The 63,126-nt window shown below is 52.4% G+C and overlaps 1 protein-coding gene across 8 annotated transcripts; it reads left to right on the top strand.

Annotated features, from left to right (window-relative positions):
• Positions 1-6,050: 6,050 nt before the first annotated feature.
• Positions 6,051-54,115, top strand: TLE3 (TLE family member 3, transcriptional corepressor). 8 transcript variants are annotated; one of them, XM_019735971.2, is made up of 20 exons: positions 6,051-7,115; positions 7,653-7,753; positions 8,258-8,321; positions 9,302-9,346; positions 27,460-27,522; positions 28,992-29,096; positions 37,416-37,620; positions 39,398-39,414; positions 42,991-43,110; positions 43,882-43,932; positions 44,516-44,668; positions 45,104-45,236; positions 45,781-45,965; positions 46,774-46,850; positions 47,654-47,903; positions 48,265-48,512; positions 48,989-49,136; positions 49,956-50,106; positions 50,928-51,004; positions 52,059-54,115. In XM_019735971.2, the coding sequence occupies exons 1-20, from the start codon at positions 7,092-7,094 to the stop codon at positions 52,164-52,166; spliced, it is 2,325 nt and encodes a 774-aa protein (XP_019591530.2). In that variant the 5' UTR covers positions 6,051-7,091; the 3' UTR covers positions 52,167-54,115. The 8 variants fall into 8 exon arrangements, with proteins under 8 accessions (XP_019591530.2, XP_019591528.2, XP_019591529.2 ...); XM_019735969.2 differs by having other exon boundaries at positions 45,781-45,980; XM_019735970.2 differs by having other exon boundaries at positions 45,104-45,245.
• Positions 54,116-63,126: the final 9,011 nt, after the last annotated feature.

Below are 63,126 nucleotides of genomic sequence, written 5' to 3'. Positions count from 1 at the left end.
CCTGGCTTGGCACCTGGGTCCTATCTGGAACTCTTCCCCTTCTTTCTACTTGGCCACACCAAGGGCCACCCTCTACAGGCAGCTTCCCTGATTGTCAACCCCCACTTTTCCACCCAATACCGCTTCCCTGCATAGACTCTGTTGAGCTCTTAGGGCCTATACACAGCCTAGAATCAGGAGCTGTCTGGCCTTGTATGTGTCCCAAAGGCAAGGGCTTCCCTTAGATGTTGGTACCATCAAAGGGGTCTTTCGTAGAGTAGTTTTCTATAAATTCTCGTCAGGTAAGCAATTAGGTACCACTATGCCCATTTTACAAATGTGGAAACCAAGCCCCTGAGAGTTTCTTGCAGGTCCTTAAGCCTCCTGATACCCAGGCTGGGGGTGCTACACAGTACTGAGACATGGATTCCTCTCTCCTGAACTTAGGAGCCCTCAGACACAGATTTCACTGGACTCTGAAATAGAAGTGAGGATGAGGGCAGCAAGCTCTTAGCTCCTTTCCTCTGGGAGCAAAAATACCTGTCAGGTGGCAAAAATGCAGAAAGGACCTAAGGAAGCAAGTGGAGGGAAAGGGAACGGTGTCTGTTAGAAGTATTTGCTCACTCTGGTCCCTCTGCCCACTGGAACTTCTGTCCAGTCTTCTGGGCTGAGTTCGAGATCTGCCCTTCCAGGAAATCCTCTGAGAATTCCCGCTCCCCGACCTCACCACTCTTGTTCTCCCTCAGAACCAGACTACTTGATTGTTGTGGCTTGTCTTCTCAGAAAGGCCATGGGCTCCACTGCTGCCACAGGCTGATTTCTCTGCCTGTCTTCCACCCCCATTCCCACAGGGCTAGTCCTTAAATTGTCCCCCATTCTTTCCTATCCACCTCCACACACCTCAGGGGTCCTTGGGCAGTAGGGATGTCCAAGGTCATCTGAGGACCATGATAAAAAAAAAGGGGGGGGGAATTACAGAGATAGAAAGGAAGGCCTGACAACTTCGGGAAGGTGGGGAAGGAGCTCAGGGGAGGGGAGCTAGGTGTTCCTAGCTTGGTTTAGTTATGAATATATAGAATAAGGTGGGGGCTACTGTCTGGTTTATTCCCCCCAAGGGCTGGGACATTAGTCCTTCCTGTCTGCAAGCACCCAGGAAATGTGCGAGGAGTTGAATCACTCACTGGGTGGTTGCACAGCATCGTCATGGCCACATAGCTAACTGTTATTAATCACTTAATGTCCCAGGTTCTGTACTAAGTACATCGCAGGCATTATCTCCATCAATCCTCGGAACAAACCTCTGAGGTGGACTCGATTGTTATCTCTACTCTACAGATGAGGAAATGGAGGCTTAGCAAGATTAAATAAGTCCCCCAAGGTCACATAAGTTAGGACAGCCAGATAATTGGAAGAGAGGTTGGGGGACTCCCTTGACCTTTCAGAGCTCCATCCCCTTCCCTGAAATGAGGTGGCTCCAGGAGAAGCTCTGTGGGGGCTCCCTCTGGGACTTTCTGGGGCCCTCCAGTGTCCAGTGGTCTGTCCTGAGGCCCTGAGCTGTATTTCCAGGAAAGCCATGGTTGTAGAGACAGTGGGGTGTGGTGGTGAAGACTCTAGAGCTGAATTGCCTAGATTCAAGTCCATCAGCCACTGAAGTGACTCCGGACAAGTCATTGCCCACTGTGTCAGTTGCCCCCTCTGTAAAATAGGGGTGATACTGATAGCACTCACTTCATTCACTGTGAGAAGATGAAGTGTGTTAACATGTGTCCAGTATTTAGAACAGCGTCTGACACAGAGTAAGCACTATGTGAGAGTTGGTTAAGTAATTAAAAATCCCCTTTCCCTCTATGGTGAGGTGCTTGCTTGTAGAGGAAGGCCTGGATAACTGGTGGGAATGGGGGTGGGTGGGTGAAGGTGCTGGGCACAACTGGTTCAGCAATGGAACCAAAGGCCAACAATCAGAGGAATCTTAGAGTCAACCAAAGGAGGGGGGAGAGGGCAAGGGAGATTTCTCTTCTCTTTGGGCAGTCTCTACCAGAAGCCTCCTAAAAACAAAGCCAGTGGAGGCTATAGGGGAAGGGACGAAACCCCACCCAAGGCACTGGGATCTCTTCCTCAAATAGGAGGCCACAGCTTAGTGGCTGACCTCAGCCAGACCCTTTAATTCCTGAGAAAGGGAAGACACATTTATTAACACTCTAACTAAAGTGTTTGACAATGATTTTTAAAGAACCAGAGGAGCTGCTTTTGGAGCTACCCACCAACCACCCTGCGGCCCAAATGAGGGGCTGGGAGCCTTCGCTCTGTAAATCCAGGCCGGGCTTTCTGTCTCACTCGGGTGAATTTTTTTTTTTTTTTATTGTGCCAGGAATTCCTCTCCCACGTGGGGTGGACTCCGAGGTACTCAATTAAGCAGCCAATGAAAAGTCAGCTCTCCGGTAGCAAATGACCCTGACACTTCTTGTAACATAAACAGTTGAAACGTTTCCAATTAGAACTGGAGACAGAGACGTTTGAACTCTTTCTCTCCACTCCCCTCCTTCTTTAAAAATAATTGTCAAGCGCTTTGGACAGGGTGTTGTATACATGTTTTTTATTTTCTTTTCTCCTTCTCGAGCATAAAAGATTTTTTTCTCCTTGTTTTTCCTGATTTGTGGGGTGGCATGGGGGAGGGGATTGAACAGTGGTGAGCATAAAGGGGTGCTGGCTTAGTTACTTACCTCTCCGCTCTTCCTGCTTGGGGCTCTGGCAGCTCGGGAGAGCTGGGAGTGACGCTGGGTGCGGAGCGACTGGGAACCAGCGGCCGGTGAGCTGGGCCAGTGACCCTACCAAAAGAGCTGGTAGTGAGTGAATGAGTGAATAAATGAATAAATGTGAATGAATGAATGCCTGTCCTTCAGCAAATGTTCACAGCGCAAGCAAAAAGGACTCTGAGATTGGCTGTCAAGTCGGTTGCCCTGGATTTGAATCCGGACACCTGTCCCGCTTGGGGCAAATTGCTGTTTCTCAGCCTCTCGTTTTTGGTCTATAAAATGGGGCTACCAGCCAGGCCACCTCCCTCGGGAGGGAGGTGAAGGTAAAGAGAGTTCCTGCCTGGGTAGCAGTATCCTGCCTTGTATGTAATAAGCGCTCTAGAACAGTTCTCACTCTTGACTGAGGGGCCACAAACACCACACGCCGCCGCGGGCTCCTCCCAGCTACCCGGCCCGGCGCTGGCGCTGGGGCTCACAGGTGAACTTGACAGGAATCTGCCCTTGTTGGAGCGTCCTGGCTCGTGGGGTCCCCGCGGACGTCGGGGTAGGAGCGACGCCCGAACCCGAGACAGCGCTGTTGTGCTCGTGGGTCCAGTCCGCGTAGACATGGCCTCGGGGCCGGAGGTCCTCCGCCGACTGCGGTCGGCAGCCGTCGGAGCCAGTCCCGAGTGAGACAGAGAGAAAGAGGCCCGACGAGGCGCCGAGTCCCGGCATCTTGAAGACATTGTGTTTAATAAATCCGGGCGAGACGCACACCCGCTCTCCCCCTCTCCTCTCGGCTCCCAAATCGAGACCTGCTGTGGGATCCCCAGTTTATAGGGTCTTAAAACCCCCTACACTTTGATTAGCGGCTTCAAAGAGTTCTCTTTAAAGTTCGCCCCCTCCCCGCCCCCACTCCTCTATTACAGGCCACCCCTCCCCCAGACTAGACTTCTAGACTTCTGGACAGCAACAAAACAATGCAAGTTTAAGGTGGGGGGGGACGACATTCAGGTTTCCTCCTTTCACGTGGGCCTTAGAAATTACCTGTTTCAGGCGTGCGCAGGAGTCGGGGAACCGTGGAGTTTGGGTGTTTTTCTTTTCTTTCTTTTTTTTTTGGGGGGGTTGTGTGTGTGTTTTTTACCTTTATTATTTAAATTGATACGTTTCATTACTAGGGAGAAAAATAAAATATTCCTTTGATACACAAAATCAAATTGATATTTAGCCTCTGCTTACTTTTTTATGCATGGCTCCTTTATACCACATGGTAGTGACAGATTGTTTGAGCTGGAAGGAAAAGCCATTCAAAGCTAATTAAGCAGCCATTCCAAGTACTATTTGCAAGCGGGAGGCTCAGAAGCCTCGGCATTTGTCAGCGCTCCCCCACCCCGCGTGGTTTTGACTGACAGCTCTGGACGCGGACTGACAGCTACCGGCAGCTCCACCAATCAGTAACGGAGAGTCCCCTTAGTGGTCTCTGATTGGTCTTTCGGGCCTTGCTTGGGGCCGGGGTTGGCGGCCCCACGTGGGAGCAAGAGCGAGAAAGGGGCGGGGCGAGTAGGAAGCGGGTGCGCCCACCCGTGACGTAAGGGGGAGGGCAGAGAAGGGGGAGGGGAAAAGGAAGCTCCGAAGAGGAGCCATTTTGTGTCTAATGAATGCTGTGGCCAGATGCTCGCATCTGTCGAGCCGGATTTCTCCCCACCCCCCCTTCGGTGCGCGCCGCACACGATTTATGTTTTTATTTAGGAAAATAAATAAATGAAGAGAGGAGCGCGGTTCGGGGCGGGAGGCCGGAGCGGGCGCGGGGAGGTTCAGCTCCTAGGCGGGCGCTCACGTGTAACTCCCTGCGCACCGGCCTCCGAGCGCCCGCTGGCTCGCAGCTCCTCATTAAGATGCACAAGCGAACTCCGGCTCCTAATGAGGGGAAAATATAGATCCGGGGGCGCGCGGCCGGCTCGCGCGCGCCCGTCGGCCCCGGGTGCGTGCGGGTTCGCGGAGACGTTGGAGCTGGACCCCGGGGCCACCTGGGCCCGCCCACCCGGAGGCACCCGCGGGGTCTGGGGCGCGGCAGCTCAGGCCTCCTAGCCGCTCGGGGGCCGCTTCCCCTTGGCCTGTCCTCCCTGACGTAACCCCGAGCGCAGGAGAGCGAAGCTGTCGGTTTGCGGGCAAACTGGCCTCCGGAGTCGAGTGGTCTGTGCGACCGCGCGGGGAGTCCCGGAGGAGCGCCGGGGGCGGGTGAGCGTCTGCGCCTCCCGGGGCGTCGAGGCTGGTTGCTGTGACACTCCACAGGCTCGCATGCTCTCCCCTCCTCAGGCGTCCGCCGACGCTATGACAGTGGCAATAGCAGGCAGAGTAAACCTGGTCGGAACTCGAAGGACCCAGCCTGCGGCAGGGCAGGGCCACCACCCCATTCCCTACTCCGCTCCCTAGACTCGGCGCGCAGTGAGGAGCTGCGACAGGGCCTCTCTGTCCCCGCCGGGAAGGAGACCCGAGTGAGGACCGCGCGAATTGAGCCGGCGGTCGGTGGGCAGCCAGGCCTTTCCATCTGCGCTGCCCCCCAAGAGTTCCCCAGACTTCTCTTCCCAGGCAGCCGCTGCACATCAAAGTCGTGTTTATTTGGCTTTCCGAAAAGAAGGACGAATGAACAAAGAAGAAACGCTGGGGGCCATGGGGTGTTGGGGGTGCGCTGGAGGAGTAAAGAAAGGGACACCCTCAGTTCCGACCAAATTTTTAAAGGTGGGAGGCAGCTTTGAGAGCCACCATTTTCTCCGTCCTAAATCTTTAATGTGAAAACATTAAAGTGACAAAGTGATTCTGTTTGTTTTATAGTATCTAATTGGGCTGCTTTGCAGACCTAATGAGATTAGAGGGAGGAATGGTTCGCCGCCACTGCAGAATAAACTGATACATTACTACCAGCCACAGGTTTTAAGGACTGTACAGCTTGTCTTTTTTCTTTTTGTTATTTCTCTCGTCTTCTCTCTTTACCCCCTCGCCAAATAATTATTTGCTAGCATATCGTGGGGGAAAAAAGAGAGGTGGAAAAAAACTCTAACAGGCCGGGACTATAATATATATCTATTTATTATATGTCTTTCGGTTAATTCCTGATCAGAGGAGCGCTGTTTTTCACTCCCATGCGAAAGTCACCAGCGGGTAGGGCCTGATTGCTACTTTTCATGCATAGTTTTAGACACAAGAGGGCATTGTGACGTCGCGTCCGGCGGCGCCCAGTCACAGGCCGAGTCCGGCGGCCCCACGTGGGAGCTCTACGCTCCCATTGGCCAGAGACGGGTGAAGCTGCCACATTATTTTGTTACTTTTCAGTCCCTATTTGGAACTGCTCTCGCGGCAGTTCAGACCTCGTGCTCGTCCCTCTCGCCTGTCTGTGTGTGGTATCCGCAGGTCCGGGGCACTTTTTTGATTTTGTGTGTGTGTGTGTGTCTGTGTGTGTGTGTGTTGGGTGTGTGTTTGGGGGGTTTGTAGTGTCGCAGAGCGGAGAGCCGGGCCGAGGGGAAAGAAGGAAGCCGCAGAGCGCCCGGGTCTCGGGCTGCGTCTCCCCTCCGGCGCTCTTCTGCCTGCGCGCTCCGGCGCCGCGCTGGAGCTGGGAGCAGCTAGGACCCCTTTGCGGAGGCTTCCTGTGCCAGCTGGAGTTAGGATACCAGGTCGGCTGATTTGCACCCACTGAACCGGAGTTTCCTCCCCAGCCCTGGGAAGGGTTGGCGGCGGCGGCGGAGGCGGCGGCAGCAGCAGTAGCAGACGGAACAGCAGGCTCTCTTCTCCGAGGGGGGGCGTCGAAGCGCCCAAGCCGGGCTTCGGCCCTTACCCTCCGGCGCTCCTGCGGCCCGAAGCCGCCACCTCGGAGCCCGCCTCCTTCCTCTTCTCACCGACAGCCGCCTTTGGGCTCGGACCCGCGCGCCACGGATGCTGGGGCTGCCCCGGCGCGCCCCCCTCCCACTTGAGTGATCGGAGGGGGCCCCGCGCTCTCCCCAGGAGGAGCCCAGGCCTCGGGACCCCGAGCCAGACCCGCGGAGGAGACGACGATGTCTGCGCAGCCCCCGGCTCTGACGCGCTCTACGCAGCCGGGGGAAGGCGGCCGGTCGCTGCCCGCGGAGCCCTAGGCGCACAAAGCCCGCGCCCGCCGCTCGGCCTCTGCGCCAGCCGACGACTTTGCCGCCCGCTCCGCGGCTCTTTGTCTCCGCTTGGGGCGGTCGCCCGACTCTGGGATTTCGCTGCGAGAGCGGGCTGGGGGGGCCGCGGGCGAGCTCTCGGTTTGCCGGCCGCCCCCCGCTCGGACTTGGCTCCCCCCTCCCCCGCACCTCCCCGGCCGCGGCTCTCGGCGCTTCCACGCTCTTGGAATCACGACCCCTCCCTGCCATGTATCCGCAAGGCAGACATCCGGTGAGTAATTGCAACTCGGTTTATTTAAGCATCTATCATGGCAGGGTAAACGAGGCAGTTTATCTGGCACCTCCATTTTGCTTGTTGCTACCTTTATGGAGTGTGTGTGTGTGTGTGTGTGTGTGTGTGTGTGTGCGCGCGCGCGCGCGCGCGCTCACACAAAGGGTATGGGGATGGGAGAGCGCCGTTGAGATAGGAGGTTCATTCCGCCCTATTGGTATGAGGGGCTGCTTGTGTCCTCCGCCCCCTCGCCTAAGTCTCCCAACTCAGACGCGTGTCTCCCCCGCCCCCATCTTACTTGGAAATGGGGGCCCCTTCGTGAAAAGGATGGGAGCCCCGGGGCCAATAAGGGAAGGATTGGGGCACCACCGCTCCCCTCCTGGGAGCTGAGAAACTTGCCAGGATGGTTCTCGGCTGTGAGGGTGGCCTCTCTGATGGGGCGGGAGGAGGCTGGGGACAGCCGCTGAGCAGCGCGGGCCGCTAGGAGTCCTGTCTGACGCCCCCGCCCCCTCCTTGTCTTTCCTTCGCGGGCTCCAGGCCCCCCATCAACCCGGGCAGCCCGGATTTAAATTCACGGTGGCTGAGTCTTGTGACAGGATCAAAGACGAATTCCAGTTCTTGCAAGCTCAATATCACAGGTAAGGCTGCTTGGGGCTGCCCCGGGGCTAGCGGGGAGGAGGCTTTCTCGCCACGGCTCCTGCCACCCCCCGCGGGGACCGAGGGGGCTCCCGACCCCGGGGCGGCGGGGCAGCCGGGCCTCCGCCTTTTGTTTCCCCTTTTCGAGCGCGGCGCCTTAACCCTTGGCTGCCCGCAACCTCCCGGCTCCCGGCTCCGCCCGCGGGGCCCCTGTGGTTTGAGGGTCCGGGTCACGGGCTACCTCACTCCGGGATCTGTGGTTCGCGAGCCAGTGTCAGGGTCACTCCCGCCCAAACCCCGGTCTCCTGCGGCCGCAATCAGTCTCCTCGCTCGGTCGCGGGAAGTTTCTAGTTGTTTCACTCCCCCTCCGCCCCGAGGCTGAGGGGTAATGGGGTTCCCAAAATGTTGTCAGGAAAGTGGCAAAGTGGCTCTCAGAGGCCCTCGAGTTGGGGCCCCGGGAGGCTGTGCAGGCCCCAGGCCTGAGCCGACTTCTCCTGCCCTCGCAGCCTCAAAGTGGAGTACGACAAGCTGGCGAACGAGAAGACGGAGATGCAGCGCCATTATGTGATGGTGAGAGGCGGCGACCCGGCGGGGCGCGGCGTGGGGCCGGGCAGACTGGAGCCGGTCCTCCCCCCACTCCCCCAGGGCCCGCGGCAGGGCAGCCCTGGGAGCGGGTGGAATCTGAGTGTGCCCTCAGCCTTCCCAGCCTCCTTCAGCTGGCCACTTGGAGGAGGGTGGGTGAGAGGAGGGGCAGAAAGAGAAACCTAAACCTCAGGCCAGCACTTATGCGCTACCTTTGTGTACCTTTAGTTTGTTATTTGAAGGTTTCCCAGAGATCTGGTTGCCCTATCTTGGCGAGTAAAACAGGGCTGGATTAGCCCACATCAGGGTTGGATAAAAATCTCCCTTGGAGCCCTCCTGGGAGTGTTTGGAAACTTTGCAGCCCTGGTATCTAGCCAGAATGGGCCATAAGCCCTCCCCCCTACTCTTTTCCTTCCCCAGACATTTCTGAGAGTGGAGGATTAAAGCCTCTACTGCCCACTCAGGGATTCCCAACTGAGAATCTTGTCAGCCCTGGGATAGTAGGTGGCCCGTCTCCCCTTCCCCCAGTGTCTGTTCTAGGGAGTTTACCTCTTGCATCTGTGAGAGGGCATGGAAGGCACTTAAGCGGCTCCCTGCCCTGCTTTCCACATAAGAGGCCTTCGACACATTGCTAAATAACTCTCAGAGGACAAGAGGGTCCCAGTGTACACAGGATTCCCTGTTGAACCCGAACCTGTATAAACAGGATATATGGCACATGCAGTGCTTGTGGGAGGGAGGGCCCACTCTTCTGACTACTGTATGTAGTATAATGTTTTGTGGAGAACAGCACTCACTCGTTGTCAGCTCTTTAAACCCTCTATCGCTGGCTTTGGGGTTTGATTTAAACTTCTTTATTAGCAAATGTATCCTAAAAGTATGATTTGACCAAAATCTTCCCAAAAGCTGACATAGGAAAATGGAGAGATTTCTGTGTTTCTGTTAATGGCAGTTCTTTTCACTTTTAGTACTATGAGATGTCCTATGGCTTGAACATTGAAATGCACAAGCAGGTAAGTGCTTTTCTCTTTAAAAATACCTCTGGTTTTTAAAAACTGATATAATAACGTGGTTTCTTATGGCTCCTCCTGTTTGAAAATGAACCTAGTTCTTCTGTTGCTCCTACTTCTCCTTGAAGAGTGAATGGATCCAGTCCATGAAATGCAGGGTCTGAGGCTTTGCTAATTTCTCGGATGTTGAGCTTTCAGCATTCAAGCTTCTGAAATTTGTCCTGGTCTGAGATCTTGGTGGAGGATAGAGGAGCAAAGGGGAAAATTGTACCTTCAGGGTCTGCTTTAGAGGTTCTTGAAACCCAGAGGTGACTGGCTGCTTTTATTTGTTTTAATGTAGAATTCTCAAGGGGAAATGCAGGGTGTGTGTGTGTGTACATGCAAAAATGTGATGTTCTGCCTTGATAAGATTAAACTTCAAGAGTCTTAAAAGCCAGGCTGAGCTGTCAAAACTTAAGGGAACAAGTCACTAGCCGCTTAAAAATATAAAGCTAGAATGAAACAGAACCCTAGTGCCTTGCATTTATGAGGGAGCTTTCTCATCTCTTTCTTAATTTGAAAGTATCCACGTTCCCATTTTACAGAGAAGGAAGGTGAACGGCAGAGATGAAGTAACTTGCCCTGGGGCACCCTGGCCCTGACTTTTGAGATGGCTGGGAGTTGAGCTTACCTTTGAAATCCTGAAGTCAAACCAGTCTAGCTAGTGTGGTGTTGCCTGATGGATATGTAAACTACCTCATATTGTCACTCTTTTAATAACAGTATACCTCAAACTGAGCAAATACAAACACCCTTTATCTGGGTGCATATCAGTAAGTAGTCCCCGGTGCTAGGCTGGGCTGTGGGAGAGGCCTGTTTGTGTATTTGTGTTCTGAGGAGAGGCTGCCTATAATTTAGCTTGGCCAGGATTAGAGTTGGCACGTATAAAGGGAGTATAAATGGTGTAGGCCTGTTGTTCTTTTTAACAATTGGTGTTCTTGAAATCTCAGAAGGCTGTTGACTCATGCTAGCCTTTGGTGACCGTGACTTGAATGGATTTTCTGCTGTAAATTAACAGTCGTTTACAAGGTTTCAATTTTGCTCTTTCAGGGGGCAGGACCCACGGCAGGTGAAAAGGGCAGGTGACCTCTGGAATGCTCTCAGATTCCTGGAATCTGCCCGCTCCAGTGGCTTATATAGAGCCTATGAATCTGTAGTTTCCTTTCCCCTCCTGGAGGGAGCCCCCATGTTGGGTGAAGGGCGGCCAGAAAGGGGTCTGAGTGTACTGAACAAGGTGGGAAGCCAACTTGTTGCTTCCTGAGGGATTAGTTCTTTAGGGATGTACTTGAAGGATACCAAGATTTTACTTCTTGACCCACAGAAATCATAAACACATACCGCTTTGCATGTCAAGATGTTTTTCTTTGGGAGAATGGTTCTGCCCAACTTTAGGTGGGACTAACTGGGTTTGACTGGTGCAGTAAGAATGCACGAAGTGGAACTGGGGTCCCAGGTGTTCAAGGACCTTGGGGTGTTATGCAAGGTGCCACCGCCTCCCTTTCTCCACCCCCCCCTTTTTTTCTCAACGCTTAGTATCTTGGGTGTGTTTAAAGAGGGTAATTGCACCCAGGTTTAAAATTTATAGCAGCAGTTATTCCAAGAGCTTCGTAATTAAGGTGTAATATGTCGTTGCATGTTGAGGTCTGAATGGGTGGTGTTTCTCCCCGGGTCTGTGAGTGGATGGGTCTTTGGCACAAGAATCCACCTTGGCTGGAGGAGCAAAGCTATTCCCAGAATCCTGAGGACACTGAACTCATGAAGAGTTAACCATCTTAGCGCCTTTGGTGGTGGCGTTTGCATAAAGAGCAGCTGTGTGCATCTGGGGCTTCTGGCCATTCCCCAGTCAGGGTTCTTAGGGGGAGGATGCCTGAGGTTTGGCTACATCTTCTCATGTAATCCTCTCAGCTGCCAGAGGCTGATAGATGGATTCTCTGTCCCTTTTTTTATGGGCGAGGAAACGGAGGCTTCAGGGGCACCAAGAGAGCAGAGCTGGGACTCAAATCCAGGCCTTTGGATTCCCAGCCTGGGCGCTTCACCCTCCTTGCCTGCCCTGTGCCTTTCAGCCGCAGTTCCCATTTGCTTCCCAGCATGCTGTGCCTGGGAAGAGTTTATGGCAGTCTCTGAGTTGGGTGAAATCACCCTGTGGCTGTGTAGGAACAAAGGCGTGCAACCTTGACCTAATGGGGCTGGCCACTCCCTCAGCTTGCGAGCTTTTTGCAGAAGAAAACCCAGCCACTAATTGTAGTGTGGGTCTTGGGTGCATTTGGCGGGTGGTGGTTAGGCCTGAGCAAACAAGTTTATCAGCTGACCTGTTTAGCGGTTGACTGGTGTTTTATCTGCACACACAATCGAGTGACTGGAGTGTTTGAATTATTCATGCAGTGTCCTGCCCTCTAGACTTGACTGTTCGTGTGATTACATCTGCCTGGAACAAACAGGCTGGATTCTTCATTTTTAAGCTCGGGTGGGGGTGGGGACTGTCTGTACTTTTTTGTATAATAGATGATCTCCAGAGCTAGCACCTTGGGAAGCGTGGCCCGTCCTCAGTCTCAGTCTGCTCTCACACACACCACACCTTACCACCACCACCAGGGGAAATGCCTATTAGTTGGGAACCACAGGTTCTGCCAAATGGGCTTGAGTATTGACAGAGGGCAGCTGATGAGGTGCGTCCAGCCCATTTTTATTTTACTGAGAGGTTAAACTCACTGTGGCTGGCTTCTCTCTTGGCTGTTTCTCTGTCTCCTCATTCTTTTTTCAAGCTGTCAAACCCCAGAGAAGTAATAAATGGTCTCGACCTCCTCCCCTGCCTCCCTCCCTAATTATGGTAAAGCAAAGATTACAGAATACAGGCTTGGCCCGAGACTTCAGGAGGTCACTCACCTCCTCTAAGCCCTTGCTTCCAGGCAGAATGTCAAGGGTGATTCAGCGAGGCCAGGGAGGCGGTGATGGCCGACCAGCTCATCAGTTCCCATCTTGTTTCTGCAGAGGATTTGCAGTGTCAGCCACAAATCACAAAGCCGATTAGAAACAAGCACGCCGGAGCCACTGTTGTGCTTTGGGTTGGAGGCCCTGACGCCGGGAGACACTGGGTCAGGCCACTTTTCACACCTTCCGCCCATGAGTGGTGAAGGTTTGAAAGAGGACGTGAGGCATTTTGAGTTGGTGGCAGCCTCATGCCAACACTGAACGGTCACACTTTCTTGGAAACCAAACAACCTTTCCTCTCAGTTTCCTTTGCCATCCTGGAACTGGGAGAGCCCTGTGCCTTCTCATCCAAACCTTTCAAGTTACAGATAAGGAAACTGAGGCCCAGAAGGCAGGGAGCTGATGCATCCAGACACGTCCAGTTGCTTGTTAGTGATAGGGCTGCTGCTGCAGCCTTTTCTCCCAGCCCAGGTCTCCAGCAAGACTCAAGAAATGAAGAGTGCTCCTGTACTAATAGCACTCTGTGTCTTTAATTACCATGGATTCTGCCTGTGCCGTTATCTCCAGAGGCTAGGGCTACAAACCTGTCTATACCAAAGTCCAAAGTACCCCCACTTCGGCTTGTAAAACCCTATCAGCTAAACCTTCTTTGCCCAGGGTCCTCTTCCGAATTGCCAGTCATTTGTACAATTAATGATTTGAGGTGCGTAATACACGGAATGCGTAACAAGCAATCCCAGAGGTAAGGTTCACGGGTGAGGTAAAGGAGTAAAACCTGTGAACTTTTTACTCGGATACCGCCAGCCATGAGGGTGGCCGTGAACACAGGGCTGCGGGAGAGATGGGACTTCGCCATGTGTCACCTCCTCTCTCTGGGTCCTCTCACCTGAGTAATAAGGGTTTTGGGCTGCAAGATCTCTAGGTAGGACTGCTTGAAGTTCTGTAACCTTCTTGAAGGTGTGGGTGGCCCCAGCGAGCCAGCAGGTGGCGAGGTTACAGAGACCCTGCCCAGGCGTTGAGTCTGTTGTGGTAGGGAGAAGGTGGCACTGCTCTCAGCGTGGAAGGGGACACGGAGCCTCATACATAGGGCTGTGCCTATTTGTGTGGCATCTGCGTTGAGCTTAGAAGAAATCCGATAAGCATTTTTTGGCCGGAGTGCTGGCATCTAAGAAGCTGTCTGCACCCTGGTTTCCGTCTGACTTTTCCTGCCTTGCTGCTCTTCCCTGGAACAGTCTCTGGTAGTCACACAGGTTCTGTCACTGCACTGTGTCCCTGCCTCACTCGGCCTTGGCCTCTGCTGGTCTCAGAGCTCCCTTCACCCTGTCCTGTCCATGTGTGAGGAGGCCTCTCACCCTTCCCGACCGCCTCCCCACCAGCCTCCTCTGGCCCCGTTCCTTGTTGCCCAGGGCGTTGTACAAGCTGGGGGTGTGGTGCTTCTCTGGGTCTTTTTCTTACGTATTTATTTGATCATTCAAATGACCTGGGAGATGGGCAAATGCTTCCTTGTCCTCACGTTACCCATCAAGGGAGCTGCCTGGGTGGGAACCTGGCTTCTAATTGAAGCCTCTTTCCAGGGACTCGGGACCCGGAGGCTCCCGAGGGCGCAGAGCTCTTCTCCCTCTCTCTGGATTCCTCCCTCTTCACCTTGTATCGAAGGATTTCGTCTGTGTCACAGGCCCTTTGTTTCCTTGTTGTTGTAGGAGTGAGTCAGTCAAGGAATGAATTTCCTTTTTTCTTCCTGCGCAGGACAGTGTTTTTCTGTCCCATTTGCTGTACAAAATCCTGGGACACCAGGAGCAAAACGGTGATGAAGGCCGACCCTCAGCGTGTTTTCCTTTCCGATCTCACACTTCAGTATCTAGTCTGTGTAGTTGTGGAGGAAGGCCCTCTGTGTAGGTCTCTTCTGTGTACTTAACACATAGTAGGTGCTCAGTGAACATGCCGGTTGTGCTTTCCTCAGAGGGTGGGATTCTGATTCCCTGAGCCCTGCGAGCAGGAAGGAGGGTGTTACTTGTGGGCTGGCCGCTGGCTCTGCTCTGCCGGCTTCCTCCTACAGCTCAGCATCCAGTTTCTTCATCAGTCAAATGAGGGGGTTGGCTTCATTCCCAAAACGGTGATTAGGGGCCCAGGATGTGCTGGGTGTGGGCTGGGGCTGGTGCATGAGACACCCTTTCCTCCACTGGGGAGTTGGGCATCTAAATAAGTCATTGCAATGCAGTGAGGTAAGTGCTACTATGGCCGAGTGACACAGGAGGAGGGGCACTTAGGACAGAACAGAATGGCTTATTCTTCCTGGGAAAGGGGAGTCGCGTAGGAGAAGCCTGCACCCAAGGGCTGTTACTTGAGCCGTATCTTGGAGGGCAGGGGTTTGTGAGGCAGAAGCCGACACTGGAGGCTCCTCCAGGGGTGGCAACAGCTCATGGAAAGGCAGTGAGTGTGTTCCGGAAGCCACAAGTCCACAAGTCTTTGGAATGGTGCTGAGGGGGGCTCCACTTGGGGAGTGAGGCGAGGTGGTGACATTTTGCAGCAAAGTGATCTCCAAGGCCTCTCTGCTCTCACACTCCTGACTGGCTCCTGTGTCCCCAGATGGCTCTCCAGGGCTGGCCCGAGTCCATCTGCCCGAGTGGGGGTGGGGGAACGTTCCTGTGTCTGCTGCCTCCCCTGCCTGTGTCCCCACAGTAATAAGCTGGTTTGAACTTGATTTCCTAATGTGGCATTGTCTCCTTTCTCATATTGGTAATTCTGTAATGACTGGTTGTGACCCGCCCCTCCCCCATATTTAATTCTCATCAGCCCAGCTCTCCACTTTGCTATTAATGATAGCAGCCAGCAAAATAGCTTTCAACATGCCATTGACAGTCTGGTTTAAGAGTGCACTTGAAGTAGTGCTAGACAGCTGAAAGCACCCATAATTGTGTACCAGAGTGAGAACTGCATGCTCAAGGGCCTTGTTTTTATATGCTTAAAGGGACAATATCTTGTTTTCAACAAATGCTCTCTGAGACTCATATAGCCAAGATGCTTTCTTCCCCTTTCACTTTGCTTTTCTCCCTTGGCTGTTTCTTTTCTTTCTCTTGCCTTTCAAAGTAAAAACGTTCCCACTCAGGTTGGGGCTAAGGACAAACTTTGGGAAGGGGGAGTTTCCTACCTTCACATAAGTAAGGATGATTCCCTGGGTTGGTCCCTTTGAGGTGTCATCCATTGCAGACAGCAAACCCCAGGGACCAGCACTAAGCTCGCCTGTGTCCCCCCCCCCCCCCCCAAGTAGGACCTGGCATTTCTCAGGAGGTAATGAAGGGGGAGGGAGTCAAAATTCTCACCAACATTGATTTGAGTTCTTTTGTTTGCTTAGGAAGTTGCATAGTCAGCATGAGGGTGGGGCAGACAGGCTTTCTAGCCTTCACTGAATGTTTAGGCAGAGGCCACCTTTGGGGGGTGCCGTGGAGGAGGGGTCCTCCTGTTGGAGAGTCAGATCAGGGACTCTAAGCTCCTTTCAAATCAGATTCCAGGAGGCTGTTCTTGTGCGGAGGCCCCTCTGGAAACGTGAGGGTGGGTGAGGAGGGATTTATAGTCTCAAGTGGAGTTTCATCCAGGCTTAGGGGGTTACCCACGGGTCCTCTTTAAATCAACCCTGAAGATTTGGCCTGACAACAAGTACCTCCCTCCCCTTCACCCCAGCCAACTTCATTACTTTGAAGATGCAGCAACCTTTTGGGAAGAGGCTCCCTTCACCCACTGTCACCAAAGCTTTTCTTTACCAAGTGCCCTTTGAATGGTGAAGGAAGAGCCAAGTTCTCTGCTTTGGGAAAGACCAGGGCGGGGCTGAGAGGTCAGGCAAAGCCCTGCTGGGTCTGGAGTCTGGGCCTGACTATTGCCCTGTTCTCTCAGAGGCTGGCTGCTCTGGCCAGGGCTAGGAGTGTGGATGGGCTTGGCTTGTGTGTCAGAGGGGGCCCCTTATTGACCTACCGTGGGAGTGACACGGAGGGTAGCAGGGGTCCTGGGGCAGCTGCCACCACTCCCACCAAACAATCCCAGGAGAAGGCCTTTACTGAGAATAAAGAGTTTGCAATTTTTGATCTTTTAAATATTAGAGATAATAATAATATAGCCCTAAGGATTTCTGTAGCACTTGATTATTTACAAAGCAGATTAGACATTCTCATTTTAGGAACCTAGAATGATAGGCATTTGGGTCCAGGACAAGCACACAGCAGGATGAAAGCATTGGAGCCAGGCATGAAAGGCCTGGGGTGTGAAGATTACCTGCGTACTTCCTGAGCACTGGAGGGCTGTGTTATTAAATTGGTGCTGTGGGGGCAGGGCGAGGAGCCCAGTGTGGTGTGGACTGACAAGTAGGTGAGTTCCCTGAGGGACAGGACCTGTGTGTGTGTGTGTGTGTGTGTGTGTGTGTGTGTGTGTGTGTGTATGTGTGTGTATTCTCTGAAGCCCTTGAGCCCTGTATGGTGTTTGTCACGCTTGGATGCACAGCGTGGGTTTTGTGGGGGACTCAAGAAGGGTTACGTTCCAGTTTGGGGTTCTCCCTGAACCTTATAGCATTATGGACTTTCTGGGAAGGAATGAAGGCTTTCCTGGGTTTCTGAGAGGGAGTAAGACCTGTCTGCTGTAAAAGTTGGGATTGTAGAAAGAAATGTGTCATAAACCTTTAAAGTATCTTTAATGTAGCTTAAGCACTTTTTTTTCCATCTCACGTTGTGGACAGTTTAAGTATGTTGGGAAGAAAGGAGGGGTGGGGAAAGAGACAGCTAGGAGGAGAGATGATAAAGGGGAGATGTAGGGGAATAAGCAATGGGGAAAGATGGGTAAAACATGCTGAATTTGGATGGCTCTCTATTTAGGCATGGAGTTCATAGGGTTATGGCCTTACCTCATTGCCCTTTTAAATCCTTGATAACCATTGTTCACAGCTCTTCAACTGTTTCTTTTTCTTTTTTTTTTTTTTTAATTTTGAATGAAAACTCTTACTAGTCCAACGGTAGAAGTTCCTTTTTAGTTTGCACTGGAAGGCTACATCTTCCCTGAAATGCAGCAAGAGTTCTTCCTACCAGCCCAGCAGCACTGGGAATCCCAAGGGCAACGCGGGGCTAGGGGAGGGGGGACCCTTCCTTCTTGGTTGGCTGTGAGGCTTTGGTTTTAGACTCCTATGCCACCCAGCCTGTATGCAGTTGAAGGGTGGGAGGGAGAGGCCCTCCACATGCTCCCCAAATGTTTCCCTAGGGAGAGCCCTCAACAGGTCTGTCCTGACCCTGAGTCTAAAACAGATCATCTTGTCAGGGGCATGCTTTGGGAGCCAGGTGTGATTTCTGCTGGGGAAGAGCAAGGCGTGGGGCGGGGAGGGTGTCAGTCCTTGATCTAGGGTGGGGGTGGGGCACAGGAACTGTCAGACTTCCTGTCTGAGAAAGCACACTCAGTGGGCCTGCAGGTGATACCCTAGAGGGAGGGGCTAAATGGCCTGGGGGTGCAGAGTGAGGATGCGATTGGGCAGATGGACAGATGGACGTGGTGAGCCAGTGGGTGCATTAGCTCCTTAAGCCCTTCCTCTGAGAAGAGAAGGGGGCCCCTTCCTCTGTGCTCCATCCCCGGTGGAGGGGGCTGCAGTCCAGTTCTCGTCTTGCTTCGCCTGAGACGGGTGACATGTGGGGCTGTGAGTCCCTCCATGTTTGCAGCATCCCGGGCCTCTGTGCCTCGTAGTTGTGAAGTCCTAGGGAAGGACTGGAGGAATTGAGGTTGATGGTACCTCCCTGTGTCCCACCCTCATTCCTGAGGACCTGCCACTCCATCCCAGAAAAATGGGGAACTCCACGAAGCTAGTTTGAAATGGGGAGAAGCATTGGGGTCCCCAAAGAGCTGCCGTGCCCCTGCCAGGGTCTTTCCACTGTTGGCTTGATGTTCCATGTCACCTGGGAATTTGTATGTGGTGCCAAGGAGCCCTGCCTGCCAGAATTTCTTAAGGCGCCGCTGTCTAGGTACTCCCCTCAGCCTTTTTGGGTTTGTCTCTATTCTTTCACCTGGTTCTTACCGCACTGCACGAGGGACCTCTACCTGGCTTTCCTTCACTATCCACCTGACCAGACAGGCCCCTTCCTTAAACTCTCGTGATGCTGCGGGAACATTGGGCATTTCCCAGGCCTCCTGGTGGCGGGTGGGACGGCTCCGTAACACGCACCCATTTTTACTGTCAGCTTTATGCCAGTAGATTCAGAGTTTCTCTGTCAGAAGTCACCTGGTTCCTTACAGAGGATCCTGGGAAGTTAGTTGCAGCGCATCAGGAGCTGGGAGGTGGTGGGTCCTGGTGGCTGAGAGACAGGCTTTGCTGTCAGACAGACTTGAGTTTGAGTTTTAGGTCAAGACTCTGTGATTTGGGCAGACTATCCGACCTCTGTGAACTTGAATTTGTAATGGGGATGACAGTAACCCCTTATTAGAGCGGTGCTGTCCCGCGGAACTTCCTTCCATAATGGAAATGGATAGCTTATTGTCCGGTATAGTAGCTACCAGCCACATGTGTCTTGAGCCCTCGAAATGTGGCTACTGTGACAAAGGAACTGAGTTTAAATTGAATTTTAATTAATGTCAGGTAGCCACATGTGGCCTATGGCTTTGACTGTTGACTGTGCGGTTACAGGGAGTGTTACGAGGATGATGTGAGACCACGCGGATCATCCGCTTAGCACGGAACCCACCTTACGTGTAGGAAGACCTCCACACAGGATTCTCACCATGGGACAGAGTCCCAGAAGTTACCAAGGCCTCGTAGAGTGAGGGCAAGAGCCTTGGCACCGGGGATGTTGTAAGACTTCCCAGAGCCCTTTGTCAGTTGTTCCTTCTTGGCTCCGTATGCCAGACTGCATTGTCAGCATGAGCACCGCCTAACATGGCAACACTGGTGTTTAAAGACATCACGTGACTTGCTTGTGGTCTCACGGTGGAGCAGGGGCAGGGTCAGAACTGGAAACCAGGTCTGTTTCATTGTGGACCAGAGATCTTTACCCATAGGCCAAATTGAGTGTGGTCTTGGGGTCGCCCCACAGGCCTGCTTCCAGACCCACCTGGACTCCAGGGCCTTTCCTCCAGTGCTGGGAATCCCCAGACAGAGCCCTGAAGGAATCAGTAAAACATGCATGTCAGCATGTGTAGATCAGGCCGCTTCAGCCTGGGCACTGTTGACCTTTGGGGCTGGATCATTCTCTGGGACGAGGCTGCCCTTGTGTGTCCCTTGATGTCTGGCAGCATCCCTGGCCTCTACCTCTTAGTTGTCACTAGCATTGCTCCAGTTATGACACCCAGGCAACGTCACCAGACATTGCCAGATATCCCCGGGGAAGCAAAACCGCCCCTGGCCCAGGACCCTCGATGTTGGGTGTGGAATTCTGTGCCTAGAGCTGGGAGACTGTCTTGCTCTGTGACCTAGGCAGCTCCTTGCCCTCTCTGGGTCTCATTTTCCTCATCTGCAAAATGAGAAGTTGAATGGGATGGTGGTTTGGGAGGAGGTGGGTTTAAGAGGGAGCCGATCATATAAACAAGTTTCTAAATAGCTGATTCTGATTTCTGTGGCCGATGAAATGCCACCACTCCTGCCATCCTTGTCTGGGGAGAGAGGAGCGGAGCCTCTGACCCTTTTAATCTAAGGAAGAGTCATGCTCTTTGGTTGTGAACTCAGTGGTGGGTGGATAAAATGGGGCTTTCTTTCTGCCCACAGTCTGTCCCCTCCTGCTACACCTCATTTTCCCTTCCCTGCCACCCAGGTTTCCCAGAGAGCCTCTGTCCTTAAAGAGTCATGGCCAGTGTTTCCTTTGTAGCACTGCCCTCATGGGGAGACCCCGAAATTTAAGGAGCTGCCTCTGCAAGGGTAATGTGACTTTTATAGCCTGTTGAGGGGCAAAGGGAGATTTGCATAATGTTCCAAGGGGGATTAGGTGGGGGGGTTGCCATGGCAACCCCACCGAGATGAATTGAGAATTTTTCCTCTTGGCAGGGGAGTTGGCCAATGGAGTCTGGGAAGGTGGGGGAGGGGCAGGGGGTTATCTGAGGGGAGGGAGGGGAGGGAGGGATGGGGGGGTGGTAGTGCCTGGGATGAATGGGCAGTGTTGGGGGAAGGTGTAATCTGAAAAGGCTTTCCCTGTTCTGTCTACACAAGCAAGCTCTTTGAGGGCCATCCCCTGGAGTGGGGGTGGGAGGCAAGCAGAGTTTAATGTGTTTGGGAACCAAGAAATTAAAGTGAACAAATATTTAAAGATTATTGGATCTTGTTAACAGGAAGCCTGGTAGATGGAAACTGAGAGACTGAAAAATGAACGCCTTCGAGTCTTAAAGCCAGGGAGGCACTTGGCTGTCATCTAGGCCCAGGTCCCTCCCACGGGGTGGTGCCTAGCCCCCTGACCCTCGTGGGGGGCCATTGAATGCTCCCAAGGACAGGGCGCTCACTTGCACCTAGCACTTAGTTCATTTTTGAGGTTGTTATGCTGGACTCAAATCTCCCTCGTTCCTACAATGGAAACTGAGGCCCAGGTGCACGGCAGGATGTACCTGGGGTGCAATGCAGGTCGCTGGATTTTGCGTTGCCTGCTCTCAGAGTCAGTGGCTCAGAATCGTACTCTGTTCCCCATCTCGGCCATTCCTCACGTCCTTGCTCCGTCTCACCATTCCCAATCCCCTTACCCCCTAGACTCTTGGCAGAAAATACCTGAGATTTCTGGTGGGGAGAGAAAGGGAAGGCTGAATTCCTTTCGGGGAAGCACAAAGGATTGCATCACAAACTCAACACCCCAGACTCTCTTGCCTTTCTTCTGTCCTGGCTGGGCAGGGGCTGGTGTGCTGCCCTCACTGCCATCCTACCCTGTGTGAAGGGAAGGGCCTGGGGGCTGGTGCTTGCAGGATCGGTCACAGGCCAGCCTGAGCCAGTGTCTGGTTCCCTCCCCTGGGAGAGTGAGCCTCAGGGTCATGCCAGGGCTGGGCCTTTTCTTGTACCAAGCCCTCCCAGCATAAAGAATTCAGCAGGTTTCTTCGGAAGCGTAAATATTTAATGGTGTTGTAGTTATATATAATTTGATCAATATGTCCGTGGTAAAAGGGCCTTTAAGGAGACTCACCTATCATTGAGTGATCTGTGATATAAACCTCCTTCGCCCCTCCAGGAGCAGGGGTCATTATCTCCCTGGCTGCTAAGTGGATCATTTATTTGCCCCTTCTTAAACACACTGCGTTGCTGCTTTTCCCATAGAGCCTGTGGCTCAGAGGAAGTGGGGCCTGGGATCCCCACGCTGGCTTTTGCTGGAGGTCTCACCCCTCCCTGTCCCTGGATTTCTCTCCCACTGGCAATAAAACACCCACTTGCTTTCTTTCAGTTTGGCCTGAGGAGAAACTGCCTGGCAAGGAATGTCATCTTGTAGTCCAATAATTGAGGGCCTATCAATTTAGAATTGCCTTGGAAATGCAATGGGATATTTTAAGTTAAAATTGCCCAGACACATTGTTCTGGAATCTTTCAGTGTTTGATTGCTGGCTGATTGTGGCGCCCAGCTGCTGGAGGCCTCCTCCTTTTCTACACCCCCCCCCCCCCCCCCCCCCCGCCCTTCCTGCGCCCCTGTGATTTTACTTCAAGATGAAGCAGACTCACTTTGAACACCCTTGTACTGGAGTCGGAGAACCCTGTGAAACCTGATTCCATGCAATTCAGGAGCCCCGAGTGGACGAGTCCCCACCCCAAACACATGCTTTGAGAGGAGTGACCCGAGGCCCAGCCACTGGGCGTGTCTTTTCCAGGGGTCACATGGCACACCAGGCACAGCTGAGTTGAAAACCACCATTTACACAAGGCTTGGGAGTGTGACTCATGTTTCACATAGGCAGGTATCTTTTCCTCATCTCATTTTTCTCGAGCTCATCCACAAACGGGTCTCTGGATTCACACCACACCACCCTGATTGTCCCAGGGAGAAATCTGTGTTGCAGAAGTGAAACCAGGAGCCTAGTGGTGGCCCCTTGGCTGACTCACAGACGTGGAAATTGCTGTTACTTCCCACTCAGTGATACGCCTTGAAGAGCCCTGGCCTGGCTGTCTTCTGCTCACAACCGTTCTTTCCTTGTGAATCAAAGAAACCCGGACAGTAGGTGCTTGATGCGTACAGATAGGACATCACTGCTCTGTGACAGTTGTGTGCACTTTTGCTGATGGACATATTTGAATGTGTCCTTGCTGTGAAGACTGGTCCTTGGGACTGAGCCCCAGCCAGCCCCAGCCGAGCCCACCACCCAGCATCCATCCACCTCTCAAGGTGGCTTGTTTTTTCTCTGCTTGTCCTTCAGACTCATGCTGTGCTCTATTTTACCGAGCTTTGTGGAGGAAATGATATATCACAGAGCAATTCAGGAATGTTTAGCATTTTAAACCCTTAAGTGAAGGCTCCTGGGTCTTATAAGTTATCCAGTTTGCCCCTATGTTCGCGGACAACAAAATTGAAGCCCAGCGGAGGAAAGTGATTTGCCCAAAGCCACGGAGCTAGATGGAGGCAGAGCTGTGAGTAGAAGCCAGGTCATTTTTGTGTGGCTTTGGGTCATCACATACTCTTTCAAGTGGCAGGTTTCTCCCTCTCCTTGTTTTTATTTGACTGAGGTTAAAACGAAGTGTGCGTTCTCAAGAGCCCGCGGGTGCAGCCACCTGGGCAGTTTAAAAGGGAATAATGGAGAGACCTTCTGTTGGAAGTAGCTGTCAGCGGTGCTTTGGGCAGTCAGCTAAATTAGAAAAAAAAGAAAAGTCCAATGCCTGGCTGGGTGCTGAGACCAGGGGCAAGAGGTTGCTGGGGGGAGGGGCCCATGCTCAGGTTCCCTCCCCCTTAATTCGGTGTCCTGGGTCAAGGGCGGCGAGGGGCCAGGAAGCTGCAGCAGCATGAATGCTAGCCTGTTGTTAGAGAAATATGGGTTAAGAATGCTCAAGTACCCTCAGTTTACAGCGAGCTTTTTAGAGGTTCCTGCTTTAATGAGGAGATGATGGTGCACGTGGGAGCTCCCGAGGCACAGGGAGCAGATTGCTCTTTGGGAAATTACACTTGCCCCCCACTATCTTGTTTCCGTCATTTATTTGCCTAACGATCTCGACAGAGACATAGGGCAGATGTTACTCCCAGCGCCCAGTTGGGAGCGCAGATTCTGAATTTCACAGGATCTCTGCGCAGTTCTCTGAAGTGCTTCTCTGTCTGTGTCTAGTAGATTAGTTCCTTCTGAGCAACAATGTTTTTCCACCAGCAAAGCCGCCTTCTTTGAACCGCACTTGAAAAGAAACTTTCAAAGGCAGCATCAGGCTCCCCAAACACCTTTTCCAAAGGAAGCGGTCTTCCCTCGCCAGGCACCCCTCCTCTCTGGTTCGGGTCTGAGGCGCTGGCTCAAAGGCTGTGGTTTTGCAGGACTCCGATGGAGGGGAAGATGGAGGTTGGCCTCAGAACCACCGCTGCTTTATCGATAAGAGTGACCTGCGTTGCCAAAAGGAGTTTTCCAACGTATGATCTAGTTCCAGTTGGTGGTGTGTGACCTGTCCCGATTGTTGAAGCCACACATCTTGATTCTTTCTTTCTTCCTTCCTTGAAACTGATGTTTGGCACTTGTTTGAGTTGGATAAAATGCTGTTTTAACAGCTGTTCTAATCAGAAATGCTGTCGATTATTAACCCTTCTGGTAGTTTTTCTTTCACAAATACTTCTGTAAGCTCTCTCAAAATGGGGAAATTTGGCTTCTTGGTAGGAAGTCATTTAGTGAAGTTGCTCAATTGCTGAGCGTCAGTTTCCCCATCTGAAAAATGGAGATTTCAAGAAGTGCCTTTCCTATAGGGTAATTGTGAACTCACACATGTAAAGTGCTTAGAAGAGCTGGGTCAGCGATGTTAGCCATTAGTGTTATTGTTGTGGGTAAGCGTGGTTCTGTCCAGCCAGTGTTCTGCTTCCAGGAGCCTTCCCTTCCTGCAATCCCCACCCTCAAAAAGACAAACATGAAAAAAGTCATTTAGAGAACAGTTTACCTGTTCATTCTTTGACTCACCAGAGTGTACTGAGCCGGTCGGTGCTCAGGGTTGGGTGTCCCCTGTAGCTAGGGATAAGTAAGGCTTAGTCCTTGCTTCCACACTTTGGGGGGCCCAGGAGGGGAATGCTGCTCTATACCAGGTGACGGCAGTGACAGCAGGAGCTACAGATGGGCTTGCCTGCTTTTCCCACCCACCCACCCCGACCCATGGATAGGGAAGCGGAGGTTTATTATAAAAGCTCCCCAAGTGTGAGACCACCCCCTCTGCGCTGCCCGCCCCCCAGCCCCGTCCAGGCCTGTCTCATTGTGTCCCAAAGTCCTAACTGCCACACGCGAGGCCTCTTTGAATTGAGTTCAAGCCCCAGGAGAGAGCCTGGATGGATGCTGATACCCAGGCTTCCAGAACATTCTGTATCTGTGTGGAGCTGTTTGGATGACCCCTGGTTGATGTTTGTGGTCTTGGAGGCGGGTGAAGAAAGCAAGAACTGCTTTCGGAGGGGTGGAAGGGTGAGATTAAAGGGAACTTGCTCCGAGTGAGTCTCCTGTGGTACCTGGCGGCCTGGATGCCAAGCCTAGAACCTGGCAGATGCCTTTTCCTCATAACGAGAGGAGGTGGATCCGACCGGGCCCTGCAGGAGGAGCCTACCTAGGGGAAGCCTGTGGCCCTGTGTGTGCGAAAGGGCGTGGGGAAGGGGAAGGTCAGCTACTTTTCCTGTAACTGCCAAGACCCTGACACTTGACCTATCAGCTAGAGGAAGTAGGCGACAGCTGGGAACGCTTTCATAACCACCCAACCCAGAGATTGTGCGAGTTGTCATTGCTGAGGAGGCCAGAGTGACCGGGAAGGCTTAGGGACTGCTGCCTGCCTTCCTGGCTGCGGGGAGGGGGCCACCTCAGAGACCCCCTGAGCTGGCTTGTGGTTGGTCTGGCATGATCGCATCACCTCACCCCGTGGGCACAGGGCGTGGCTGCTGCCCACCCCACCTCCCAGTTGTATGCCAACATGCCATTCCCCACTTACCCTCCCAGAGATGTGGCCCACCCTGGGGCAGGCCCGGGTCTTCTGCCAGGGGACACTCTGCACTATGAAGTCTTGAAAAATAAATGCAGGGAGGCTGGCGAGATTGCTTCTGGCAAAACATTTATTGAGCACCGTCTGTGTGCCAGGCCCTGCTACGCTAGTTATTTGAGGTAAGAGGCCTTGGACCAGTGAGCTTCCAAGCAGTGAGCCTGGTTTATTTAGTTTATCGCTGTTTGTGTTTAATGTGTCCTTGTATTCTTATTTGGCATGTAAACTAAGCGTGAGATCCTTGAGTGTCCATGCTGCTCTGTGCAGGTGTGGACTGACACGCAGACTAGCTGATTGTTTCTGGAATTGCCATGTACAGTCCTGACTTTTATACTTTATTCTCCTTCCCCACTCAACTTGGGGGAGGAAAAAATGAACAGAAATGATAAAGAACCCTGTGTTGGAATCTACCCTTCCCACTTACCTAGGTGAATAATTTCTACAATAATTACTTAGTAATCTTCCCAGGTTCCTTACAGTATGAATGGCAGGCATCTAGTGGGGCGGAGGCCGCCACTAAAAACCCTGCGACGCACAGAACAGCCCACAGCAAAGAAGTATGTGGCCCCAAATGTCAGTAGCACTGAGGCTGAGGAGCCCTGATGTAAATGTCCTTGCTAGAGTGTACCCCGAATGTGCAGGTGTGGCTGTGGGTCCCATGGGTCTCCGTGGGGGGTGATACTCCCCCACCTCCCTGAAAGTTTGGAAGTAGGGACCGTTACTGACACTTAGTTGCTCTGGGGTATGAGGGGCAGTCCTTCACAACAAAGAATTGTTCCACCTAAATGCCTGACACCCTGGCCTCTTCCTGAGGATCGAGTGTTCCAGGAGAGGGGCCGCCCCATCCCCGCCCAGGAGGCCCTGATGTGGACAGGCTGCCTGTGCCGGAACATGCCACGGTGGCCGCCTAAGCTCCGTCAGGTTCCCCGTTGGTGGCCTGCCCACAAACCTGAGGCGACCCCGTTAATGGCTAGGTTGGAGGGAGGTGGGGGTGCAGCCCTCCCAAGACCCTGAGGCCCAGGGTCTGTTTGTAAGCAGTCAGACAGCATTGTTTTTATGTTAAGTGCACAAGGGTTTGTCATCCAGAATCATTTGACATGCAGGTGATCACAGATCTTTAAAGGCTGTTGTCATGGTTTTGTCTCTGGAAGATTGCGATGTGCTGATGAAAGCTTTGCAGCAGCCCTGGGACCTGGTCCTGGCCGCCTCAGGATTTAGAATGAGATAAGAAAAGCAATTCTGAGACTTGTCTATTAGTGGATCTAGGCCTTCCCGTCCAGGCTCAGTTAACCATTTAGCACCATTCTCTTTTAACCGCCTGTGACCTGGGGTGCACGTAGGACACGGGTGGCAAAAACAGGCGATGTTTTTCTAAATGTGGTCTTTTCTGGACTGTTAGGGGGTGGGGCAGAGAGAGGATGGATCTGCCTTTCTGTGATCGACTTAAATGAAAGCTTAGAGCCCTGAAGAGCTACCTCCTGAGCAGCTTCGTAGGGAAGGCAATGCTTTACCCTAAAAAAATGAAGTGTTAATGGCGGAGTTTCAGGCTGGGCAGCAAATAATATGAGGGAGGCAGCAGTGAAAAGTGGGGGTGCAGGAGACCCTGTAAGCAACATACCACCTTGTGTGACACTGGCCTCTCCCGGGGACTTCCAGTCACCTCCCGATTTGTCTGTCTGAGAGCGTGTGCTGCTGTTGCCATTGGGGCCACTGGGCTTAGGAATCTCCTTCCCTCTTGTCACAGGTTTTACTGGGGTGTGCAGTGTGGAGGTCGTTCTTGTTTTGTTTTGCTTTGTTTTTAATTAGGGTTTCCATCCAGAGCAGGCAGACTATGTTCTGACCCAAACAGATAGACCACCTCTGATAGGAAATTGGAGTCCCCCAAATGTAGGCAACCTGGTTGCGGGGAGTTGGAAGAAATTTCTTCATGCTACAGATTTAGCAAGGAGGCTGGGAAAGACGGAGCCGGGCCTGAGGGTCTGTGGTTTGGGGGAGTCGGCACTTCACTTGTCTGCCATTTCGGTGATTTGATTTATTTTCTTTTCTTTTGCAGACAGAGATTGCGAAGAGACTGAACACAATTTTAGCACAGATCATGCCTTTCCTGTCCCAGGAGGTAAGACCTTAAAGTGGACAACCTGGGGGTTTACAGAGCCTTCTCCAGCGGGTTCAGGGACAGGGAGCATGTCAGAGGGATGATTTGCTCGTGCTTCTGGTAGAACTGGTCTCTGCCACTGCCTGAGACCAGAGAGGACGGTTCTGGCCTGTGACTGGGGTAGGTGGGCAGTGGGCAGTAGGTGCTTCTGTGCCCCCTCTGCCCCATCCAACCCAGAATTCCCAGCCTTCGCTTGCTGGTACCCCAACTTCCACACCTGGAAATGTCTAGGAGCAAGGAAGCCTGGCCTGTCCGTGCCAAGGGCCAGACCCTGGGAGGGGAATCAGTGCGCAGAGGGGACCCCACCCTCCATGACAGATTGTACTCACCAGAGGCGTGTGCAGTCAGTCGGTCTCATCAGCTGCTAAGCTGCTGTCCAAGCCCCACCTGCCCCCCACTTGTGGGCAGTGTGAGGGAACTGTCTCTGAGGGGCTCCTTGTGCAGGGCAGACAGGAGACTGCTCACTGAAGCTGGGGCCAGCCCTCCCCTCCATGCCGCAGTGGCTGGGGCCGGCTCAGCTCCCTCCTGCGGTCCTGGACCTGAGTAAGTCGTGACATTAAATGACTGCACTCATGTAACGACAGGATGCAGTGATGTCCTCAGAGGTTGCAGCCCAGGAGGGCAGATGGCTGCATATGAAGCAGGTGCTACCTCAAGGCTGAAGGGAATGACTGTACCAAAAAAAAAATTTTTTTTTTTTAAAGACTGTTTTTTAGAGTAGTTTTACGTTCACAGCAAAATTGAGTAGAAGGTCCACAGATTTTCCCATAGCTCCCCCACCAGAGTGGTGCATTTGTTACAGGTGGTGAAGCTACATGGACAAATCTGTACCACCCAAAATCCATTGTTTTCATTCGGATTCATTTTGCCACTTCTTTTTCTATCTAGACATATGTTTTTGTTTGTTTCCTTGCTATTTAGATAGATATAGATTGGGGTACATTTAGATGCACGTACTTTTCTTCTGAGCCCCTTTAATGAGAGCTGTAGACATCCTGACAGCTCACCACTCACTGCTCTAGCCGTGTCTCCAAAACACCATGGACAGGCTCCTGCATGACTGCTCTGCCGTTACTGCAGGTAGAACGTTAACACGCATTCAATAATGTCATCTGATGTCCGGCTCACAGACAGATGCTGGAAGGAAGTTTTCCTGTGTGTGAGGTGGAGGGGAAGCAGTTGACTGATATCCATCCTTTGACTCGTTTATATTTTAGCGTAAAACAATTTATAGGAAGTTTTGATGACGAAAGTAATACATGCTCATTGGAAAGGGTTTAAAGAAGAAAGTAAAAACGCCCTGTCCCTGTCCCCTCCGTGTCCTGTGCCAATGTAGTGGACTGCCTCTGTGTTCTGTTGGGGCTCGGTCACTGCCTGCCCTGAGAGGTGGGGACGGTGGCCGTGGCTAACCCGTGTGCTGTTCCCTCCAGCACCAGCAGCAGGTGGCACAGGCTGTGGAGCGTGCCAAGCAGGTCACCATGACGGAGCTGAATGCCATCATCGGGGTACGTGGACTCCCCAATCTGCCTCTCACCGTGTGTATAGCCCTTTTATTCCTCTCCTTTACCATAACCAGAGAGCGACCCTGACCTTAGCTGGCTTCAAAGAATGGCGGCCCCAGGGCTCCGACTCCCCAAGCATTTCATGGGCTTGGATCCCTTTGGGGCTCTCTCCCCAGTGGGTCCCCAATTGCCTCCCAGTTCCCAAATTAAAGGGGTGCCAGACATGTCTCAAGTCTACCTCTAAACTCATCAGCCCTGTCCTCCGCCAGCTTTTGGTGTTCCCCTGTTGAGGGGAGTGGCTGTGAGATCCCTTCAAGGCCAGGAGGACCAGTACAGGTCCCCCGCCTCCTCATGCCTCCCCGGGGGCCTGTCTGCCCTGTGCCCCCTCCCTGGCAAAGGTCTGCCCTTCTTTGGCCACCTGGGATCAGGACTGTCTCTGCTGTATTGTTGATGTGGAATGTGCTGTGGGATTTGGGTTTGGGCCTTGCTGTCCGTGCACTGAGTTGCCTGGCTGCCTGTTCCTCACAGGCCCTTGTGCATTCCAGCCAGGGCCCCTCGGCGGGTCTCCCTGACCTCCTAGGTTGAAGAAGCAGGAAAAAATAACGAAGAGTGCTTTGTGAGGGCCATTTCTGGTCTGACCCCTCTGTGAAAGGAGGAGGCCAGACATCTCTCCCCTTTAGTGCCCCTCACGGGCTTGCATCTTTGGTTCATTTCTTGTATTCAAATAGCACCTTTCTCTTGCTTGCTACTTTGGTGGAGACTATGGATATTTAAGATAAGCATCTGAGGAAAAAAGCTTTTCAGTGTGACTTTGAGTGAGGTTCTTACCCTTGGGGTATACCTGTCTACCTTTTGTCCCTAAAAATGAGAAAATGAAAGGGGTGGGTGAGATTACTGCTTCCTCTCCACAGATAGCTGGGTCAGGGTCCCCAGGGGGGCTTCTGAACAATATAGATTCCAGGGGACTCCCCCCGGAGTGCTTTTCATAGGTCTGGAGGTTGGACTGGCAGCCTGTTTCTTGAAGTTTTCCAGAACATTCTGAAGGATTGTCAGGCTTGGGAAGCAGTGGGCTGCTTGGCTGAGGTCCTCTCAGCCCTAACATTCTGGGATCTTGATTAATCTTCATGTCTCTTATTTTCTTCTGCGAGGTGGTTATTTCAAGGTGGAACTGCAGGCCCCAGAGTTTCCTGCACAGTGGGTGAGCTGATGACTCTGGGCTTTTCATTCTGGGGCAGAAATCTGGAGACCTGTGGTCTCGTTATGGCTCCTCCCCTGTGGCCCTGGGCAGGCCTGTCTTACCCTCTGTCTTTCTGCATCTGTGAAAGGAGGGGCCAGGAATGCCGGAGGCTGGGGTCAGAGTGACAGTGATGCTTGTGGATCCTGACTCACCGTCACACCCCTGGGACCCACGCTGGTTACGTGGTTCTGTCCTTCTGATCTGAGCCCCATGGCCGCTGCTGGGGCAGGGCATGAAGCGTTAGGCTGGCCCTGGCAACATTGCGGGAGGAGCAGAGGGGAGCCCGGAAAGGAGACCGTGAGCAAGTGGTCAGTGTTTTTGGCCATTGAGATGGGAGGCGGCACCCCAGGGGGAATCACAATACCATCATACCGTCAAGTTTGAAGTCTCCTTAGGATCTTCTAGCCCAGCGTGTGTTAGCCTCCACATTAGAGAAATTGGGGGCCAGATGCTTGGCAGGGGTCTGTCCTGTGCATGGTGGGGTGTTGAGCAGCAGCCCTGGCCTCCACCCGCACACACAGTGGTGACACCGGCAGTGTCTCCAGGCATTACCCAGTGTGGGCGCAAAATGGCCTCTGGTGGAGAACCACAGCTCTATCTAGCCAATGGCCTCGTTTTTAGAAGAGGGGGAACTGATCCATGGACAGTCACATACTGTTCAGGGGCAAAGCCAGGCAGGGGCCCACGGGCTGACTCACAGCCCAGGGCTTCCCCTGGTCCTGCCCTAGTGTGAGGCCTGTGTCCTGTCCCACGGCCCGGGTCCTGGCTCAGTGGCCCTGCTGACAGGGGTAGAGGGCATACACACTGTGACATCTGTCCTCCCCTCCCTGCAGTGGTCACAGTGGGGTCCTCTCTCCCCCGTCTCCATCTTTGGAATTAAACTCTTCTTACGAAAATAATTTTTTTTTTTTTTTAAGTTCTAAGAAAAGAGTGAAATTGGGGAAGAAGCACTGCTTGGATTAGCTCAGCTTCCTTTTAAGTATTTAGGAAGCTACAAGTTAGGTCAAGGCAGCTCGAGGCAGATATTGGAATTCAATTAAAGCCAACGAGTGGGGCCTGTGACCCCCATTTTCAAGGTAATTGCTTCTCGGGCTCTGAGTGAATGCAGCCGTCGCCCTGTCATTAGGCAGGCAGCCGTCTAATCGCTGCGCCTGACAGAGCCTCACAAGGCAGGAATTACGGACAGCTGAGGCACGCTGCACTCCAGGGAGGAGGGGTCTCATCTCCTCAGGGGAGAGGGGGAGCGAGCTTGCAGCTGAGCTGCCTCAGAGTAGGTGGAGGAGGATGGCGGGGGTTGCAGGCAGAAGGGCAGGAGTCTCGTCCCCAGCACGAAAGAACAGTGAAGAGACAGGCCCCAGAGGCTCTTAGTAGTAACCAGTGGCTACCCCCCTGGTAATAGCTTTTAGAGTTATTGGATTGGCCCCTCAGGAGGGAGAAGTAGCCTGCCCCTGGTCTGGGCGTCAGGAGGGCTTTGGGCAAGGTGCTGCATAGCTACAGGCCTCAGTTTCCCCATTTGTGAAAAGATGAAGATGGACTAGGCAAGTTCCATATGATAGGTCCACTTTAGTCAGTTGTTTAGAGCTCTCTAGGGCATGGCGTTAAAGGATTCCGAAGCTGTGTCTTGGCTTAGCTCAGAGAGAGATGAGATAAGTTACCGTGTTTCCCCGAAAATAAGACCTAGCCGGACAATCAGCTCTAATGCATCTTTTGGAGCAAAAATTAATATAAGACCTTGTCTTATTTTACTATACTGTAAGACTGCATCTAATATAATCTAATATAATATAATACCATGTCTTATATTAATTTTTGCTCCAAAAGACGCATTAGAGCTGATTGTCCGGCCAGGTCTTATTTTCAGGGAAACAGGGGAGATGTGTATGGGGTGGGCATGCTGGTAGCTAGTGGCATACTTATTGTGTGGATTACGGTATTTCTAGCGTCCCCCTCCTGGTGAGAAAGGCTAGGATCCAGTGTCAGGTTGGTGTGAGAGGAGAGGGGACAGAGGGGCAGGTGGGGGCTGCCCAGGCTTGCTGACCCAGCCCACCCCCTGCCCTTTGGGGCCACAGGAAACTCAAACATCCATTTAGGGAAGACATGCCCATAGATGTCTTTGCTAGCCGGGGCCTGGCAGGGACCCCATTACTGCAGACCCCGTACAGTCACATGCCCTTTATTCTTGGATCCAAATTGTTGGGGGATCCTTAAAGGGTCAAGATCACTAAGCATGAGCAGGGTAATTTTGTCCCTTGGTAGCTACTTGCAGAAGGCATCCCCACGCCCATTGAAGACCCTGTGAGCTGACATTATATCATCCATTTCCGAAGCCCTTTTTTACATTACTCTGTGCTGGCTCAAGCTCATTGAATCTGGCGGCTGGAGGGGCTCTCACCCCACTGCCCCTGACAATTTGGTTTGCATTCCCTTGGAAATTATTAGTGGAAGTGTTGACTTGATTTTTTTTTAAAGTGTGGGGGGTGAGGAGGAGGAAGAAGGAAGTCGTATCTATCTCGTAAAAAACTACACAGAGTATTTTGAAGCCATCCCTGAGGTTCTTGCATTGACTCCAGGGTGTTGATGAGTTGGATTCATCTGATTGAATCTGACAGGAGGGAGAAGGGTGGCGGAGAGAACGTGCCTGGGAATGCGTGCCTTTCTTTCAGCCAGGTGGCCGCAGTGGAGATACATGATGCTGGGTCTGAGTCCTGGCTCTGGTCATTTCTGGCTTAGTAATTCCTTGGTCTCTCTGTGCCTGACGCCATCTCTGCACTGGGGACCAGCAGGGTTGTTGTGAACTCTAAAAGCTATTACAGACCATGAAAGCTCAGCCCATGTGGAGCAGTGGGCCCACCAGCCAAGAAAAGCAGAAGGAGCCAGCCGAGGTCTGGGGCTGCTGTCCTCGCAGGGCAGGAAGTGTTCATTTCATGCAGTGAGGACTCTGCTTCCTCTGGCGGGCATCTTGGGTGGGTCTTGGTGCTGCAAATGCTTAGACAACTTTGCTACGTTGAATGCACCTCCTGAACCTGAGAAGTGAGGCATTGAATCAGCTCGCTAAGGCGTAGAGCGTGATGCACATAATCCAATTGCACATTGTCTGCAAGCGGGGTCTTCCTTTCAGTCTCACCTGTAAGGCGTCATACCTCCTGAGCCCAGGACATGGTCACTTGGCACACGCGTGGAGGACGGGGACGCGCGAGTGCCCCACAGAACACGTTCTTGGACATGTGCTTGTCTTCCGGCAGGAAATGTGAAAGGAAGGAGAAGAGCTCTCGTGGGTGGGCTTGGGTCCAGACTCCTAGCCCCTCTTTTGGGGTTGGAGGTGAAGCGGGAATAGACTTTCACATCGTAGATGGAGAAGTTCCTATATTGGAAAGAATAGTAGGAATTGGAGGCAGGCTGTTGCAAAAGTGGGGACCTCAGGCCCCTCCTCGGACTATGGGCTGGATTCCATTTATCCCCAGTTGAAAACATGGTGCGCCTCCCATTCAGATGTCACTGTGTGTCAGCAATTGTCCTCTGAAGTTAGGGATATGTCACGGGATAGAAATGCAGCCTGAGGATGGCTGAGCCCTGCTTGGCTACCTGCCTGTGGAGGGGCTGGGGCTTCCACATGGGGCTGGTGAGACGGGCAGGTCTCTGCCCGCTGGATCCCTCTGCCTCACTGAGGACAAAACTTTGTTTCACTGTCTATTGCAACCAAGACTTGCTAGCAGAGCCCCGCCCAGCCAGGCCTGGTGTCTGCCCCTGCCCCGAGACAAGAGCCTCAGAGGCCGGCTCTGAAGCCCCGGCTCTGGAGTCTGCCAGGCTACTCCTGACTGTGTCTTCCAGTCCCCAGAGGAGACCTCAGGGGACGTCCTCTAGCCGAGCAGGGGGTGCTCTTGTACTTGAAGGTGAGAAGAACGTGGAGGTTTCCTTTCCTTTGTTGCAAACTCCTGCTTGACGTGCTACGGCAGACACCACCTTCGCAGTCTTAGAAGCTCAGCAGCTTTGAAGGCCACTGTTTTCCAAGTTCTGATTCAGCCGCAGGAAACCCCACTGATGCTCCTTGCCCTAAATAACTGTTCTAGCTGCATCTAAGTGTGCATTAGAGAGGCGGCACGGATCTGGGAGGCAGATGGTCAGTTTTGGACAGAGCCACTCTGCTGACTGACTTCCCAGCCTCTCCATGTATACCTTTTCCAACATTTTCACTTATTTACCCAGCAGGTGTGCACTGAGCAAACATGCCAGGCAACATTCGACATGCTGGGATGGATAAAACAAGGTCCCTGTCTTCCTGGAAGTCATAAGTTGCCAAGCATCACGTAAACGTGAAAAAACAAATAGTTACATTTGTGGGCCAGTCATCGTTTTTGCTCATGTTAATTGAGCACCTACTTTGCCTTTCCATGTACTAATGCATGTAATGCTTACACAAGTCGAAGAGATGGGCTGCATTCAACCCCCATTTTGCAGATGAGGAAACTGAGGTCTGGAGAGATCTGCTTACTCATCTAAGGTCTCAGCTGATAAAGGAGAGCTGGACGCCCACCTTAGTCCGCCTGGCGGCAGAGTCTGAACTGTTAGAACTCGTAGAAGGGAGACCTGTTCTGAGCAGGATGATGGGCGGCCTGAAGAGGAGGTGGCATTTGAACGGGGGAAGGTTGAGCCTAGAAGGTTGGGTCAGAGGGCAGGCCTTACCTACTAAGGTAAGAATCACGGTGCCTGGAATTATTCACGTGAGTCTTTCCGTGGGTGCAAACCTTCAATAAGCTCTTTCTCTAGACACAGAATTGGTGGTGGTGGTGGTAGCCTTGTGTTCCCAGGCAGCAAAGCGACTTGTGTGAAGCCATCCTCCCTTCCTCTTTCTCTTCTCCCTCCAGTGCTCTTACTGGATTAAAGACCTCCATTCTTGCTTTCTAGGGTTTTACTAAATAGTAGTTAACACGGGCAGAATTAAAGGGTCTACCAGCAACTGGTCTGAAACCACGGGGCCCCCAGCGGGGACCCGACTGGGCATCTAGATAAAGTTGGATGGCCCGACCACAGTAAAGCAGGCTGTGTGGTCATTAAAAAGCCCACGCTGACTTGTTCATAGCATCAGCTTAAACTCCAGTTGTGTGGCACTAAAGGTAACAAGAGCCCATTTGTACAGAAATGCATTTAAAATGTGTAGATTTTCATAAAGGAAAACAGACAAATAGATGACCAGTGGGATCTTCTAGGGAGTGGGACTGAACCATCATTTTTTAGAAACTTTTTTTGATTTGTACTTACTTTTAGTATTTTCTGACAGTGAGCATGTATTGTTTTTGTAATAAGATACAAAAATCAAAATTTTAAAGCAGAAAAGGCAGAGGAGCTCATCTGTAAGCTCCGGCCTTGGGGCCCCGGGGCATGGTTCCTGCTTGGGCGTCTCGGCAGATCTGGGGTCGGGCTGCACTGCTCCAGTGCCTGCCAGCAGCTTCTGTGTCCCGCCCAGGTCCTGAGCGCAGGTCCTAGCCTTCCACCCAGAGCTGAGGAATGAGCCCTCTGCCCAGGAGTGTGGTGATGGCCGTGGTTGCCGTTAACTCTGGGGTGGGCAACGTTTGCAAATTAGCAGGGAGAGAGCGGGGCCTGTAACCCCTGACCTCAGACATTTGCTGTCTTTGGAGCCTCACCTCCAGCCATCACTGGAGGCCTTCCCTGGGTTCTGCCATCTGGCAGCAGTGGCCAGAAAGCCCCAGCTCACTGACAGGAAAGCTTGTCAGACGTTTGTTCTTTGTCCTCCCTTCCCCCAAGAACTCGTCTTGCTTTGGGGGGTCTCTTTAGGCATGTTCTCTAGGTGACGCTGGTGGTTGACAGATTTGAGTCCAGATCCCACTTGCTAGTGATGGGACTTGGCTGGATACTGGCTGCCTCCTCCAGCTCCCCAAGTGGCAGTTTGCCATCTGTAAAATGGATGCAACCCCTCCTTTGCCAGGTGGTTGGAAGGGTCAGAGATATTTGGAAAGTGCCCAGGCATTCATTAATGTTGGTTGCCTTCTCTTGTGCGCCTTGAGAAGAATGATGTACGCACAGGTGGATATCAGCATATCCAAGGCCCCAGGCACTCCTAAGAAATACTTCGATCCCTGCGAAGTATTTGGCACAATCTTAGGAATGATAAGATAAAAGGCATTTAGTCATGGCTGCTGGGGAGAGACCTAAGGCCGCCCAAGCCAGTCCCTTGGGTGTGGGAGGGAGAGGGGAAAGGAGAGGCCCTGAGGCTAGTGCTGGAAAGGGATGTGGCGTCTGGAGCAGGGGAGCAGAATCTGATTGGGGACTGTTATCGTTGCTGTTGATGGAAATACTGAGTTAATCAGGGCAAGATATTGGAGCAGAGGGGAACTACTGTGAGCCCTCTGGTAAATTAGCTCCTGCTGTGAGATCACTTAATGAGTAACCTGCCTCCTAAGGGCTGGTAAGTGGCAGGGCTGGAGTGTGAATCCTGCTCTGTCCGGTTCCAAAGTCTCCACTCTTCTTGTTACCCTGTTCTCTACTCCGATGTCCAGTGGCCTTAGCTCTCCTGTCACTGCCCCCAAGCTCCTCTTGATCCTGGGATTTGGCTGCGGTGGCCTGGCCCAGCCCTGTGAGGCAGGCCTGGAGTTCCTCAGCGGTAGGGAGCCTTCCCCAGGCTACGGGCTCAGAGTGGGGGTGCTGGCTGCTAACGTTGATGGCATGTAAGCCCCAGCAAACAGACGTGGGCTGCTGGTAGCTTAGAGTGGATCCCCTCCGCTGAGAGGGAGCCCTGATGATGTGTAGTGTGTTTTGCTTTTCTTCTAGAAAACGTACCCATTTTATTGACGCCTTGCATACCGTGTAGTTTTTAAATGCATGCTTTATTTATCTTGGGCTTTTAAACATACGTGAAGAAATTCTATCCTGAATTGGGTGGGCGGACGGGTGGGGTGTTTGAGGACATAAATCTTGTATCTAAATCTAAATTGCAGTCCAGAAACAGACTTCCTTCAGCAAGACAGCCTGTGGACTGAGCTGGGGAACAAAGGCTGTGGGGGCGTTTGTCCCCCGCCGCCACCTGAAGGAGCGAGAGGGATGGCCTGTGGCCTGTCCTGCCCCCTCCCGCTCCACTGTGCTCACCACCAACTTCATTGCAGCAACAGCAGCTCCAGGCGCAGCACCTCTCCCACGCCACGCACGGCCCCCCGGTCCAGTTGCCACCCCACCCGTCAGGCCTGCAGCCTCCAGGGATCCCCCCGGTGACGGGGAGCAGCTCGGGGCTGCTGGCGCTCGGTGCCCTGGGCAGCCAGGCCCACCTGACGGTGAAGGACGAGAAGAACCACCATGAGCTGGACCACAGAGGTGCGGCCTGGGGCTGGGGGCAGCGGGCAGGACGGGCGGGGGCAGGGGTCCTTCAGGCCCCACTGTGGAGGACACAGCAAACGCTGTCACCCTAGGCCCAGGAGTTAGCAAAAGATCCGGAGCCATCTCTTGAATTCCCAGTGCATGGAAACCAGAGCCCTGTCCCCCATGCCTGCCCCCCAATCCCTGGTGCACACCCAGGATTCTCTGCCCTGGAAGACATGCTGTCCATGCGTCTCGGAGTGCCCGCCTGTCTTCCAGCTGCACCTCCCATCCTTAAGGGCCAGTCCTAGACCCATGCTCTTAAGATGCCTTCCTGGCCAGGCCGGGGCTTTTACAAATTCCAATAAGAGTTTGCTGGGCAGGGGGCGGGGCGGCGGTGGTTAGCTTAGTGGTTAGAGCACGGTGCTCTTGCCAACAAGGTGGCTGGTTCGATCCCCACATGGGCCAGTGGGCTGCGCCCTCCACAACTAGATTGAAACAACTACTTGACTTGGAGCTGATGGGTCCTGGGAAAACACACTTAAAATAAAGGCTTTTTAAAACAGATCATTTAAGAGGTGGGGTCCCAAGAGCGAGCCCTTTGTTACTGTCCTCTTGTGTCCTACCCCTGGAAACTGTTTTGTCCTCGCCAAGATGGTTAGTCCTCCAGGGACGGGCCACGTTCCTGGGTGTTTAACTTAGCTTAGCGTATGTGTCTCACCAACAGCAGGTGCCTTGGAAATGGTAACAACTGTTAGTTAACTGTCTTTAAATAGAGGTAGTGATCACACTGCTGCAGGGGGGTGATTGGAAAGACCTGGAATGAGAATGTGTCCCCTCCCTACCCCCAGCCCTTGCAGGCCTTTACTGTGGGGACCCGGAAGCTGCACCAAGTGAGCCTCAGGAAGGCTTGGTTTGATTGGGAAAGGGAAGGGCCTGGCTTCCTGGCAGACCCTTTTCAAAAACTGCCACCCTGTGTGGTCTGCCCTTAGGTAATTGTTTTCAGTTTTATTGAGACGTAATTGACACATAACATCATGTAAACTTAAGGTATACAGCGTGATGATTTGATTTGCCCTTAGATATTTATGGGGGGCACATGGCCAGAGCCTTCTGAGCCCTGCTGCGTGCCACAGTCTTGGGCATGGGGGGCCTGGAGTGTCACCATTCTGCCCTGCCTGGGGTCATGGGGCAGTAGCAGGGCGTGGGAACCAGAGACGTCAATTGCTGTGTCTGCTGTAGGATGGTCCCCTCTGCAGAGGACGTGGGCCTCCTCACAGCAGAGTCAGGGCGCTAGTGCCTGGCTGGGCAAACAATCCGAGGCTTCAGCTTCCAGGGGCTTTGTGGCAGAGAAACAGAGAACCGTGTTCATTAAACAACAACAAACACCACTTCCACAATTTCTTCTTTTGAAGTAATAATGTTCTCAGTCCCAGATCCTGTGGGTATTTTGCATTGCGTGATCCTTCCCAAGCTTATGGCTTAAAAACTGCCGACCAGTAAGCAGCCTTGTTGCCCTTCTTGGCATGTCTGGGAGAGCCAGGGCCAGATGGCCCCACCCAGGACTGGTGGCTGGGAGAAGTGTTGGAATTGGGGCAGTTCATTTCCAAACTGAGAAATGTCACCCAGTGCCCCCTGCCTTGCATGACCGTGAAGCCGGCCTGCTGCCCATTTGAAAACCCGCGAACTAGCAAAGCATAAAAGCCAGCTGGATAAGACTGACGTTTTTCCTTTTTTTTTCTTTTTCTCTTGGGGGCCCTGACCCTCCTGTTGTCCTGGCCTTTGGTCCCCGAAGAGAGAGAATCCAGTGCGGTAAGTATCAGAACTCTGGAACCCCTGGGTGGGTGTTTGGGGTGCTGGGAGAAGGGGACAATGTGGTTTTTGGCGGGGCACGAGTGTTGTGGAATAGGAGTTGTCCTCTGTTGAGGGTAACCTTCAGTTGGGGAAGCCGTCATCTCTCCAGCCTGTAGGTCTGTCATTTGTCAAATGAAGAGCTTGGGCTAACCAGGGAGGTCGGCCGGCCAGCCCTGGGTCCTCCTCGGGGGCCTGGACAGAGTCTGGGCTGAACCCAGGGCTTAGGGCTGAGGGGTCCCACATCCTGGGCCAGGGTGCTTCCCTTCCCCCCTGGTGGGCTGCCCCTTGTGTGATCCTGCATCCGCCTCACTTCCTCCAAACGACTGAGGTTTCTCCCTGTTCTGGGCTTTCACTTGGTTTAAGGAACTGCTAGCAAGTAAGCGTGAAGGCCCGGTTGCCAGCGTGTCTGCCAGCTCTGAGATTTATTGTGAATCTTTCTGATCACATCGAGACTCAGAGGTTCTGTCTCAAGTCAATAAGCCTTCTGAGTAAGCGCAGTGGAGTCTGGATAAAAAAATCCTCTGGCGATTAACAAAGCTATTTTATGCCTCCTCTCTGTCCTTGTATGTGGGGCCCTCGAATCTGTCAGGATGGCTTTGCTTATTACCTCATGTTGAGTAGGACTTGGAAGGTCAGGCAGTCAACTAACCACCTAGACAGCAGCTTCAGCTCCTCCGTCTCGACCCACCCTCCTTCCCAACCCCCTGCTCAGGCCGACCTTCTCAACCTCCCTTCAGCAGCGTTTTCATGTCCCCTCTCAACTTGCCGTCACGCTCAGAAATCCAGGTCCACATTTGGGCCCAGGAGTGGCTAGGCACGTCAGAAACGAATAACTGAAGCTGAGAAGCCTTGCTGTTGTCTTGAGTGTTGATCCCTAAAAGGGGGCGTTTCTGGAGAGGAGGTTTGCGTTAATAGGAAAGGGCTGGGCTGATGCCTCCAGACTTAGGTCTGGTCCTCGCTTCATGCGATGCTGGGTAGCTCTCTTGGCCGCTCGGAGCCTGCTTCTTTGTCTAACGTCTTCCCACCAGCCCGCCTCTCAGCTTAGTTAGTAGGAAGACCTCCTCTGAGCAGGACCCAGGACCCGGGAGGTGAACCTGTTATCGGGCCTGCTGCAGAGCGAAGTGGCTGTTTGCAGCCCAGCACCACCCTTCCTGTCTTCACATCACCTCATCCTCATTGCTCTTGGCTCTTGGCTTTGTGCCCTCATTTAGGAAAGCTTTCTGCTAAAAGAAACCACGGGGAACCCCCAAGAGCTGAGCTCTTCACTCCACAACACTTGCTGACATCCGTGCACATCAGACTCACAGCGCAGGGTCCAGGCTCTGGCCCTGGGAGAGGCGGTGGAGTGAGCCCAGCTGCCCTCCTGGGCTGGGTGGACCGCTCGGGAGGCAGTAGGGCCAGGCACAAGTGGCGATCGTGTTGGAGGGGTGTAGACTGAAGTAATCAGCCCTGTGGAGACCAGGTTGTCAACAGATGTGGCCCAAGCCCGGAAGGACAGGGCCGAGTCGGGGTGGGAGGGGGCCGGCTGGATGGGCTGGAAGCTGTCCCAGAGGGGTTAGTCTGGAGTCCAATTAGAGGTAGCTTCATTCATATTTCCTTGCCTCGCCGAAGCAATAAAAAATACTTAGTTTTTTGGCCGCCTGCCAGCCAGAGGCGGGCTGGATCGATGCCGCTAAATGCCTGACATGACTCTCTGGGAGCAGCGAGGGTTTTCAGCCTGACTGCATGAGAAGAAAGAGCCCGCTGTTCCCCGAGCCAGCTCTGGGTCGCGAGGAGAAACACGAGCAGCCGCACGCCCTCTCCTCCCGCCCTCCCGCCCACCCGAGAGGACAGGGGCTGGAAGCGTTTCTGCTTAGCACGGGGTGGCCACCTTTGGAGGAAAGGAAATGAAATGACGGGGATTTTTCTGCCGGCGCTCAAAGCAGCAGCCGCGGCAGCAGCTAATTGAATTGCGGCTGTGCGCACGTCGCCACCACTCTTGCTCGGCTGTGGGGAAGGTTGAGCTGCAGTTCCATTATAACCTCCATTTTTTCTTCAAGGCTTGATAACTCTGCCATTTTAATTTGCTTCAGGCAGAAACTTGGCAGGGAAGAGCTGCCCAGAAACCGGCTTAGCAAAGGAAATTAAGTTCTGTGGCTGGTTCCCGCACACTTCCCCCCAACCTCTGGCACTGGCCCCCCAGGAAAGTAGGGAGAGGGGAGGTACCGGTGCATCCCACCTGCCTTTTGGTGCTCTTTTAAACAGACGTCCTTCTGCCTCTCCATGTGGCCTCGTCATGCACCTCTGCGTTCATGGGGATGTTGATGTCCTGTCCCTTCCCTCCGGTTGGACTGGAAGCTCCTGGAGGGCAGGGCTATGCCTGTTCCTCCTCCACCCTGGCACCCCCCCTCCCCCCCCCAGGCCCAATGCAGGGCTGGCGCTCAGAACAGGGGTCGGTGGTGAGGGAGTGAGGGAAGGTTAGGGTTTGTCTCAGGAGTGAATCCCAGCAGCCCCCTGAGAGCCTTTGGTTCTGACTTCATTCTCCAGGCACAGAGGTTTGCTGGGCAGGTGCTTCTCCTGGCCCCTGGCCTGGGGCTGAGAGCCACCGACACCACCTGGAGCCCGCAGTTTCTCCTCGGTGGGTGGCTCTCTCCCCTTCAAGACAGCGAGCGTCCTCCCCAGGCCGCCTGCGAGGCCTCTGCTGCCTTGGTGGTTGGCCCATCTTCCCTCTCCCCAGGCCTGGAATTCCAAACTGCTCCTGTCCTTACTTGCTTTATAGATGAAGGAAGAACTCATTAGGCGCTTCCAGGCCTGAGTAACGGGTTTTCTTCACGTTGCCTCCTGCTGGGCACACTCCTCGACCTCCTTCCCATCATGACAGGAACAGGGAGGCTTGTCCCTGCCCTTAGGCCTTTTCCCGTCTTGCAGAGAGAAGGGCAATGCTATGATCACATTGTGTTTTCGGTCTCTTTATAATCCTCGTATTTCTCTAAAGTGGCCGCTGGCCATGCAGTGGAGTAGTCGGGCGTCACACAGAGTGCCAGGCTGCCACCTTCACGTGGAGGACCTGGGGGCAACCTGCCGTTCTCCTTTCCTTTCAGTCCCCCATTCCTGTTGGCGTCAGCCCATGAAGTATTGCACGTGGTACTAGTTTGTTGGCCCAGATCCATCTTTCAAGGCTCAGTGCAGATTCTGCTTATCCCTTCTTGGAGCAAATGTGTATGACAGGCACAAGACGGGGGCGAGGGAGACAGATGTGGCTCCTTCCCCCTCAACCCTCGTGGAGTGTACAGTCTCTCAGGCCAGAAGGCAGGCAGCTCGTGACAAGGTTAATTATTTAGTAGCAGCAGCTTTAGTACAGAAGAGAATCGGGGTGCCCTCAGAGCCTTTCCCAGGGCAACCTAGTCTAGGGAGTTGGGGAGGCTGTCCCGGGTGCAACGCTGGAGCCACGACCTGTAGGACACTCAGGACACCTCTGCCGACCTCCAGAGTCACCGCACTTAGCCATGACTACATGTGTGAAATGTTCACACTGTATCTCCTGCTTGATTCCAGAATAACTCAGTGTCGCCCTCGGAAAGCCTCCGGGCCAGTGAGAAGCACCGGGGCTCTGCAGACTACAACATGGAAGCCAAGAAGCGGAAGGCCGAGGAGAAGGACAGCCTGAGCCGATACGTACGTCTGAGGGCACGGCGGGCGCTGCTGGGGTTTGTGTTGGGCAGGCTGGGGTGTGGGACAACCCACAGGACCTGAGTTCTGAGTGCGTCAGAGACAAAGGTGGGGGCAGGAGAGAGGGCCCCACAAGCAGGGGCGTCTGGGGAGAGCTGAGGGCACCTCCCACGGACAGGCCAAACCCCCGAGCTGCTGACACGGCCCTCTCAGGATGCCCAGTCTGCTCTTGGGGACTGTCCCTGGTGCCCCACACTTTGACCCCACAGCGTGGCATGGTGTCTGCTCTGCAGGCTGTGCAGGGGTGAGAGCTGGGACAGGGCTGAGTGATGCTGGGCTGGCCCTGCTGTCTTGCACCGAGCCCCTTTCAGCTACTTGGCTGCTCTGTGGCTTTGAACACATTGCACAGCTGAAGACTCAGCTGCATTTCTGGGCGACGAGGCTAATCTTCCCTCCCACATAAAGTATGGAAATGGTGAAGTGAGATTATTTCACTTCCTTGTAAATGATGGCAGATATAAAACCCACTGGAAAGAGGTGTCTGGCTCCAGAGACAAGTTAAAGGGGCTTAGAACTACAGCAGGACAGGTGAGGTTGCCACGGGGCTAGGAAACAGCCGGGGGGGGGGCAACTTTGTGGGGGGGCAGCAAGGAGAGAGTGTGGGCCTCAGGGTCCGGCCCAGGGTTCAGATCCTGGCTCGTGGAAGCAGCACGGGGGTGGTTTGTGCTGTTTGGCGTGGGGAGGGTGTGGCCTCTTACAGGGTCCTCTCGGTTGCAGGACAGTGACGGTGACAAAAGTGACGATCTGGTGGTGGACGTTTCCAACGAGGTAAGGGCGGCCCCGCTGGCGAGCGGCTCTCGGTTTGAGGGTGTCCCCCCACTGCAGGGGTGCTGCTGTGTCTTGGCCACTGCCCTGACATTACTGAAAGCCTGAGTAGGGCAGTCAGGCTGGTTGGGAGAGCAGGGCAGGGCTTTGCCACATGGTGCCTTGGCATACGTGGGCACTGAGGGATTCCAGAGGGAGACTCCCGGAGATCGCAGGGTAGGGCCAGCTTTTGGTCCCTGCGGTCCTCCAGGTAAGCGATGTTCTGCCCCCCATCCCGGGGTCTGCAGGTGGGGCTTGTGAGCCCCCCGGGTCAGCCTCAGCAGGGAAGGAGAAGCTGGAGCCAGTCGACCCGAGGCCAAGAGGCCCAGTTAATCTTGGGCCAAACGCCCCAGCCCCACCCTGGCCTGTCTCCCCATCTGGGGGATGAAGGGATCAGACCAGATCATTAAGAGCTAGTCACCCCCACTTTGGGGTCCCCAGTTTCTTGCAGCCAAGCTCCTTTCCCACTTCCTTTCCATCCCAGAGCCGGAAAGACTCTAGGCTGGTTGTTGCTTTGAGTACATCTCTGCATCACTTGTGTTTTTAGGACCCTGCGACACCCCGGGTCAGCCCGGCACATTCCCCTCCTGAAAATGGGCTGGACAAGGCCCGTGGCCTGAAAAAGGATGCCCCCACCAGCCCCGCCTCGGTGGCCTCCTCCAGCAGCACACCTTCCTCCAAGACCAAAGACCTTGGTCATGTATGTGGGGTCTGCCCTTGGCACTGCAGAGGCTGGGAGAGGGCTGGGACGGGTGGGGATAGAAGGAGAAGGTTCTGGAAAAGGGACTGGCGCTGCAGTGCTGCTAACGAGGGCAGAGGGGTGGTGTAGGAAGAACATGGACTGGCGTTTGGCCCAGGTTCAAGTGCCGGCTTTACCGCTTGCTGGCTGGGTGCTAACTAGCTAATATTCTAAGCCTTGGTTGCTGCACCTCTAAAATGGGAACAGTCACGTAGTCCCTGCCAAACAAGGTCAGGCAAGAATTGAGGGGCTGTTGGGCAGAAGATTCAAAACGGGTCGGGGCTGGCCCCAAGGCATCGTGGCACTAGGCGTTCTGGCCGGCTCCCAGGGCCCAGCTCTTCTTGGGTGAATGAAATCTTCATGGCTTCTCTTGGTCTCTGCATCTTCCCTTTTCAGAATGACAAATCCTCCACCCCTGGGCTCAAGTCCAACACGCCAACCCCGAGGAACGATGCCCCGACTCCAGGCACCAGCACGACCCCGGGGCTCCGGTCCATGCCGGGCAAACCTCCGGGCATGGACCCGATAGGTATAATGGGTAGGCACAACGGGGCCGGGCCGCCGGGGGCGGGTGTGCCTGGGGCGGGGCTGGGCTGGGCTGGGCTGCTCAGAGACCAGGGAGCGCGTCAGAGCTGGGGCTCACGCAGGGCCTGCCTTCCAGGGACTCCATGGTCAGGTTTGAGGAGGAGATATTTGCCTGGTGTTTCAGCACTGATGTCAGGGCTTACTGGGGGCACTGCTGGGCTAGGCGTGTGGAAGGAAATTCAGACGGGTCAGGACACCCCTGATTTGTTCCTCCCTCTATCATTAGTTCTGAGGCTCTGAATCACCCTTTCTTTGGGCTATGTGACCTGATCTATAAAAATAGGTGGGTGCTTCTCTCAGTTCGAACCTTCTTGGAAGAGGAAGACGGGGATCCCAGTTAGGTGTGTTCAATCTGGGAGGACTGCCTGGAGCCAGGCAGCTTGAGAATGGAGGAAGGATTGCTGCTGGGAAGGGAGCTGACCTGGTGGCCTGGGCTCTGTCCTGCGAGGAGGGTGGGGCCCCTCCCACTGATGCCCGCCTCCTTGCAGCCTCCGCCCTGCGCACGCCCATCTCCATCACCAGCTCCTACGCGGCGCCCTTTGCCATGATGAGCCACCACGAGATGAACGGCTCCCTCACCAGCCCCAGCGCCTACGCCGGCCTCCACAACATCCCGCCCCAAATGAGTGCAGCTGCTGCTGCTGCTGCTGCCGCCTATGGCCGATCGCCAATGGTGAGCTTTGGAGCTGTACGTAGACTTTTTGGCTCCTTTTGTGGGGGGGACTGGCAAGGAGTGGGGAGCTGGTGAGGGTTGTGGACACTTCCAGCACACCACCTGGGGCCTCAGAGTCATGACCAGGCAGCTGCCTTTGGGGTACAGTGTTCATTAGAAGCAAGAAAACCACACAATTGGGGATCAGGAGACCTGGGTCCCAGGCTGCCCACCTATTAGTCGCCATATGACTTCACGTACTGTGGGCTCCCTGGCTGCCCCTTTCCACCAGGACGTCGGGCTGGTCCCTGACTGGGGCCTCCGTGGGGATGGGATCCCCAGATGAGTCAGGTGCCTTCTTGGAGCAGGGCTTTGGCAGGTGGGGCTACTATTATTGATGAGTGGTCCGGCTTAGGTTGTTAGAGAGAGGAGTCCTTTTTCAGGCGCCAGTTTCCCTTTACCTCCTATACCTGGGTTGATCTCCTCTCCACATGACCGGCCCACGGGGACACTGCAGAGAGATTGCAGTGGGGTCGGGCCAGCTCTGCCTTGTGGAACAGGGAGAATGGAGGTGGAGGGTAAAGGATACTGGTTCAGAGGTGGGAGGTCTGGGCTGTCACCCCATCCCTGCCACCGTCCTGGGCAAGGCACTCGGCACTCAGGGGCCTGTGTTTCCTCTGAAACAGTAGGCTCGGCTCTGCCTGGCTGTCTCCCAGGTTCTGCAGAAGCAGTGCTATGCGGGCTGGACCCAGGAAGAGGAGGCGGCAGCCAGGGTGGGGGGCTAGATGGTGTATCTCTCACTAAGGGCTGGCCTTGTCTTGTCTTACAGGTTGGTTTTGACCCTCACCCCCCTATGCGGGCCACAGGCCTGCCCTCAAGCCTTGCCTCCATTCCTGGTGGAAAACCGTAAGCTCTGGCTGTACTTACTGCATGCTTCTTGGGCTGGGCAGGGGAGAGCACCCAATCCACCCCCCAACCCCCGGCCCCTGCCCTATGGACCTTCTCTTGAGAAGGTGTCGGCCCTTTAGAGGTTCTTCTAGGCTAGGCTGCAACCCCAGGAAACGGCCGCCTGGCCACATACCTGGGCAGCCCCCGGCTCCCTGTAAAAGGGGGACTGAGTGGAGTTTGAGGGTCTGATCACTGGGCTCTGAGGGTGAAGGGACGCTAGACGTTGGGGCATCCTAACCAAGTAACACGGCTGGCCTGGGGACTCCTTTGGATTCCACCTGCTTGAAATGCCCCCAGCTGGCACCCATAGTAGCCTGGAGCGGCAGGAAGACCACGCTGGCTTACCCCCCATTTCTGCTGTGTACTCTGCGATTCATTTGGGGGTGCAGGTGGAATCCTCCCACCCCAGTGTGCTCCCAGTGGCTCCAAAAGGACAGGATGGCTTTCTGCTGGGTCCTTCCCAGGGCTGGGGTGTTACAGATGTTACAGATGGTGGGAGAGAGTGTCCCAAGGCCCAGGTGGGACTAGTGACCTGGTTTGGAGCCAGGATATATAAGGAGAAGTCAAGGCTGGAATATTAAGCAGCCCCACCCTGGTGGAGCCTGGCCAAGGAGGTGGGGGTGACTGGGTTCCCTAAGATTTGGGGGGGGCGGCTGGAGGCAGGGAGGCCCGTCGGGGGGGAGGTGCCGGTGGAACTGGGCAGAACATGTGGGAACTGGGAGGACGGGGGACATCAGAAGTGATGGTTCTTACCCTTTCAGAGCGTATTCTTTCCACGTGAGCGCTGATGGGCAGATGCAACCCGTGCCCTTCCCCCACGACGCCCTGGCAGGCCCCGGCATCCCACGGCACGCCCGGCAGATCAACACACTCAGCCATGGGGAGGTGGTGTGTGCTGTGACCATCAGCAACCCCACGCGGCACGTCTACACAGGTGGCAAGGGCTGTGTGAAGATCTGGGACATCAGCCAGCCAGGCAGCAAGAGCCCCATCTCCCAGCTGGACTGCCTGGTGAGGATCCCGGGCTACGGGCACCTCCTAGCTGGCGTGGGAGAGGTGGGTGGCCTGCGCCAGAGCGGGAGCCCTGTAGGCCTGGCCTGGCTCAGCCCCGCATTGGCTGGGTGACTCTGGGTCAGCTGACTCACCTCTCTGAGCCCCCGTTTTCCTGCATAAGTGGAGATGATACTGACCTCCTGGGGTTTGTGGAGAAATGCATGACAGATTGAAGGGTTGTGAACCAGCAGGGGGGACGGCCTGGCAGCTGCCAGGAACCAGCGCAGGGTGTGAGCAGGGGTGTCGAGGGTCACTGGCTGGGACTCCTGGTCCCTGGGGAGGGCGGGCCGCACTCAGCTCTCACCCTTCCTTCCTCCAGAACAGGGACAACTACATCCGCTCCTGCAAGCTGCTGCCCGACGGGCGCACACTCATTGTAGGCGGTGAGGCCAGCACGCTGACCATCTGGGACCTGGCCTCGCCCACGCCCCGCATCAAGGCCGAGCTGACGTCCTCAGCCCCTGCCTGCTACGCCCTCGCCATCAGCCCCGACGCCAAAGTCTGCTTTTCCTGCTGCAGCGACGGCAACATTGCCGTGTGGGACCTGCACAACCAGACACTCGTCAGGTGAGGCCGTGGGAGGGATCTCGAACCTGTCACCTAACCCTGTGTCTCAGTGTCCCCTATGAGGGGCGGGCACAATGCCGCACATTCCTTGGAGTGAGACGCAGTGCAGTGGCAGCAGGGCTGGCCCAGACTTGGCTCTCAGTACCCCTTGGCCGGCTTTGTCTGTCACGGTACCATTTGACGGTATATGGCCTCCGCCCCTAGTCCTGCAGGGTAAGGAGAGGGACTAAGAATGCACAGCGAGGACGCAAAGTGTCCACCTAGGGAGGTCCCTTGTTATGCATCCGTCCCTGGACAAGACCCTTGAGTGGAGTGGAGAGAGGCCAGGCCTGGCTCTGCTGCAGGCTTACTGAGGGACCATGGGCGCATGGTGCACACGCTTCTGGGCCTCAGTTTCCTCATCTGGTCAGAGGCTGCCGGCTTGGCAGTCAGTGGTTCCCCTGAGCTCACCCTTCCTCCCTGCTTGGCCTTCATAGGCAGTTCCAGGGCCACACGGATGGGGCCAGCTGCATAGACATCTCCCACGATGGCACCAAGCTGTGGACGGGGGGCCTGGACAACACCGTGCGCTCCTGGGACCTGCGGGAGGGCCGGCAGCTGCAGCAGCACGACTTCACCTCCCAGGTGAGCCTCGGAGACTCTTCCCTTCTCCCAGTGAGCGTGTTTCCTTCCCTCCTGGGTGTGCCCAGTCTGGGGACAAAGGAGCTCTCACCAGGTGGTCATTGCTAATGGACCTGGGACCAACCTGAGGCATCTGGGAAGGCTTCCTGGAGGAAGCGGCAATGAAATAGACTCTACAAGGCCTTGGATTTGGACATACTGCTCAGATTTGATTCCTAGCTCCTCTCCTCTCAAGCACTTTGGCCTCAGTTTTCTCATCCTGGGATGGGAATGATAGTAGCTACCTCCTAAGTCTGGTGTGAGCACCTGAAATGGTCCTTCTAAAAGCCTTAGCCATCAATTTGGCTCATAGGAAGCATTCTGTGAATGCTAGGTATTAGGATTTTTTGTTATTTTTATCACTCATTTTAATGTTTTAGTCTTATATATTTAATACTAGGTTGGTGTAAAAGTAATTGGCAGTTTTTGCAATTGTTATTAACTTTTTAAACCGCAATTACTTTTGTACCAACCTAATATTTTATTTACTCACGTTTTTTCTTAAGGAAAGGCAGAAGTCATAGAGACAGAGATTAACTTGGAAACTAAATCGTCCTCTGCCACCCCTGAGTTTGAATCCTGACTCTCCCACTTTATTTTCTGAGCCTCAAGCTCTTCACCTATAAAATGGGGATGAAAAAGTGACATCCCTTACCCCTGGGCTCTTGGGCTGAGGGAGAAGGGGCTTGGCTTTGCAAGTGGCAGGTGGGGAGGTTAATAGGGAGGGATTGGTGGGTCCCTGGAGGGTAGAGGAGGCTGAGCTTGTCCCCCTCCCGCCCACAGATCTTCTCCCTGGGTTACTGCCCCACCGGGGAGTGGCTGGCTGTGGGCATGGAGAGCAGCAACGTGGAAGTACTGCACCACACCAAGCCAGACAAGTACCAGCTGCACCTGCACGAGAGCTGCGTGCTCTCCCTCAAGTTCGCCTATTGTGGTGAGCGCGGGGCGGCGGGAGCGGCAACCTGGGCTGCCCCTGTGTGCGGAGGAGGGGTCTAAAGCTTACAGCAGGAGCAGAGCCCTGACGGGCCTCCCGACCCCGACCGCTGTCCTCCTGTCCTCCAGAGGCAGGTACTGCCACAGGGTACCTATCTCTCCAGACAGCAGGCCAAAGTCCGTCTCTGCTGGCCTGGGGCAGACGAACAACACTGTTGTCCCCGCAGGCAGTTGCTCCAGGCACTTAAAACCACAGGCTTTAATAGCCGAGGGCCCTTGGGTTGGAATGTCTGCTCCTCTGCTGACTAGCCCGAGACACATCTTATCCTCTCTAACTGCAGTGGGTTTTCTCTGTGGCCTGGGCATAGCACGGTGCCCGCCACGTGGCTTTGGGACACATAGTGAATGCAGGCAGAGCTCTGGCCGAGTGAGAGTGCCTACTGACTGCTGTCCTCCGTGGTGGCTGCAGGCTCAGCACTTTGCCATGTCCGGTATTTCTGCCATCTTCCAGTAGAGACGAGCAGAGTCAGTCAACCTTAGTAGCTTTGAAAAGAACCTTTTGCAGAAATGTAATTGCTGCAATTCACTGCAAATCTTACCTGTTTTCTGTCCCAGCCCCGCCCACCCCTCCCCCTTGATTGCAGAGAAAGGCGGTCTCTGGGTGTCCGTGTGTCTGTTGTGTGTCTCACTGGCAAGCGGAGAGTAGGCTAAGTGCTGGTTAGCGTTCACACCATGTTTCCATGGCCGCCGGCCACCTGTGGGGCTGGTCTTGCTTTAGAGGGACAGGCCACAGTCTGACACTTCTTTGCATCCCACCTGCAGGCAAGTGGTTTGTGAGCACTGGGAAAGATAACCTTCTCAACGCCTGGAGGACCCCGTATGGAGCCAGCATATTTCAGGTACCAGCCACCATCCGCGGGCCCCTCGCCCAGTCAGGGCCTTGCCCTGGTAATGGGGTGGGACAAGCGGGAGGCAAAGCGGGACCTTCCAGCCCCAGCCCCTTCCAGCACCTACCTCATAGGGGTGGGTCTGAGGTGGGTTCTCCAGAAGCGAGGACTTAGGCACATCAGCGAGACACATACTCTACTGCTAATGGCATCTAACCCCTGAGGGCGAGGGCTTTTAGGCGAGGGCTCTTGTAGGATTTGTAGAGCAAAGAGGAGTAAAAACATGTGCTTGGCTCCAGCCTCTATGCTGAGTCCTTCACAGGAGCTGTGCTGGGCAGTGGAGCAAACAGGGCAGCTTTTCTCAGGGTAGTGTTACCTGATGTTCGAGTCCGTTCCTGTTTAATTTCAACACTGCATTGTAAGGAGAGAGGCAGGGGCGGAGAAAAGGGGCCCAGTAACAGATGAGAGAGGGAAGATGCTTTTAATGATTTTTGAAATCTGGGGCCCGACATACTACATACACCCTTTCACACACACACACACACACACACACACACACACACACACACACAGACACACGACACACACACACGGTGCCCTCCCTGCCATTGAGCCACACTCTGTTTCCGTGCCTGAAACATCCAGCACTGGGTATGTCACACGCGTAACTTTCCGAGTCTCTCCAGTGACACTATGGGCTTCAGAACTCGGTGCACTTTCCTTAGCTCTGGCCTGCTGACTGCTCCCAGCTCAGAGGTGCTTCTTCCTGTTTGTAAACCCAGCAGAGAAGCTCATGCCCAGGCATTCTGTTTTGATCCTGACAAGTTACGTTAAAGATCGCAGTGACCCCTGTCAGTGAGCTCCTCCTTGTGGGAAAGCAGGTAGAAGGGGCGTCTGTAACTCAAAGCGCTTCTCCGGCTGCATTTGAGGACCAGCTATGTGCGCTCCAGGGCAGGGAGGGGCGATTTAATTCAGAGCGTCGCAGAGCGTCGCAGTGGCGGGCAGGACCCAGAAAGTGATCCCTGCTTTTTTTCCTCCCTGCACCTTCCTGCCTCTCCTGCTCCAGTCTAAGGAATCCTCGTCTGTCTTGAGTTGTGACATTTCGGCGGATGACAAATATATTGTAACAGGCTCCGGTGACAAGAAGGCCACAGTTTATGAGGTCATCTACTAAACAAGGACTCTAACAGGGCTGTCAAACGCTGGGAGAGACAGACTGGGCTGTGACAGGGAGACGCCGGCGAGGGGTCCACGGATGGCGAGGCCGGGCGAGCAGCCCAGCGAGCGAGCGCTGTGGGGCTGCGCTGTGGCAGGGGAGGGCGCGCCCGGCACGTCCCGCCTCCAGGCACAGATGGATGTGTCTCACGGACTCCGACGGATTTCTCTTCTCCTCTCCTCCTTCACCATCCTGGCAGACGCTACAAATAGATTTATTTGGAGGTTCGTGGCTCCAGTTCCCCACAGACACCCTCCTGAATCTCTGTGTTTCCTTCCCCTTTCTTTTGACCTGTCCGCCTGCCCTGGGTCGGGGACACTGGAGTGGACCACACATCTGTGCTGGGGTGGGGCGGGGGGAATCTCATTTTCTCACTTGTGCAGCGCACAAGGTTTGTGAAAAATGTAAATAACGGACTCCTATCTCAGACTGGTCAGCGGGGGAGGAGGCCCCTTCCCACCGGAAACGCTAGCCGTGTGTTTCGCCTGCTGTATTTGTAACCCACACGTGGTGGTGGCTTTTTTTTTTTCTTTTTTTTAACAGAAGTTCTCATCTGGGAAGGGGAAGCAGGGAGGGGAAGCAAAATGGAGAAGGGGAGAAATGGGGAGAGAAATCCTGGGGTAGAGGAAGGGAGCTGCAGCCGGTAACCAGACTGAGCATCAGGTCCCCCTGGAATGAGCGAGCCTCCGCTGTACTGGGGAGTTCCCAGGCGGGTCAAGGTCCACACCACACAGCCTGGCGGACAGTGCTTGGGTCGGGCCAGCCTGGGCTGAGGGCCATAGACACGCTCAGGTTTTTTGTGGCCGCCTGCACTCCATCTGCCTCTTGCCCTCTTGTCTCCCTCTCTCAGGGGTCTGACACTTGCTCACTCTCCCCTCCTGGACTCGGTCTCTCTTTGGTGCACATTCAGTCATCATGTTGAGAAATGGAGTTCAGAAGAACTCTCTTTCCGGCTCTTCTTAATCTGCAGACACAACCTAAAAAGGACAGAAAGTTAGACGAAAGCATAGCAATTCAGCTCAGGGAGCTACCAGAGAAAAATAGCAACTGATGTGGGTGCTTTTTTTTCTTTCTTTTTCTTTTTTTTTTTTAAATTGGAATAAAAAGAATTAGAAGTGATGTCCTTTTATAAAATGCCTTCTCCCTTTTTCTGCCTGTGACCCCTTCCTCTCTCCGCAGAGGGGAACATGTATTTAACCTGCAGGGTTGAGTCTGAAAGGGTTACCTCCCCCTCCCTACCCTGACAGGGCAGCGGGGGCTGAGGGGCCTGGGGGGGCAGGTGGGAGTGGGGGCACCTATGCTGGCACACTGTGGTGACTTCTTACAGCTTTCAGTCTCTCTTGAGCCCAAACAGGTTACAAGTGGAATATTGTCTCTGCAGGTACCACTTTTTGGTACCAAAATGTTCTGAGGTATTAGGGTTTCGGTTTTTTTCTTCTTCTTTTGGTCTTTTTTTTTCTTCTTTTAAGGAAAAGTTAAAGACCGTTGTGAGTCCTGGTGGTGGGCTCTCCATGGATGTAGCATATGGAAGATAATTTTTATACTGCATTTGTATGGCTTATTTTATAATGTGTTCCTCTGTCTGGTGAGAAAGAAGGAGGGGCTCCAGTGAAAACGTCCCATCTTCAGCGATCCTGCTCCTGGGCCAGCAGCCCCCCCGACATGACACGGAGGCGGCAAAGGCTAGCCAGGCACCCCGTACCGTTCTGAGGTTGAGGGAGAGGCTGGCTAGACTTTCTGTCTGTCTGTCTGTCTCTGTCTCTCTCTCATCTGCCACTCTTGTTAAAAGGCTGTAGCCACAAGGGAGGGCAAGGCTAGAAGAAAGTTGATTCCTGAAGAAAAAAGAAAATGAAAAGTCATTGTAATGAGCTGTTTTTATATTTTTAAAAGTTACTATTTAAAGGTTGGCTTGATTGTTGTGTTTTAATTGCCTTCTCCTGGTTTGTCACACCTCCCCAAAAACAGAGCTGGGGCCACTGTTAACCCTCACCTCCTGGATCCTGGGCGATGATTTCCTTTGTCTGCCATCATCTGCCATCGCAAACATGAGCTCTTCTCATTTCAAAGCACTTCCCACACTGCCCCTCCTCCCACCCCCAGTCTGTGCTGGACAGTGAAGGGGAGTGTTTTTACAGGGCACACATCCAATGTGGCCGCCTCAGTCTAAGCCCCAGGGAGTGGTGGGGTGGAGCTGGGAGTTCCTTAGGCCAGAAGGGCAAGACAGAGTTCCCTGAGGGGAGGGCTGCAGGTTAACTCCAAAGTCTTGTACAGCTGTCAATGCAGAACTTTTTTGGGGGGAAAAGAAATGTGAACAAGTGAAATGGCAAAGTGTGAACATCTGGACCCTGAAAACCTGTATCATTTTTTAAGCATAACCAATTTAAATGTTGGGGGATGGGCTCAATACCTAGGACACAAAGGTGTGTTCAAGGCCTCAGGAGGAGGAGTTTGCACAAGGGGCAGGACCCGGTGTGCAGGTCAGTGTCCCAGGGAGTTAGGGCAGGGCTGGGGCCCTTCCCAGCCTCTTGGATTTCATGCCCCCATCAGAGAAGTCTCTCCTGGAATTAGGGACAGACGTGGTTTCCAAATCCTTATTTTGTCAAAGTCAAATCAGCACAAACAATTGCCTGCTATCATTTCATAAAAGAAAAGGAATTTCACATTTTTTAAAAAAAGGAGTGACAATAAAGCACAGCAAATCTAAACCTGGAAAAGACAGCTGGACTGCACACGCGGGTCATTTAGTTGGAGAGGGGATGTCCTCTCAGGCTTATGGAAGAGATGCTTCAGGCAGCTGGGAGGGCTGCTGACGTGGGGTTGCCGTTTATCTTTACAGCTCTGGTGGTTGCTTGACTTCGTAGTAAAATGGCACCGGTTGGGCCACACTTTTCCATTTGTTCAGGTCCACACATTGCCACACAGGCCTAGAGGGCCAGATGGCAGGCTCTGACTAGAAAATTCTATGTGCCCAGGACTTACCCGGGGTTTGCCCATGGGTGCCAAGATGGTTGGAAATGAAGCTTGGAGAGACCTCCGTGGGGGAAAGAGGAAAACTTGTCCTACTGGCAGTGGAGGCCAGCACTATTCCCATCTCTGAGAAGGGGAAGCAGTCTCTGAAAGTCCGTTTCCTGGGCATCGTCAAAGATGGGGAGATGACCGAGACTCAGTCCTCGCCATGGAAGCTCAGTCAAGGATAGGAAGAGACAACACAGACCCTTCATTTGACCTGTGCAAGTTGTGTTGGGGACACATGCTTTCGCTTCAGCTGCCAGTGCCTGGACTCTTGCGTGTTCTCACCACCACGTCCTCATAGGAGCTCACCGTGACCTCACACTGCGTGCTTCGTCCCCGCCCACCGCTCCCCTCCCATGCTTTCCACTCCGTTGTTAGAGATCAGAATCTCAGCCCCCACTCAGTCCTGCAGAAGCGAATCTGCATTTCAGTGATCTCAGGTGATTTGTCCACACTTGAAACAAGGCAGCAGCGTTTGTGGTTTTCGTTCACATTGGGTTATGTACAAGTGTCCAGGTCATTCTTAGCAGCAGCTGACCCAGCCACCTCTTCTTGCCTGTCACTGCCCATCCCTCTTCTCTGCCCCTGGTCAGCCCCAACTCCAGACCTATCCTAACTTTTAGGGTCCCTGGGAGGTATGGAGATACAGAACTGGATGCTAGAGCTCTCAGAAGCGTCCTTAGCAAGACTGCTAAATGTTATGGACTGGCCAGGATCCCATGATAATGGAGTGCACCTTTTTTTTTTTTTTTTTTTAATCAAGAACACAGTATTTGAAACTGGGTGTTATTTCTAATGTAAAGTCTAGCAAACAAACCTGATCAACCTTTTTATTTGCATGGTTAGGCACCATTCGATGTTTTTTCATGTGTGTGTGGTAATATAAAATGTACTCTATTCTATTACCCATGAAGCATTTTTAAACATTACACCAAAAGTGGGCCTTTTGTGTTTGAAGAGATATGTATACAGAGCCCCTGATTTTATAAACGGGACAATTAAAACCCAGAAAGGGCAGGTGTCACACAGCCTGAGCTGAGATTGCAACTCATATCTCCCCCTCCCCTACGCCCCTAGCATACTCTGGGCAGAGGGGTGGAAGGAGCCAGAAGGGAGCTACCCAGTGAGCAGGACTGCGTGACGTTTGGAGGATCAGAATCCAGGGGTGAGGCCTCCTGCCCCTTCTCCAGCAGGGCTGCTAAGGAAATTCCTCATGGAAGGGAGACAGCCAAGAAAAGTCACGGGAAACAGCCTCCTGCTCAAGAACATCCTAGAAACCACCCACCCATCTTGACCATGCTTCCAGACACCCACCCACCCATCCATCCATCATCCACCCACCCGCTCATCCATTCATCCATCACTTGCTCATCTATTCGTCCACCCAACTACCTAGCCTTCCTATCTACCCAGCCAGCCAGCCAACATTTAGGTAGTGAAAATCTAACATGGCCCTAGATGCTGGGATGCAAAGATCAAAGAGAGACAGTGCCTGCCCTCAGAGCGCTCAGCCAGCTGGCAGGACCAGTCACATCAGCTGACAACCATTCCATAAGATATGGGATGGAAGTTCCTGGAAGGCGTGAACTAAACAGATCTGAAGAATGGAGAGCTGTCAAGCCAAAGGGAGGTGGGGGAAAGTGTTCCGGGGGAAAAGGAACAGCGTGTACTAAGGCCTAGGTAAGAGGGGAGGACCCTGCCCTGTATCCCTCCCCTAACCCCACCTCATGTGGTTCTTGCTCCTCCCCTAGTTCCAATCCAGCTTGTTCCAGTCCCACCCAGTTCCTGCTACCTTCCCCTGGCCAGTCTCCTCCAGTGCTGGAGGCAGACTAGGATTCTGGGCTGAGCAGGCTGGTGAAACAGGAGGAGGGACCTGGGCATGGGCCAGGCCTCCAGCCAGAGCCAGGAGAGGCAGGGAGATGGGCAGGAGACGGAGTGGGTGGGCTGCCTTTCAGGGGCCGAGACAATGCCTGTGATAACGCCCAGGCTCTAAGTCCCCAACACAATCGACATTTGAAGACCTGGGGATCTGGGCACTGGGTCACTGGACGTGGTCAGTGCCTTCTCTGGGTGATACACTGGTTCTAATCTACACTAATGCAGGCCCTTCATGAACGGCACATCTGGCGTCATCACTTCTCTGCTTGGAGCCCCTCACTGGCCCTCTGCATAGCAGTGTCTGAACTCCTTAGCTCGTCCCCAAGCCCTGGGCCCTGCACCTCTAGGGTCAGCCCTCACTTCCTCTCACTTCACTGTACACACCAGTCATACACACCTCCAATGCCCCGGAAAATGATGCTCTCTGATTTCAGGTTTTGTGTACGCTTATCTTTCAACCAGGAATCCTCGGCATCCTTCTTTGAATCCCTGTTCATTCTTCAGGACTCAGCTTCAGTGTCACCTCTTCCAGGAAGCCTTCCCTGACCCCTCACTACTCTAGTCTGCATTGAGTGTGTCTCCTTTGTGCTCTTGGAACATCCTCTGCCAGCTCTCTAGAGCACATACTAAGCATAGCATATTGTGACTGTTAGTTTAATGATATCATCCTCTCTCCTGATGTCAGTGACTTGTATCTCCAGGACTTAGCACATAGTAGGTGCTCAGGAAATGGTAGTTGAATGAATCAGCGAGTATGTGATGAAGATAGTAGATGATATTAGTAGAGTACTTAGTATGTGTCAGTGCTTCATAAACATTGTCTAATTTCATACTCATGATTGTCCTGTGAGGTCAGTGCTGCTAATACGCTCATTTTATAGATTAGGAAACCGAAATTCAACTTGCCCAAGGTCATAACATACAGCTTGTGGTGTTTCTATGACATTGCTCCTGGGTGGGTGGATGGATGGATGGATGGGTGGATAATTGGATGGTGGACTGGCTGTATCGTTAGAACTGGCTCAGAAGTTTGGAATGATCTGATCCCGCAGGTGGAGGAAGAGATCAGTGATCTTGAGATGAACAGCATAGGAGGGAAAGTCCAGGGACAGAAGTGACCCCTGACCAGCTTTGGCCTTCCTGACGTCCATTAGGGGACCTCTGTCAATGCCCAGACAACTCTGCAGTATGCTCACCCTGACCCTAACTCCACTCTCCTCCAGGCAGATCACAGGGCAGGGCTGTCTCAGGAGCGGGCCCTGGGTACCTGCTGCACTGCTGAGGCCAGAAGAAAGAGCGGGTTGGGGCCAAGGCCTGGTGTTTCCTGGATATCACAAATGAAAGCTGCCCCATGCAAGTGTTTGCTGACAATTGGTTATAAGACTTGAGAAAAGCAGGTCTGGAATCTCCAGTTCTGGCAAACAAAACAGAAAGCTAATGAGGATTTCCTTCAACCACATGGACAGGCAAATGTGTTGGACAAAATTAAAATAAAACAATTTTACTAGCTTACCTTGAAAGAAAGAGACTCCTTTAATGTCATAAATAAAAGACTTAAAGGCAGAGTGAGGAGCTCCCAAGTTCAGAACAATGTGCAAAAACTACACAAAGCGAAAACTGACAGAATTACCAGGAGGAATAGAAGGTCTTAACATAGCACTAACAGGAATTGGTAGATTGAGCTGAGAGAAATTTATAAGGATATAGAAGATTTGAACAGCATAATTCACAAGCTTGAGACATACAACCCTACAACCAACTACTGAAGAGCACAAATTACTTTCCAGCACACCTGGAAGGCTTAATGTTGCCAATCAAAAGAAGCAGATAAGGCACTTTACAAAATTCAGCACCCATTCATGACTGCTCTTAAAGTACCAAACTAGGAATAAAAGGAAACAATCTGACAATGGGTAACTACACCAGACTGTTAGCCTAAAAATAGATCAAGGTTAAATTTTAGAAGCACTGTTCAAAAATCGGCAACAAAGCAAGAGTATTCATTATCACTGCTTCTATTCAACACAGTGCGAGAGGCATTAGCCAAAGCAATAGGACAAAATAAAAGAATGAAGAAACAAGGTACAATGATTGAAATGAAAGAAAGTTGTAATTATTTGCAGATGATATGTCTGTATACATACAGCATGTACAAATAATTAAAACCAATGAAAGAGTTTAGTCTAGTTGCTGGATTTAAGATCCACATTCATTAATCAAAAGCACTCTTATTCATAAGCAGTAACCAATTAGAAAATGTAATATAAAGAAATGAAATGCATTTACAATAGCAACAAAAACTACCTATGATTACATCTAAGTAAACCTACACAAGAACTTTATGGAGAAAAAGATAAAATTTGATTGAAGAAAATAATTTTTAAATGACCTGTATAGATCATAAGCTATACCATATTCATTGATGAGAAAATTCAATTTCATTTAAAAAACTGTCTTTCCCAACAATCTATAATGCGGTGCTAAAAACATTCAGATAGGATGTTTTCTATTTAATTCAATGAGCTAATACTAAAATTTATCTAAAGAGTAAAGAACCAAGAATAGCAAAAATGATTTTGAAGAAGAACAAGAACGGAGGACTTGTCCTCCAAATTACAAGACTCATTGTAAAGCTACAGTCAGCAGGAAAGTGTGCTCTTGGTGCATTATAGACAAAAAGACCAGTGGAACAGAATGGAATCTATAAATAAACCTCCGTATAGATTAGGTGGCATTATGTCTCTGAAGAAAAGCATTATTCAGCAAATAGTTCTGGGGCAATAGGCCATCTTTTAGGGGGAAAATGAATCTCTGCCTCACACAATACACAAAAAAATAAATTCTAGTTGGATTAAAGTTTAAACTTTCACGATAAAATATTGGAGAACAACTTTAGTAGTCTGAGGAGGGACACAATTATTGAACATGACACTGCAAAAGCTACAATGAAAAAATTAAAAGAGATCAATTTGATGACACTAAAATTTCAAACACCTGTACAGCTAGAGATGCCATAAAACTACAAAACATGAAAAATATGAACGGAGTACCTGTAACTGACAAAGTAGTGGTATCTGGAATATGTGATGAATGCTTCCCAATCAGTACATAAAAGTAAACAGAAAAATGGGTAGCAGACAGAAACAGGTGACTCACAAGAGAAGAATGACCAGTACACATGTGAAAAACGCCTAGTTATCAAGGAAATGCAAATTTAAAAAAACCAAAACGAACAACTCATTCCCATTGGATTGGCAATTTTTGAGTTTGATAATATGAAGCTTCCAGGAGGACGGGCAATAACTAGTATATCAAACAGTGCTTGTGGGAGCATAACTGGATCACCCATTTTTAGAGCATTGGGCAATAGTCAAGCAGAAGCAACACAATCCTATGACCTGGTGATTCCACCTCTAGGTAGATCCCCTCGAGAAACTCTTACACAAGTATCCAAAGAGATACACACAGAGATTTTCATGGCCCCATTGTTTGAAGGAGTAATAATAACGGGAAATAACCTGTCCATTATGGGAATGGGTAAAGAAAAATTGATGCATTTTGGTATAATGAAATTGTATATAGGCATTAAAATGCATGAGCTAGATCTTTATGTATCAACTTGGATGAATCTCAAAAGTACGATGGTTGTGTGAAAAGAGCAAGTTGCAAAAGGAAATTTACGATGTGATACTATTTATGTCAAATGTAAATCCACACAAAATGCTTCTACATTCTAAACGAGTGAAACGAACACACTGTACCGCCAAGATAATGGTTATCTGTGGGGAGGGAAGAAAGGGAAACGAGGCTGAGGTGGGAGTTCAGCAATACCTATCACATTGTATTACCTTTAAAAAAATCTGAAGAAAATGTTATAATGTTCACATTTTAAAAATCCGTGTGGTGGCTTTAGTAGTGTCGTGTGTTTTTCTGTTCTTTTCTACATGTTTGAAATAGTTCATAATTGAAGATGAAAGAAAGAAAGAAAGCCAGAAAAATTAAGACTTGATAAGAAACCATGGTTTCTGGGGACCAGAAGGGAAGCTTTGGGCATGGCGGGGCACAGGGCTGGTTGGGGGTGGCCATGCCCAGTGGCGCAGGAACAAAGCCCTAAGCTCACTGCGGCATCTTAGCTATGTCTCCGGAACTCTTCAGTCCTTGCTCCTCTCATCTACGGAGGGATGCTTGAAAACTGGAGCAGCAATCTTTGGGTCCTCTCCAGACTAGAGATCTTGTGATTCTGAGGATTTTGGAGATGTGCAGGGTCAGCTATCGCATGCAGAGACGGCATGGATTAAATTTGTTTAGCTTTTCACTATAAAACATGCCAAACAGATACAAAGTCAAAAGAACATTATAATGAATCTTCCCGTGGCTTGTCATCCATCCTCACCAGTTAGCAACTTGGGGCTAATCTTGTTTTAGCTATACCCTACCTATTTCCACGCTGGCCATGACCACTGGAATACTACACAGCAAACCCCAGGCAGCTCAGAATTTAATTAGTAAATATTTCAGTATCTCCCCAAGATAAGATCTATTTAAAAAACATACAGCAAGGGGAATAATATTAAAGGGAATAGTCCATAATATTGTAATAACTATGTATGGTGTCAGGTGGGTACCAGACTTAATGGCGATCACTCCGTAAGTTATATAAATATCTAATTACTATGTTGTACACCTGAAACTAATACAATATTGTATGTCAACTGTAATTGAAAAATAAATTTAAAATTTTTAAAAATATAACCATAAGACTACTAACCCACCTAAAAAATTAATAACAATCTCCAATGTCATCAAATACCCAATCTGTATTCCAACTTCCTCAAGTTGTCTTATAATTTTTCTAAAACTTTGTTTATTTGAATTAGGATCCAAATAAGGTCCATACAAAGCAACTATAGTTGATATGTCCTTTAGATTCCTCCCTCATATCCTCTCTCTCTTTCTCTCTCTCTCTCTCTCTCTCTCTCTCTCTCACACACACACACACACACACACTTGTATCTTGAATACACAAAATTATTTGTCCTTAGAGCTTCTCACAGTCTGAATTTGTCTGATTGCTAAATTGTGGTTAGATCTTGGAGCTTGATTAGATCTAGGCGTGGTTTGGGGTGGGCAGTCGGGACAGGACCACTTTGTTGATCCATTAGGAAGCACATACTACCCAGATGTCTCCTTTTCTATGTTAGCAGTCAGTGATGGTCATTGTCTAGAGTCATAAATTTATTAGGGGCTAAAATATAGGGGTTTATTAATTCTATCACTCCTTCATCTACTTGCTTGAATACTGCTATACAGAGAAACTGCCCTTCATCGACCATTTGGTTTTCTTGAAGTATAGTTTAAATGCAGAATAAATTCTTGATTCATTTGCTTTACTTGCTAGTTTTCAAAGTAATAAGTTAGTTCCTTAGTATCCTCAAAAGCCGACTAAGTTTTAAATATTATTATAAATGTGTAAATTTTAACATACTTGATATGTTTCAGGCAAGAGGAGTTATTATTGCTTCTCAAATCATCCTATTTCAGGAAACCTCCTGAGTCTTTTTGGTATGACTCTGGTAGTCTGCTAGGTTCATTGCTTTCTGATAAAAGACAATGTTCCTGGCTCATCTTGTACCTTTTCTATCCTGGATCTGGACTCAGCCATTTCTCCAAGGAGCCCAACTTCCTTTTAGTGGGTGTTTAGTGACCATAACCTGAGGTCTAGGCATGCTTGATGACAATGGATTGGTCATTGCTTTCAGATCCTTTGAGTAGCAGAACTAAGAAGTGTGTGTGTGTGTGTGTGTGTGTGTGTGTGTGTGTGTGTGTGTGTGTGTGTTTATATATTTATTTGTTAATGATAAAATACATCATGAAATCTATTGATACTTCTAACACAAATTCAGGGTTGCAGTTTTTACTTAACTGTATTGTTCTTCTATCTGAATTTCCTTTCAAAGGAGATTAAATTTTGAGTGACAGTGAAGTTCAAATCCTCCCCTCGTAGTTACCCATTTGCTTCTTGCCTCAT

This window comes from Rhinolophus sinicus, linkage group LG03 (genome assembly GCF_036562045.2).
Source record: "Rhinolophus sinicus isolate RSC01 linkage group LG03, ASM3656204v1, whole genome shotgun sequence".
Taxonomy (NCBI): domain Eukaryota; kingdom Metazoa; phylum Chordata; class Mammalia; order Chiroptera; family Rhinolophidae; genus Rhinolophus; species Rhinolophus sinicus.
This window is presented reverse-complemented; position numbering and strand designations above follow the sequence as displayed.

Excerpts from the sequence above, each read along its gene's own strand:
- TLE3 (XM_019735968.2), top strand. The coding sequence starts at position 7,092 with ATGTATCCGCAAGGCAGACATCCG. Across the intron at positions 29,097-37,415 it reads TCCCCAATCTGCCTCTCACC|CAACAGCAGCTCCAGGCGCA; the intron begins GTGTGTATAGCC and ends ACTTCATTGCAG. Across the intron at positions 43,111-43,881 it reads AGGACAGCCTGAGCCGATAC|GACAGTGACGGTGACAAAAG; the intron begins GTACGTCTGAGG and ends TCTCGGTTGCAG.